This window comes from Ruditapes philippinarum, unplaced genomic scaffold (assembly GCF_026571515.1).
Source record: "Ruditapes philippinarum isolate M1 unplaced genomic scaffold, ASM2657151v2 ctg5695_1_1_1_1, whole genome shotgun sequence".
NCBI lineage: Eukaryota > Metazoa > Mollusca > Bivalvia > Venerida > Veneridae > Ruditapes > Ruditapes philippinarum.
Genome location: NW_026864302.1, coordinates 1,847 through 73,935, shown reverse-complemented (window position 1 = coordinate 73,935; position 72,089 = coordinate 1,847). Strand labels below are relative to the sequence as shown.

The following is a 72,089-nucleotide window of genomic DNA, read 5'->3' as shown; positions in this document are numbered from 1 at the left end:
TTCTCGTACACTGTATCGAAGCCGAACTTTTAGAAATGTATCCGTTCTTAAGAGCTGACTCAAAGTTAATGTCAAAGAAAGTCAAGGAAAAAAGACACCATTTAACAGTTATACAGTCAAAAGATGGCGAAATTAGGGAGAATAGGTTTGTTTACCCAGGAAAAGTTCAAATAAATTAAATAAAAATTGACACTCTTTAAGTTTATTTTTCTTTAGGGGTAATAAATAGGGATTAGCAAGCAAATCAGATGTACTAATAAAAAGTGTACATATTAGAAAATACTAAAATGTTAATGCAAACTTAGTGTTTGAATTATAAGATGGCTACAAAGTTTTTACGTATCTCTTCGCATGAACACAGATAATATTAAACATTTGTGATAAATGAACATTTGATTTACTACTGTATGTTCATTGAATGATAATGATTACAAAAATACCGTTTATTGCTATTTATTTATGTTTATGTAACATACACTTGCCAACAACATCCCTATCCCTTTATAATTGTCTCGTGGCTTGTTATGTGTGATAATTAATATAATTATTTAAGGTATCACAGACCATCCAACGGCATTTACAAATCGCCATTAAAACTAACTGGGGTTTCCTGAATCTTGCCTGTCACGTTCCCAAGTACGGCATAGTTAGTGAAATTTAGTTGTTCATATACGTTTCCGGTACAATCCCCGCCCTCTTGTGATTGTGTTTCTGGTTTGACGTCGGCAGGTTTTGTATCCATGTCCGGCTGCTGACGTCGATATTTGATATACAGAACGATTAAAAGGACAAAGACAATGACAAAAAGAATGCAAACAACAATAAAAGGTATCGTAAGGTCAAATCCTTTATCTGTTGTTGAGTTTCTAGTTGACGGTGGTGAAACTTCTGATGTGTTAGTTACTTTATATGTTGTTGAGTGTCCATTCGACGGTGGTGGAAGCCCAGCATCAGATGTGTTAAGTTATCCAGATCGCTTGATTGTCAAGATGCCGATCGAAAAAAGATCTTTGTTTGGCAGGTTCTTTTTTACCTGCAGAAATACGTTCAAAAAGTTCAAAATTGAAGGAAAAAAACACTTCCAATCTTAATCCATCGATTAAAAAAAATATCAGTACATGATTTTAAATACATTTGTACATAATTATCAGATTAAAAAGTGTCTTGAAACATGCCTATTGTGTAACAGTCCTAAGGGGGAAATACGAAATTTGTGAAAAGATTGTAACAGTTGTGATTTGACTGTCAATATAAACCTTCGTAAACATATACGTAATTATAAGTTTAAGACATATGATCATTTCAGTTTACATTACCTTAATGAGAAGTATAAATTCTATATCGGAGAGACCTGCTTCGTTCAAAGATAAATCTTGATTCACAGCGCCAGTCACTGGATTAATTGTGAATAAATTATGCTGGTTACCTTAAATACGAATAAATAAGTAAATAAATAAATTAATTAATTAATGAAACTACGTGTCTCTGATAAACTGAAATAGCATTTGAAAAGTCTTTAAACACAGTGCATCTGTCGTTACCGAAAGTGTTTGAAGTAAGGTAACTTTGTTATGTAAACAATCTTGTTATAAAATGAGATATTGGTCCACAGAACAGAAAATATTAGTTCTCGTTGTTGATAAAAGCGCTGATTAGTTACAATACATAGTAGTAACTTAATTAAGTCATTGATTTATGTTGGCATGTGTAGCATTATAGTTTATAGTAACAATTTGCTTGAATATGTGATATCCAGTCAGAAAGCGTTCTGATTTTTACTTTGACCCAGTTCAAGATTTCTCATTTTTAAATCGTGAATCTAATAAGAATTTCACTTTAATATAAAAATGTTACTGCTAACTCACCAGCTTCAATTGAATACACTAGAGGTGTCCTAAGACTGTCGAAGTCATTCCCTCGCATGGCTGGAATTATTGACAGTGGACCCTAGATAAATATAAAAAAAATAGTGATAAAACTGCATTTCCCATTATCAGACAATTTCAGGTACAAAAGTTCTATTCTATTCATCTTGATATCAGGAAGTTGGGCTATCCCTAACCCTTACATTATATTTAAGTTTGCGTCACCTTTAACACGCACCCTGAATGAACCTGAAAAACATGTCACAGTCTTGATTTTATGATTTTTGTGCTAAACATAGGTTCAAAATTTAATGAAAATATTATTTAAAGTTTGTATGTCAGAACAATTAATGAATATAAAAAAATATTTATGTGAGCTTTCACATTGTTTGAAAAAAAAACGTAGAAACCTATTAAATCACAATATCGATACAAGACCATTTTGTTTGAGTGATAACACCATATAATGCACAGTTAATTAAACATGTCTGACCTTCAACTGTTTTAAAAGTACCGGTTTTAAAGTTGTAATATTATTCTAATGAAAACAAGTATCATGAAATGTCATTATTGAAACATGGCATATATGTCCCTACAAGTACCGTAAATCAAAGTTTTATATTTTGGATGTGGTAATGAAACTGTTTAAAATTTTGAATATTGTAAAGGGATAATTTGTACAATTTTTTTTTGTAGGATAACCCTCTCTTTTTGGGAAAAAAATGAAAAATAGTAGAATGGTAATTGCCCTAAATGATAAAATTTTAAACAATCGTTTTAAAAAATAAAAGAAAAATTCCGAAAAAGCCCGGGTTAAACCCTGTAAGTCCCTGAAACCCCTTTGGAAATTTTTTTAAAATTCCCAAAATTAAATACCTTTTTTTAGATATGTCATGCCCAAAAAATAAAATTTGTATCTTTTAAAAAAACAGAATAAAAACTTGGTGGCAAATTTGTGTTTTAAACGTGTTTTTTTGTTTCGCGGGGCCCGCCGTTAATACGACAAAAGTTTAACACGCTATCATACTTTCGCTCCGGGGCCGGCATTGGCGAAAAATAATACCGAATGTCACCACTGATCCGTCGTTCATTCGCCCCCGAGGCGCAATGCGAAAATACGATTTTACAATAAAGTAGTGACTCTGTCGTATGTTCGTGTTTATTTACTAATTTTTGTCGGGTCAAAAGTTACGACAAAAGTTCGTCATTTTGTAATGATACGTATTTTCTCCTTTGGCGGACCAAGCGGAACTAAAAATTATGACATGGCAACAATCAGCCACCGTTATTAAAACACCTCATTATATACAAAGTTGGTTCAAAATTTAAAAAAAATACCTCTTAAAGATACTGTGCCATATAACAACAATAATAACCTACAAGAACCTTTATTTTTGACAATCAACACTTAACAAAAACAAAACTCAGTTTCTAATTTCAAAGTGGCCAATTCATTGAGAATGCGTTTTAAAATAATAGCTTTAAGATACTTTTTTGTGTTGTTGTTGTAGTTGTCGTCGTAGTTGTTGTTATTATTATCTTACATTGAATCATTAAATTTCAAGAAAACTGCTTATTATTTAAACAAACAAGATAAAACAAAACTAAATTGAAACACATGAAAATTGAACAGCTGTACATATGTACTCGGAAGAGGAAAAGTAGCTAAATATCGATATATCTTAATAGAATGACAATGAAAAAATGTTTGTATCAAACCATGTATACTACAATAGTTTGAACAGCGTTACTAAGTAACGTCATCCACGCCTTTTTATGTTTATTATTGTCGATGCACTCGGTCTTTCATTTATCTATTTATTAAATAAATACACGTACTTTGTGAGTTAGTCCTATAATAGACACAAATTGTGGCGCTGGACATGGCGGGGGACAATCAGGATATTCAAAGTATGGAGGCTGATCATCGACATCTGTCACGTGTATTTCTAAGAGGGTTAAAGATGTCTTGGCGTTAGGGCTTGACGGAGCCGCATCCTGTGAAAAAAAAAAAATGTTATTTCATTTCAGTAAATAAAACTTAAAAAACTGTTAAAGCTTTTTTAAATGTTTTTTTGTTTTTTTTTCTGGACATTTTTTTAATGAAATTATTTTTTTTACATAATATTTTTCTTTCCCCGGGGGAAAAAAAAAATTTTGATAATTTTGTAAAAAATGCTTTTTTGTCTTTTTGGCCGATTCGACATTTGGGCGGCGATGTAAATAAATATCGGATTTAACAGAAATTTGGAAAATTGCAACAAAAATAAAAAACCCATTTAAAAGTTTTTCTAAAAAATTATAAGAAATGCTATATTAAAAATTTTTATCCGGGGTCAACCCTTTGTAAACAAATTTTTTTTTACTTATTTTTTAAACAAGTACAACGGAAATTAAACAATATGTTGTATTTTAATAATTTTTTTAACCCCGGGGTTCACCCAATTCCCCCCCCCCCCCCCCGGGGGGAGAATTTTTGATTTAAGGCTATCTATATTCCCTAAAATCGCAGTAAAAGCAATACCCCCTTTTGATCTTGACTCATTTTTCGATAAAATTTTTGTCGTTTTAAAAAAAGAAAATAGCCATAAGTTTTTTAAATTTTCTGTCCCAGTTTTCTCGGGTTTATGCCCCCAGTCTAGGGGGAAAAAATAAAAGCTTCCCAAACAGAATTTTGGGGATTTTTTCCCCCCCCCCCATTTATTTGGGGGGGGGGACCCATCTTTTTTTTGGTTTTTACTCGTACCACCCAACGGTAAAAGGTCACATTTAAATTTTCCCAGCTTTTTTATTTGGTTTGGAAAGAACGCCCAAAACGGGTCCCCTTTCAATGGTTATTTTTAACACAACGGGCCCCCGGGAGTAAAAAAAAATTTTAAACAACTTTCCCTTTAAATCATTTGGAAACCCTTCTTACATCGGAAACCCAAAGCCCTTTTTGGGGGGGTTTAGAACCACAGCGGTAAAGTTCAAGTGGTTTGAAGTCAACGACCTTAACCATTCGGCCACTTCAAGTCATGACACGCGGATTGAAATTATACTTACTATCTATTCATAACTATATAACCAACTATGAAATATGTTTTTGTTTTTGTGGTGTATTAGTATGCAACTTACGGATACACTCAGGTTGAGAAAAAGTTTGCTTCTCGCCATGGTATCATAATCCAGCTTCCTGGCTAGTGTTATGTCTCCTCTCGACGATGCTGGTATTTCGAAATAGGCTGCACCGTCATACTATAAATTAAGGTCGAACAGTTTATGAACGGTTATGTTTCGTTTTGATCTTACAATTTAATTTATTACTCTTTTCATGCATATATCAGTGTTAGAACTAGTTAAAATCTGCTTTTTATAATTGTCCGACTCTTGTACAAAATAAGATCATGGCTTGTTCCAAAAATAAAAAAAGGTACTTTTGTTGCGATCTCCAAACTCAAGCAATTTTTTAATTAGAAATATTTCGTTAACAAAGTAAATTACTTACATTTGTTAAACTGTACTTTTGTATGGCAAAACTGTATTGTTCAGCATCAACGACGTCATAATCAAAAACCCTTGGTCTCAGGGAAAATACTAATGAACCCACAGTCAAAGACTAAAGAAAATATGGACAAAATTTCTTTAAAGAGTACTCGTATATCAAATTGGCAAATGATGATCTTGTTTTAGATATATGGAAAAATTATTTAGTGAACCGTATCCCTTCAGTATTATATTATATAATACTCAATTCATGTATAACATGCCAATATAGGTAATAAGATATTTAAGAAATTTTACTATAAAGAGGTATATTTTGATCCGCATCTATATAGAAATACCACGTACTTTTCCTGCAAAATTTGACGTTGACACCGACCACCGCTATCTCTCTTCTTCGAAAGGTCGAGCTATTTCAAACACATTTACATGACAAGTACATATCATAAATTAAAATACATGCATAAGGCATACTTTTCGGTATTATATCTAAGCATCAAACACATTACTATCATTATCTTCATTAAGTATCTATATTTTCATTAATATCATATAATAGTTAAACAAACAAACAAATAGATGTACTTGTACTCATCGTAAAGCAAATGACACAATACTTGAATAATGATTACAATCATACCTCTTTCAACGTGACGTTGTATGGGCGGTTATTAAAAACGGGAGGGAATTCGTTTACTCCTGCCACATTAATAAACACTTCATTCTGAAGTTAAAAGTCAATGTTTTCTTATCGTTTTAGATTCATCTGTAGTCATACTTACCCATATTCTGTATTTTGTGTTAACAATAGCAAGAGGCATAATAGAAATATTGTTGTTTGGGTATTGTTAAAATGTTTATGATTCTAGGTATGCGGTTATATCGTAATAAACAGTATAAATTTGTATACTATTTTGAATAACGACCACTTCTTAAGAAAGTCATTGAATATTTAAATGGCTCTTATCTATAATGTTAAAACAATTTATGGTCTGTTATACATATATTTCAACGTGATTTAACAAGATTTTAAAACTGGTTTAAACTTCCAAGTGGTGTAACTACCACTGACCGTTTCAATGTGGTACCCCTCTGTGTTCCTTTACGTTTTTTCATGTCTGTATTGTTAATTGTTGAATGTTTAAATGTTTAATGATGACTGCCTTGCTGGATTGTCATTGACTGTAGGTATTTTCTCACCCCCACCCCCCGTTCGATTTTTTTTACCCAACCCTTTTTCACCCTTACAGTCCCTATTCCTTTAATTTCCATATGGGCCCGTTTTAGTTTTTATTATTTCACACTTAACGTGTCCCTCTCGTTTCGCCGCCCTTATTTCCACTCCAAATTTTGGTTTGGTGCATTCTGGGGGCCCTGCTTGGGTGTGTCGGGGGCTGCGTTCTATGAACGTTGCCTTTGCCTTAATTGATTTTTATTCTCGTTTTTTAAAATATATGTAACATTTTTAACTCCTTGATACTCCTCATGAAAAGAACGAGTCATTAATCGCAAATAATTGCATTATGCTGCATTGAATTTGGAAGGATAGCATATAAATAGAATAATTACAATTTTACCGCCACATGTGACCATCAACTCTATAATACTAATATCCACTCCATACTAAAATACAAAGATAAAATTTTCATGATATTTATAGTTATTTCCTAGAAATGAACTACATATATTCAGCATTTGCATATCATCTTTTCAAAATAAATTATGTAATATAATTGATATTCTTTGACAATTTTTCAATATCAGTGTACATAACTAACTAAATGAATTCAGTTTGAAGAGATAACAAAACAGAAATGGTACAAAAAATCTCTGAAATAATTGAAATAAATCAAAAACTTCCATTATACAGTTGTATGGTTTGTATGGTCAACAAAATATAATAATTATTGGCCATATTAAAAATTACACAAATTTTTATTATAACATATCTAACCGTGATCATGAATTCTTCAAGATCTAGGACTTCCGAATTTATGAGTTGAAAGGTTGTGTTATCATTAATTAACGAAAGTCTGTCCCTCAGGCCGACACCGACACCTCCTTGTGTTGGATTTTTAATGGTAAACGACGCATTTGTTCCCGGAAGTTTGGTGGTATTTAAAATAACAGTGCCTATAAATTTATGGATAAAATTTTTATTCAGACGTCTTATACATTGCTGCATTTACGATGACTTAATTATCAAGTAGTTAAGTTTGGATGGAATTTCTTTATTGTTTCTGTGAACTTGAGGAAATTCAATCCTTCTCTCTGACGAATTTCGAATCACTGACTTATGTACGATTGTTTTTGGCTGGGATTTTTTCCTCAAGGAATGATGGATACTTCCCACGTAAATAAACTTCGACATGAGATAAATCCCAGTAGACTAAAACAGCTCTGATTTGAGCATCCATTGGAAACGTAACGTTCAATTGAACGCTGTCTTTCCTTGTTGATATTGTTTATCATATTTTAAACAACGGAGAGGTCTAAAGTAAAGTGAGACAAATTCAATATGAAATAATTATTTGCTTAAACAAATTATGAATATTTGAAATACTGGCAATCACACCGCTTGATAAATTAATGGATCCGCATTTATGATTATATTCAAGTATACTTAGTATGAATTGTTTATTTAGACCATACACAAGCACGCACACTAAAAACTTAAAAATAACACATACCATTTGGTGCTTCTTCCGAGATAGTAAATGGCGACTGCAAGTCACAAACTGCATACGCTGTGAAATATAATCTAAATTTTTTTATTATCGATGACACCATACATATAATACGGGATTTGTAATAATGTCTTATTGTTATAATCACTAAAGGGTTTATTTACCTTTTTTAGTACATAAACATCTGCAGAAGCACGAGGGCGCAATGAAACACCAACCATGCACAGCAGGGGATGTTTTAAGTCTGAGGGCTTCTGTAGATGTAAATGCACGAACATGAAAGATGTATTATCGCTGTTTCAGTAATTCGGCGTGTGTTCATATAAAGAAATAGGTTGTCATGCTTTTCACGTACCACTGCGTAATCGGAATACCTCTGTCTTGTTTGTGTGAACATAACGTTCATATTTCACATGTGTAACATGTGTAACAATTTCAAAATATTGTTATATAATCTTACCCTAAGATAGGATTTATACTTTTTCTAAACAGGTGACCATCTTCTATTACTTCAGAATTTGAAAGAGAATAATGCCATAACAAAATAATGTAAATGTAACTTGAATTTAAGTCGCTAATAAGAAATAATATGAGTTTGACCTTCCTATACGAAAATAATATTACGTCATGTTTTTATTAGTCAAAACAAAGAATTGTTATCCATTGGAAACATTAATCACAACACAATTTCATTACATGAAAACTGCAGACTCTGTTTGACTGAGTCTCTATTTGAGGGAAATCAAAAAGTGCAACATCCCTCACGACTCCTAGCACCGCCTTGATTAGTTCTAAATTTTCAAAACTTAAAATTGTTGAAATAAATAATCGCGAACGACCGGAGAAATTTAACAACACAACACAAACCCTGATGAGTAAGCAGGCACACGAAAATGCATATTGTTAAAACTGTATTGTGTTCCATCCTATATGCTGAACAATGGCATCTGAAACAGAAAATAAAATGTATTTTCATTATTCTAAATTTAACCCGCTATCTATGTTATGTGTGTCACTTGTTACATTTAGTGATATTTTTTAAACATGACGTATTTTGACGATGACGATGTTGTACATACCAGTGTTTCATTTGTATATTTATTAGACGCAACCTAATTTTTTGGGTTTGGTTTGTAAAGTATTCAAATATCGACTTACTGACATGATTCCATATTTTATATTTGAATAAACTTTGTAACTCGGTGTATTTCCTGTCTTAAAGTATATGGGGACATGTGTGTCAAGTATTAAGTTTTCTTTCAGCCCAAGTACGCTCAAGTACGCTTAAATGGGAAACATCGATAGACTTTGCTAAAAAACAAATAACTATGGCGTCTAGATACCGTACATATCTTATCTCTAAAAACGTTAACATCAGGAATGTACGAGAAGGGTTTTTTTAAATGAATAGCATTTGATTAAAAATTACAATATCATACTATTCGTATAAAACAAGAACGAGCATGTAACATTAAAATACCCAAATTCCGTGCACCGGTTACGCTACGGCCAATAACCGCTGCTTTTCACACAAATCACGCGATGATTGTCTTATCACATGATTGTGTCAAGATTGCAGACAGGCAAAAGAAATCGTTGAATATTTGTTTTATCTGTAATAAACAGCGACATTATAACTTTGAGCTCAGGTGTCAAGCATGCTTGAAAAAAAATCATTTTTGTTAATTGTAGAATCGAAATTACTTGAATGATTTCTCTTTCGAAAGCTTAAATAAACGGTGCGATATCAAAATTATTTTCATAATATTTATGTTTCCGAAATTTTTTGTATTTTAGTTCACATCTAACACCTTACGGTCTTGAAACATTAACAAAACCGTGTTAACTAATAAATATCAACATTGATAATAAATCATATCGTCAATTATCTTGACGAAAATGTTGTGATGGTAGAGATCTAATCCTTTAAGGGAGATCACTACCTTAGTAAATACCTTAAAGAAACTTGTTGATGTATATGATTTTACAAAAAAGTATGAAAGTTTTTTATAAATAATTCTTGTTCTCCGTATCGAAATAACTACTTCATTGTAATGAAGAGCCTCGTCCTTCATTTTTTCTAAGCCCTGTGTGAACATTTTTGTAATTTCGGGCACCAGCATGGTATTTCTCTATATATCTATCATTATGCAGTTTTGAAATAACATCGATTAAATTATTATATTGCCGGAAAAGGAAATAATAATTACGTAAATTAAAAGGCAATCATAAAGATATCTATCAAAAAGGAAACTTACAAATATGCGATAATCTGTAAACCAATATCCGTAACTGCAATTTTCTTTTGCTATTATTTTTTTAAATTTCAATCGAACCAGAACTGTTCTCAACAAATGTGTGCCTATTGCGTAGTACAATTCATGTCGATCAGATGAATAATCTTTGTCAATACCTTAAATATTGATATGTCGATATATTAAAGATAAATTCATGTACAACTTTATCTCAATTTTTCTTCCTTTTCCATTTTTATAAGTCTTAAATCATCGTATTACTACAAGTAAGGCGACTAATGCGATTATGAGGTAAATGAGGCCATAATTCATATTTGAACCGCGTCACGACAAAAGCAACATAGTGCGTTTGCGACCAGCATGGATCCAGACCAGCCTGCGCACCCGCGCAGTCTGATCAGGATCCACACTGTTCGCTTACTAACTCTATAACAAGTAGAGAAACTGACAGCGAACAGCATGGATCCAGATCAGATTCCGCGGATGCGCAGGCTGGTCTGGATCCATGCTGGTCGCAAACGCACTATATTGGTTTTGTCGTGACGCGGCTCATTTATGATTATTGTGATGTTATGTCTATAACTTACATTAAGAATGAACTTAACACATGTTCTAATTCAATAAATATATAAATGAAATACAAAAATTTAACTATGAAGCAGCTAAAAGGTTGAATAATTTTCTCTTAGTTTAAGACGGTCGTGCAAATTTTTTGACAATTTTCTCAATGTCTTGGTATACGTATTTTGGTTAAACAAAACGGAGACAAATTTATTATACTAGGAAATGTTTATCTTATATTGTATTTTATGCGTAGATCATAGTACTTTGGGTATCAAAGTAATTAAAAAATTATATTCTGAATTTTACAAACACTTTGATTACACATCTAACGTTTGCGTTTAGACCTAGGTATATTGTTAAATCTACCAGCTTCTATTTTGATAATTATCATACATTTTTGTATAGAATAGGAGTCATGTTTGTCATTTCTAAAATTGATAAAGCATATATTTCTTTCTGTTCTATTTCTAAACAATGAACAATGTAATCTGAATTCTGGCAACTGCTGTCTGTGTGATTCTTTTTCAATATCAACAATGTATTTTTTAGAATTTGAAATCTGTTTTAAATAATTTATATTAATTCAATTTAGGTTCAACTTGGCTACATATTTAGTCATTCCATTCCTGAATATATTGATCTTTAAGTCTTCTAGTAAACAGATCTATTGAGAGCAAATTTACGTTTAATTAAACTATTACACAAAAATCCATTTCCAAGACTTTCTAACATAGACTTTATAGATTTACACCACACATATAGTATTTATATTGTTTCTTTCATACAAACTAAATTGATCTATAATAACACTGTACATCAGGGAATTCGGGTCATTAAGTTTATTGATGAAATATTCTTTTAAAATCTTTTTTTCATTTAAATAAAATTTTAAACTACCCAATTCACCCAAACGGGTGCATTGGGGTAGAAAAACCACCCCTTTAAAAATACTTTGTAAAAATTAGGATGTAGTTTATCAAGTTTTTTTTAACAAAAGCGCCACGTCTTAAATGTCAGTGGCCAACATATTCACATGCCGATTTTAATATTTGATCAAATAGAATAAGGATTTTTCAGAATGTATGCGTAAAATTATCGGTTTTGTTTGTTTGTTTCATTTTACGCCTTTTCCCAACAGTATTTCAGTCATTTAGGCGGGTAGTTTTCTAACCATCGTTCCTGGAGAGTAACATCTCCCCGGGAACGAACCCACGCCAGAGAAGTAACTGAATTAGAAGTTATCGACTCTAACCCCTCGACCACGGAGGTGGTTAAAACGACAAAAATCGAACAAATGTAAGAGCTGCTACCTGATATTCAGTGCGATCTCAAACCGGAAGTGACGTACATTATCCCTATAATAGATAACGATATTTAACATTTGATACTCAAAATATTGAGACGTAGTTAAAGTCATCAATCACGAAAGAGTCAAGTATTCCGATCAATATTTTTAAAAGCTTGACTTCCTGTACAATTTACAAGGAAGAACTGAATATAAGAAGAGTTTTTAAATTACATGAGACCAGGGAATCTCATTGGCCATTCTCAAATAAAATGTAAAGGATAGTCCTAGGATAGTAATAAAACTAAAACGTATGGATTTTTCTTGCCATTATGAAATATATTGAAAAGGATAGTTTTAAAATAAAATGTACAGGATAGTTTTAAAACTCTCTACAATAGTTCTTGCATATAGATCCCAATACATTTTCTAGTAAACGGTTTAAGTTAAGAATGAACGTACTGAGTTTATTTTACACAAGATCTGAGTTTTAAAATTGTCCAAAATAACGAGAATAATATCAGACCTCATCAGGTACCCTTCGTTAATTATGTTCAGTAAATGTCTAACATATTATATGATTATCGGTGTGTTCAATTGATATCATGTTTATAGTTTTTATATATTTTTGCATATTAATCAAGTATTTATTTCAGTCTATTCTTTGATCAGTTTCCATCCTGTGAGCGTAAAGACGAAAACAATCTCTTTCTGATGAGAATAACTAATTTATTTTTGATAAGCTACAAATATTTATTCAATCATCGTGTAGATTTGAATTTTAAAATTTTTATATTAATTATATAAATAATAATATCCCCCTTTTATTTTATTTTTCTTCTTCTTTCTCCTTGTGCATATTTCCCCAACTGCTCTATTATCATCCAATTTGGTTTGTAACTGTCTAAGTAATAGAAAGAGCACCGAAACACGAGGTTATCTGATTTGTACGAGGGGGGCTTAGCCCCCGAGTATTAATCAGATTACCGAGTGTTTTGGTGTTCTTTCTCTTTTGTATCATAGTCAAACATAAAAACACGTTTCCTGTTGTTACAATATGAAATCCCGGCAAAAATGAACAAATGAACGAGCATCTAAATATGACATTTCTGTCGATTTCACTTTCACTGCCGTCACAATATGTAAACCCCAGCAAAAATGAGCCAATCAATGGGCATGCTCTTGAGTGCAGGTAACTTATACCCGCACTCCAGTTAACGCACTGTGCATGTATATGTATACGATTTAACCCTGACACAATTTCAACAGAAAGGTCTCCAAACTATGATACAATTATTGTTATTATCAGGTAATTTCATATATCAGGGAAGATCAAGAACCGTTTGCTGATGTTGTAAGAACTCATGGTTCAACACCTTTGCTACTTTTGTGTTTAATATAGTGTTATGAATGATTAAAAAAAAAGAGCAAATCAAATAAAAAAATTAAATCAAAGTAAAGTATTTATAAAAAATAATTACCGACTGCTCAGATGTTGTGTTGTGTTTGAAAGTGACTTCTCTTACCGAACGTGACAGGTTTGTATAGAAACACATGCATAACTTAAAGTGTTCCATTTTGCAAGATTAATAACCAAACAAGAAATTATCATGTCATTGTAATGCAAGCTAAGCTAACATTTCTTTATGACTTTGCATGGAAAACTCAGAACTTACATATACAAATAAACAGTTTTACTCCGGCCGAGTATTTTCTTTTTTTAAAGGTACTTCTTGTTTATTTTACTACATGTACGCAAGTAATATTCATAATGTTTTTGTCGTTTTGGATGTCTTCTGTGTTACCCTAAGATTTTTACATCTGTTATCGCATTTGCATTAAACCCGAAATAGGAAAGAAAACTTTCTAGATTAGTTGTACTTAATTACAATATGTCTTTATGAATAGTCAATTAACGTTACATACACTTTCTAAAATCAAACTATTAGAACATGTTATGAATACCTAAATTGCCAATAATTTAGGTAAGAACAACTAAATGAATCTGATTTTATAGTGTCCAATGTCAGATGGCATGGGTAAATAAACTGAAATCATGAAATTTATGTTGAACTTTTATGTTGAGCTTTTAGATAAAAGGAAATGTATAGTCATTTTTACTAAAAATGATTTTTCGAGAATCGATCACTGAAATTACATGTGATTTTCGTTTGAAGGACTTTTATAAATTAAAAAACTTTAAAAGATCTCAGATCAAACGTAAAATAAGGTAGATAAAATGTTAATAATTTTAAGAACAGGGACAAATTTGTGTTTTTTTTATATAAATTGAAGTGCACAAAACCTTTTGTTATATATGAGTACAAATACAACATTGATGGGTCAGTTTTTGACCATACTTAAATTATTCATATTTATTTTTATTTATTGATCAATTGAACACTTGTTTGCGGCCAATGTCTATTGCTCTACATTTACGATATAATGTTTAACTGTTTCTTGTTGGATTTGCAGATCTTTGAGCAAACTTGATTATTGATATTTAGGACAAACCTTAGTTAATGATATGATTGTATGAATTGTATATTATCCAGTTTCTTATTCTTACTACGTTGGCACACTGTTTACATAATATAACTGTTAAATGTTCTCCTTCATGTAACAGCCACTAATCTTTACTGGCATTTACTTCAGGATTAGTGTATGAATAGGTTATCAAATGAAATTAAAAATGACTAAAACATTACTCATGTTCATGTGGATTTTAAGTGTTTGTTTTATTTCTACCATGATCTACATGACAAGCGTTTGTCAGACACAGATTGGCTCCATAAAATAGCGCAATAGGTCATTTGATAATGGTTCCGTTAAACAGTAGACCGTACACGCGACTGATACCCCAGGCTATAACTATACAACATATAGAAATTCTCCAAGTGGAAACTTTTCATTAAAACTAGTATGGCCTGAAAAACAAAATCTCGCAATTTGCAAACTCATACCTAAACTTTTGGCAGGGCGAATTAAAATTTCCTCTTCAGTAACAGCATACTGTATCGAAGCCGAACTTTCAGAAATTTATCCATTTTTAAGAGCTGAATCAAAGTTAATGTCAAAGAAAGTCAAGGGAAAAAAGACATGATGTCTGACATTTATTCCCAAGAACTACAACTTAATAAAACGAACTCTTGAAATTTTAGTACATCATTTTAAGATCTTTATATTACTATCAACAACAATTCTATTTACATGAAAATCTATGATAAAAGAGATGACTTTGACTTTTGTATAATTAATTATCCTTATTAAGATGGAGACGTACCCCATGCAACATCTTACGGGTTATATGTTTCTCAGTTAATTAAATTCCCTAGAGCTTGTAGCAACGTAAAGGATTTCAACGAGCGGAATATTTCCATTACCAGCAAGCTTCTAAGACAGCTATCATAAATTACGTAAATAGTTTACAAAATTTCACAATGGTAATTTTGATTTAATTTAATATTCAATAGTCATTTAAAAACTCTTCTGCGACAAGACATTAGCCAGTCTGGTTTTTATGGCGATGTGATTTATAAACTTCGTAAGATTTTGGGTCATGGTAATTTTTTTGCTGTGTTTACTAAAATCATTAAACGTTTTATTAAATTTTAAAGAGGTTATGAACCTACTATTTTAAGACATACTGCATGCTAAGTGTTCAACCCTTTTACAGTTGGACAATACGCTTTTCTATTTTGATTACATCTGACGGACCAAGTGGGAGACTCTATGAGGGACAGTTCTTAAAGCCTTTTGGGACTGAATTGTCTTAATGTTCGTTTTCTGCATTGCTTTGTCGAGCCCTTGTAGGTGATTTTCTTGTTGCTCTGTCTGCCTTTAGGACATGGAGTACTTTTGTTTTGGTCCTTGGGTTTACTTTTATGTTTCTACATGAGCATTTTGGTGTATTACTTATTTAACCTTTTGTAACCATAACAACTGTTAGAATTTCACTTGGCGGGGATTCATTTTATTCACACTGTCTCGTTTATAGGAACATGGTGGGGCTAAGAGTGAGGTTTGGTGCACCATTAACCGGTTAAAAACTCCCCGGCTGTCATTATCATGTTCCTGACCGTTCCAAGGCGGCGTCCATCTGTGTACCTCAGATGTATGTCTATGTTGTTTCATACAGTTTTATTGACACTTTTGCTTGTGTCCCTTGTTGTTTTCTCGTCTACGATAAGTATCTCCCCTTTATCCCTAGTTCCATTTTTTATTTACCCCCCCCCCCACACCCTAATCAAGGTCACCTGTCCATTTCTCTTGTGCCCTTTGACTTTGTGGGCCTGTTTTCAATCGTTTGCTTGTTTTCTTTAAATTCCTTATCAGATACGAATTGTTTCCTGTTATTCGATCAATTGTTTGTTTTGTCAGTTACAAATCATTTTAGTGATTAGCCTGTCCGTGATCTGCCTTGTGCCCTGTTCTGTTTTTGTTTGGGGTCCGCCTCGGCTCCTTGCCACTGGTTCTTGTTGCTGGTCATGTGGGGGTTGTGTTCATTGAACGCCGCCTTTCTTTGTTGATCTTGTTTATAATATTTCAAAAAATTTAATAACAATTAGAGTCATTTAAAGGCATGTAAGTTATTAAACTTCAAATTTTTGGGTCATAATAGGATTTTTTCTGGTTTACTAAAAAAAGTTTTATTAAAATAAATAAAGGTATGAACCTGACTAATTTTTTGGACCAGAACTGCAAAGGTAAGTGTTTGAATTATAATGACCAATAGTTTTTATTTTATACTTTGACGGACCAATGGCAGCTTTTAATTGAGTAACATTGGCTTAAGCCTTTTGCGACTGAATTTATCTTAATGTTGTTTTTGCATTGCTTTCGAGCAAATTGTTAAGGGATTTGAACTTTGACCTCTGCTCCTTAGGAACATGGAGGAGTTTTTTCTGGCCTTGAAGTAAAAACTTTATTTTCAAACATGAGGGTTTTGTACGACTTAACTTATTTACGCCTTTGTAACCATAACAACTGTTAGAATTTCACTTAGCGGGGATTCATTTTATTTACACTGTCTCGTTTATAGGAACATGGTGGGGCTAAGAGTGAGGTTTGGTGCACCATTAACCGGTTAAAAACTCCCCGGCTGTCATTATTATGTTCCTGACCGTTCCAAGGCGGCGTCCATCTGTGTACCTCAGATGTATGTCTATGTTGTTTCATACAGTTTTAGTGACACTTTTGCTTGTGTCCTTTGTTGTTTTCTCGTCTACGATAAGTATCTTCCCCTTTATCCCTAGTTCCATTTTTTTATTTACCCCCCCACACCCTAATCAAGGTCACCTGTCCATTTCCCTTGTGCCCTTTGACTTTGTGGGCCTGTTTTCAATCGTTTGCTTGTTTTCTTTAAATTCCTTATCAGATACGAATTGTTTCCTGTTATTCGATCAATTGTTTGTTTTGTCAGTTACAAATCATTTTAGTGATTAGCCTGTCCGTGATCTGCCTTGTGCCCTGTTCTGTTTTTGTTTGGGGTCCGCCTCGGCTCCTTGCCACTGGCTCTTGTTGCTGGGTCATGTGGGGGTTGCGTTCATTGAACGCCGCCTTTCTTTGTTGATCTTGTTTATAATATTTCAAAAAAAATTAAATAACAATTTGATACATTTAAAAACATGTAAGTTACTTCAAGTTCAATTTTCTTGGCGTAACTTAATAGGGATTTGCATTCAAATCGGATGTACTAAAAAAAGTGTTCATATTAGAAAATAAAATCAAAGCACAGAAGGCGCTGAATTTGTTTGGGTCTCAGAATGTCAGAAAGGTGAAGGTTGTGAGATTATAAACCAATTTGTTTTTGTATAGTGCAACCAATGCTTTCCAGCGTTTTAATTGTAGTAAATTGGCTATAAGACTTATTGCAACACTGATATTTAATCCAATGTTTATTTGACTTAAACAATTTGAAACAAAAATTGCCTTAACTGGGATTTGAACTTCAGACCTCTCGCTTCCTAAGCGAACGCGCAAACCCCTCGGCCACGGAGAATTTATATATTAACTGCCTGAAGAAAACCATATTATTCTAAATAAGGGTTTGTAACGACGCTAACTCTCACGTTACGCCTGTTACGTTCCCTACAACTGTTAGATTTACACTTAGCGGGGATTCATTTTATTTACACTGTCTCGTTTATAGGAACATGGTGGGGCTAAGAGTGAGGTTTGGTGCACCATTAACCGGTTAAAAACTCCCCGGCTGTCATTATTATGTTCCTGACCGTTCCAAGGCGGCGTTCCCATCTGTGTACCTCAGATGTATGTCTATGTTGTTTCATACAGTTTTAGTGACACTTTTGCTTGTGTCTTTGTTGTTTTCTCGTCTACGATAAGTATCTTCCCCTTTATCCCTAGTTCCATTTTTTTTATTTACCCCCCCACACCCTAATCAAGGTCACCTGTCCATTTCCCTTGTGCCCTTTGACTTTGTGGGCCTGTTTCAATCGTTTGCTTGTTTCTTTAAATTCCTTATCAGATACGAATTGTTTCCTGTTATTCGATCAATTGTTTGTTTTGTCAGTTACAAATCATTTTAGTGATTAGCCTGTCCGTGATCTGCCTTGTGCCCTGTTCTGTTTTTGTTTGGGGTCCGCCTCGGCTCCTTGCCACTGGTTCTTGTTGCTGGGTCATGTGGGGGTTGCGTTCATTGAACGCCGCCTTTCTTTGTTGATCTTGTTTATAATATTTCAAAAAAATTAAATAACAATTTGATACATTTAAAAACATGTAAGTTACTTCAAGTTCAATTTTCTTGGCGTAACTTAATAGGGATTTGCATTCAAATCGGATGTACTAAAAAAAGTGTTCATATTAGAAAATAAAATCAAAGCACAGAAGGCGCTGAATTTGTTTGGGTCTCAGAATGTCAGAAAGGTGAAGGTTGTGAGATTATAAACCAATTTGTTTTTGTATAGTGCAACCAATGCTTTCCAGCGTTTTAATTGTAGTAAATTGGCTATAAGACTTATTGCAACACTGATATTTAATCCAATGTTTATTTGACTTAAACAATTTGAAACAAAAATTGCCTTAACTGGGATTTGAACTTCAGACCTCTCGCTTCCTAAGCGAACGCGCAAACCCCTCGGCCACGGAGAATTTATATATTAACTGCCTGAAGAAAACCATATTATTCTAAATAAGGGTTTGTAACGACGCTAACTGTCACGTTACGCCTGTTACGTTCCAAAGTACGGCAAAGTTACTAAAATTTAATCGTTCATATACATTTCCGGTACAATCCCCGCCCTCTTGTGATTGTGTTCCTATTTTGACGTCTGCAGGTTTTGTATTCTTGTCAGGCTGCTGACGTCGATATTAACACAGATGTTAATAATCATGGAGCTTACTATTAGCATGTATATCTATAAAGAATAAAACAACATTAGAAATCTTCGACCATTCGGGACTTATTTTGCTTGAAAATTAATGCGCCTGTCATTTGACCATCTATACGCAGTGATCTCCCCTGAATTTTTCGGCATTAGTGTACATATAAAGGTAAGTAACCGCTTCAAAAATGTGGACTACTTTCGGCAATTGCAATTAACAGCATTAGAGTCTGACGACCAAAACAAATAAAAAAATGTTAACGGAAACTGTTTAAATTATAAGATGATAACACAAATTGTGCGTATATCTTCTCATGAATACAAATTTTTTTTTTAATAATATTAAACATTTTTGATGGAGTTCTGTCTTTTTTATAGTTTATTTAGGTGTGGCATCAAGAGGTTTTCTTATTCTGTCACAAAAAGGAGCATGTCTTACAATGATAACTTCCTCGATCCATTTAACACACGAACATTTTTTCCTGCAATTCTAAGATATTTTTCAAGACACCTTCATGGTGGTCTTGTGGTTAGGATTCCTGGTGTTCACCCAGGCGGCCCGGTTTTGATTCTCGGCACTGGAACACTCACTTTTTTACGAGAGTCTGAATACACTTTATTTTAATAGTCATACATGTATCAATATATTTTTTTAGAAATAAAGTTGCATGACGTATAAGGCATGTATCTGAATGCGCACCACTACTTAGACGATTAAATGCTTGTATTCAAGGGACATTGTGGCTTTCTTATAGAACTGCATGTTCATTTGAATGAAAATGATTACAAAAATACCTTTTTTACAGTTTTTAATGTTTATGTAACATACACTTGCCAACTTCATCCCTATCCCTTTATAACTCTTTCGCGGCTTGTTTGAAATACAATTGATATAATTATTTAAGTCATCCCACACCTTCCATTAAAGACCAATTCATTTAAGTACTGCTAAAATACTTTAAGCTCTTTCCTGATGAATTTCTTACGTGGACATTTTCATCATCAATATAGGGCCTATGTGGATTTGAAGGTTGGCCTGGATCTACACATGTGTAAGTCTAATCTTTTCCTGTTTCAGGAAAATGAGTCTACAAACCTATGTTATCTATATATTACATTGCTAACTGTTTTTAAAGAGTCCAGACAACAGCTTTACATAATATTCAAAGATGTTTGAGAATCATTTGTACTCGTTTCTTTTACTGTATCCCGATAGGACAACGGCATTTACAAATCGCCATTACTAACTGGGGTATCCTGAATCTTGCCTGTCACGTTCCCAAGTACAGCATAGTTACTGAAATTTAATCCTTCATATACGTTTCCGGCACAATCCCCGCCCTCTTGTGATTGTGTTTCTGTTTTGACGTCTGCAGGTTTTGTATTCTTGTCAGGTTGCTGACGTCGATATTTGATAAACAGAACGATTAAAAGGACAAAGACAATGACAAAAAGAATGCAAACAACAATAAAAGGTATCGTTAGGTCAAAGCCTTTATCTGTTGTTGTGTTTCTAGTAGACGGTGGAGAAACTTCGGATGTGTTAGTTATCCGTTCCGATACCTTGATTCTCAAGATGCCGATCGAAAAAAGATCTATGCTTGGCAAGTCCTTTCTTACCTGCAGAAATACGTTCAAAAAGTTAAAAGTTGAAGGAAAAACACTTCAAAAATTAAATTCCCGATTAAAAAAAACATTCTCAGTAAATGATTTTTAAATACATAATTTACAGATTTAAAGTGTCTTGAAACATATCAATTGTGGAACAGTCATAAGGCAAAACAAAAAAACAACAGCAAAACAAAAACCAAACAAAGCAAAGAAAACAAGAGCCACCGCCGGGCGTGGGCAACGCTCGACTTTTTACTTTTTCTAAACGCAAACATAGAAAGGTTTGAACATATCTTAACGTTTCCTTTTAATAAATTTAGTTGGTCTGTCTTGTCACATTAGTTTTGTTTATATATTTTGTATATAAATATGAATAGAAACATTACGCAATTTCTAAAAATAGCAACATTACGCAATTTCTAAAAATAGCAACATGACGCAATTTCTAAAAATAGCAACAATGACGCAATTTCTAAAAATAGCAACAATGACGCAATTTCTAAAAATAGCAACAATGACGCAATTTCTATAAAAAGCAACAATGACGCAATTTCTAAAAAAAAGCAACAATGACGCAATTTCTAAAAATAGCAACAATGATGCAATTTCTAAAAATAGCAACAATGACACAATTTCTAAAAATAGAAACAATGACGCAATTTCTAAAAATAGAAACAATGACGCAATTTCTAAAAATAGAAACTATGACGCAATTTCTAAAAATAGAAACAATGACGCAATTTCTAAAAATAAAATCAATGACGCAATTTCTAAAAATAGCAACAATGACGCAATTTCTAAAAATAGCAACAATGACGCAATTCCTAAAATAGAGACAATGACGCAAGTTCTAAAAATAGCACCAATGACGCAAATTCTATAAATAGCAACAATGACGCAATTTCTATAAATAGCAACAATGACGCAATTTCTAAAAATAGCAACAATGACGCAATTTCTAAAAATAGCAACAATGACGCAATTTCTAAAAATAGAAACAATGATGCAATTTCTAAAAATAGCAACAATGACACAATTCTATAAATAGAAACAATGAATCAATTCTTGTTGTTGTAAATATATATATATATACACACAAACACACATTAACACCAATAAATATATAATTATGGTCATTTAATGCACAAATCTGAGAAAATTCAGTAATTTAACCTTCAAGGTCAAGGTCATTAAAGAGCCCAAGCAAATTTGGGTTTGATAAACAACGAGGTCTGGTCCTTAAGAATGTTCTCTTATAACATGAAGTTGATCCCTTCAATAATAGCAAAGTTACAGTCAGTTCGCACCAAAACAATGAAAATTTCAATAATTTGACCTTCAAAGACAATGTCATTAATGAATGAATGTCAAGGTCTTCCGGTATATTTTTAACAGTTATCTTTGAAGATTATTATGTTCAAGTTTCAAGACAATCCATTCAAAAATAACAAAGTGACAGCCAATAATAGCCAAAAAAATGAAAATTTCAAAAAATGACCTTCAAAGTCAAGGTTATTTATGTGTGAAGGTCAAGGTCTGTCTAGTTATTTTTAAGGGATATCCCTGAAGATAATTATGTTCAATAAAAATTTCAATAATTTGACCATCAAAGTCAAGGTCATTTGTGATTGAAGGTCAAGGTATGGCGGGTTATTTTTAAGGGATATCCTTGAAGATTATTATGTTCAAGTTTGAAGACAATCCATTCAAAAATAACAAAGTTACAGCCAATAACAGCATGAACAAGCAAAAATTGGACTTTTAACCTTGAAGGTCAAGGTCATTTATGGATGAAGGTCAAGGTTAGTGTGGTCTACTGAAAGGTCTTGTCCCAAGGGTTGTTGTGGCCAAGTATGAAGGCAATACACCAAGAAATAAAAAAGTTATGATCCAGGTACAAGTTTGCGGACGGGAACGGCAACGGCAATGGCAACGGCAACAGCAACGGCAACGCGGACCTGACTATAACAATACCTCTACTTTTCTTTTTTTTTCAAAAAAAAAAGTCGAGCTAAAAACGTAATTTGTGAAAACTATTGTTGTGATTTGACTGTGAGCGTAAACCTTCGTAAACATATACGCAATTACATGTTATTTCAGTTCACATTACCTTAATGATAAGTCGAAATTCTATAACGGGGACACCTGCTTCGTTCAAAGATACATTTTGATTCACAGCGCCAGTCAATGGATTCATTATGAATAAATTATGCTGGTTACCTTACATATGAATAAATAAATAAATAAATACATAAATAAATAGATAAAGCTAATTAATTGAATAATATAATGAAATTTAGTGTCCCTTTGATAAAGTGAAATAAATTTTGAAAAGTTAAATCACTTTATTTGACAATATCGAAAGTGTTTGAAATAAAAAAGTTTGTTGTGTAAATAAATTTGTTATTTATAAAATGTGATACAGTGTAACTGGAAACATTTCTTGTTGTTGAAAAGTGAACAATGCATGGAAATAAATTCATCAGGGCAGCGTTTTACTAACATTGCGTATGTTTTTCCGTAATAATTATCGTAACTTTACGCTTACGTTTAGACTTACGTAAATTGTAAGTGCGTTTCACAAAACTTCCGTAAGTTTTTCCGTAGACTTACGTTAAAATATTTCGTAACTCTTCAAATGGAGGTTTGAGAACTCTTCACTATGAGGAGTCGTTGCGGGAATCAATGTCAAAATACACTGTCGTCTGTCAAAATGGAAACCGTCAACGTCAAACGCTCGAGAAAGTTGAATTGGTCCCAGGCTGAAGTCGATGAACTACGAAATTCATACTTGGAGTTTCGTAGTGTCATCGATGGACGCCTGGGTGTGACTCTCACTAATTTCCAGAAAGACCAGACATGGAGAGGTATTTATTTATGTTGGCTATGTGAAATAATATAGTAACAATTTACTTAAATATATGATGTCAAGCCATAAAGCGTTCTGATTTTTACTTTGCCCCAGTTCAAGGTTTCTCATTTTTAAATCGTAAATCTAATAAGTATTACTTATTAATGTGATAATGTTACTGCTAACTCACCAGCTAAAATTGAATACACTAGAGGAGTCCCAAGACTGTCAAGGTCATTCCCTCGTATGACTGGTATTATTGGCAGAGGACCCTATATGAATATGAAAAACAACATTATCACTGAATGTTCTATTATCAGACGCTATCATGTTTAAAATGTACATTTCTATTAATCTTATTAATTAGACAAGGAGTTATGTCACATTGAAAGTTCAGCGTTATTAGAGGCCAAACAGTGGAAAGAAGAAATAAAATCGGTACAAAATTGATGAAACGGGATTTTTATTTTGATATATTTAAGTGTGCAAGTTTGAATTAGCTATTACCAATTTACACTGGTACTAAGACGAATCATTTCGATTAATTAAACATGGATGTGTTAGGAAGAACACAATGCATGATATAAGTTCAAAAACAAGCTTCTTTTCAATCGACATCACATGGCTGCAGTTTTTCATAGAATAGCGTTTAATCAATATCAGTCATATATTTCAGTAAAGCTTTACGATACATTGCAATTGGTTTCATTTTTTATATTTGCAGCATCCCTGTTTTGGATTGGATTGTTAACAATGTTTTAAAAAGTTAGATTAGAACAATCATAAACTACTTAACTTCTCAGGAAAACTGATTCTAATAAACAAAATAAATCAAACATGAATTGAAATACACAAGAAAACAGAATCGCTGAAAATATGCTCTGACGAGGAAATCAATTTTATTTCTATATATTTCAAAACAAAGACAATAACAAAGCACGCTTTAATTGTACAACAGCAAACAATATGTATCATTTACTGTAATAGCATAAACAGCATACATGCTTATAGTGTTGCCCGTTCTTAAACGGTCTTTCATTTATGTTTTACTTATATTTAATACTTACTTTGTGGGCCAGTCGTATAATAGACAAAAATTGCGGAGCTGGACAAGGCGGAGGACAATCAGGGTATTCAAAGTATGGAGGCTGATCATCAACATCTGCTACGTGTATTTCCAAGGTGGTATAAGTTGTCTTAGCGGTAGGACTTGATGGAGCATCATCCTGTTGAAATATGTCATCTAATATCAGCTATGAGGTATTATTCCTAATTATTGTTGTTTACGTGGCATGATTTATCTATTGTTTTATTTATTATGTTTTGATACCATGTGTGAGGTGGCAACAATGGTCCTTAAATTTATTTTGTTATATTTTTTAGCTTCCGACAAAAGAGATTACATGTGTTTTCCTAACTATTAGTCTACATAAAGCAAATGCTACAATTTTATTAAGATAATAAAAATCTGGAAACAAAGTGATCCCTCGGAAGCATTAATCACAACAAAATTACGTAAGAATTGCAGACTCGGTTTGATTGAGTCTGTACATGAGAGATAATGAATAAGTGCAACATCCCTCACGCCTCTTAGCACCGGCTTAAGCGGTACTCGATTCTCAACACTTAATATTGCTGGCATCAATAACCCCGAAGGACCAGAAAAATATAACAGAAGTACAAAAATCTGGAAACAAAGTGATCCCTCGGAACTTCGGAAGGATTTATCACAACAAAATTACGTAAGAATTGCAGACTCGGTTTGATTGAGTATGTGACTTAAATAGAGACTGTGTAAACCAATTTGACCTCAGGCACACGATTAGTATTATTTGTGTACAGGACTCGAGTTCATATTTAAGGTCTGTGCTTTTAAGTTTAAGAGTTCATTTTGTCATTATTTTTTGTATATATCGGATATTTATTATATTAGTCTCCCCAGGTCAGGGTAATTTTTACCCCAGGTAAACAATTTATATCACATGTGTAGGGCTCAACTGAGCAATGCAACATACCAAATATCTAAGCTCCTCTGGACCTTGTAGTTTCACACAATACAATAGCCTTATATAAATTTTCCTTAAATCTAGTTATCCTTGGGTTTGTGGCATTCTCGCCCAAAGTGAAAGATTAAAATCAATATTGTAGAGTTCTACAAGGAAAATGCTACATGCCAAACATCTAAGCTCAGGCCATTGTAGTTTCACACAGTAAACAGGCAGAAATAGAATCGCTAAAGTGCAAGCTACTGTCCACGCCCTGTAGCACTGGTTCAGCAGTATTCAACACTTAAACATGTAATGGTAAAATTTTTAATTTAGAAGCATTCGCCAATTAGTTCATATGGCGGTGATCATTGAACCTTCCATGTGACACATTAGAAGCGGCTAATGTTCTTCAAGTAAAGTTCCTATCTTAGTCTATATAATTCAAATGACCCCTTGGGTGGGCGAACTTTGATCTGAGGAAGAAAAAAACCTTCAATATGTACAAAATATGATAAACAAGATCAACAAGGAAAGGCGGCGTTCAATGAACGCAACCCCCATATGACCCAGCAACTAGAACCAATGACAAGGAGCCAAGGCGGACTCCAAACAAAAACAGGACAGGGCAAAGACAGAGCACGGACAGGTTAATCATTAAATGATAAATAATTTGTAACTGATTAGGAATTCAAAGAAAAGACCGGGGGAAGGGTGAAATCAAAGAAATAAAAACTAGAGGCAATGGGGAAGATACTTACCGTAGACGAGAAAACAACAAGGGACACAAGCAAAAGTGTCACCAAAACAGTATGAAACAACATAGACATACATGTGAGGTACACAGTGGGGCGCCGCCTTGGAACGGTCAACAGCATAATAATGACTGCTGGGGAGTTTAAACCGGTTAATGGTGCACCAAACCTCGCTCTTAGCCCCACCATGTTCCTATAAACGAGACAGTGGAAATAAAATGAATCCCCGCCAAGTGAAATTCTAACAGTTGTCATAGTTACAAAAGGTTAAATAAGTAAAACACTAAAATGATCATGTAGAAACATATAAAAGAAACCCAATGACCATAACAAAAGTACTCAATGTCCTAAAGGAAGACAGAGCAACAAGAAAATCACATACAAGGGCCCGACGAAGCAAGGCAGAAGACTAACATTAAGACAATTCAGTCTCAAAGGGCTTTACGAACTATCCATCATAGAGTTTCCCACTTGGTCCGTCAGATGCAATCAAAGGAAGAAAGCGTAGTGTCCAACTGTAAAAGGGTTGAACACTAAACATGCAGTATGTCTTAAAATAGTATGGTCATAACCTCTTTTAATAAAACGTTTAATGATTTTAGTAAAAACAGCAGAAAAATTACCATGACCCAAAATCTTACGAAGTTTGTTAACCACATCGCCATAAAACCAGGCTGGCTAATCACTTGTCGCAGAAGAGTTTTTAAATCACTATTGAATTTAGAAATTAAATCAAAGTTACGATTGTAAAATTTAGTAAAATATTTCCGTAATTTATGATAGCGGTAGCCCTGTTTTAGAAGTTTGCTGGTAATAAAAATATTCCGCTCGTTGAAATCCTTTACGTTGCTACAAGCTCTAGCGAATCTAATTAACTGAGAAACATAAACCCCGTAAGATGTTGCACGGGGAACGTCTCCATCTAAATGTATATAATTAACTATACAAAAGTCAAAGTCATCTCTTATATCATAGATTTTCGTGTGAATAGAATTGTTGTTGATAGTAATATGAAGATCCAAAAATGATGTACTAAAATTTCAAGAGTTCGTTTTATTAAGTTGTAGTTCATGCGGATAAATGTCAGACACCATTTGATCAAAATAAGGATTATCTAAATTAAAAATACCATCAAGGTATCTTGAAGTATAATTAAATGCGACTATACCATCTTGTTGTTTATCTTCAGAGAGACTCAACATAAAGTCCCTTTCATAGCAGTACAAAAACAAATCGGCGACCAGGGGTGCACAATTAGTACCCATAGGAATTCCTATGATCTGTTTAAATAGGGTATTACCAAACCTGACATAAATGCTGTCTAAAAGAAAAGAGAGTGCTCTACAAACTTCGTCACAGGTCCACATAGTATAATGTTTAACAATACTTAGTAAAAAAAGCTTTGTTAGAATTACATGCTAGAAATGTAACTTTTTCCCGTGCAAAAGTTTTCTGAATTAGGGAAATTAGTTTATCATTGATTAATTTATGTGGCAAAGTTGTATAAAGTGTTGAAAAATCGTATGTATTGACAGTTGAAGCTTGAAAGTTCTTAATTTTGAATTTATCAAAGATTTCACCAGAATTTTTAATTGACCAAAAGAGATGTTTGCCTGTGTTTTCATAGACTTTATCACAATATGTAATTATTGTTTGGTTTTATTAACCTGTCAATTACATACTGATTACACGGTCGATGCACACAGTATATTAATCTTCGGTAGATGTTCGGTAAGTTCCGTGAGATGTACGCTGTACGATGGAATTTAATTTAATTTGTATCTCTAAACTAAGTGTACACAGCGTTATAACGCAATAGTGTAAATCACGAGTTTATAATCCAAGTGCCTCACGTGTTTTAAGTTCATGTTTTTTTCTTATTAATACTTTTAACATTATTGAATCTATATATGAATATTTTATGTTGTTCATTTTTTTTATTATGTTTTACTTAATTTTGTTATGTATATTCTCTTTTTAAATAACATGTTTTTTAAGAATTCATGTTTAAAATTAAAACGGATTAAAATTATTAAATGTCTTGTCAATGCCGTAAAACACTACAAATCTGTTCCATTAAAATATACTGCAACAATAAAGAAAGAGTACTAAAACAAAGGCATCAGTAAGGATCGAACCACAGACCTCTCAATTATCAGGCATTCTCTTTACCGACTGTCCTATTGTGGATTAACGAAAACCTTCACATTAAGCTGGCTTGACTTTCAATTCATGACTAATATACTCCACATTAATTCTCGTAAACTACACGGACAAAATCGAAGTGGGATCGAATATTTAAATGAGTCCTATGATGTATTCATTATTGACAGGTCAATAAAATCAGACTATACATGTGTTTTAATGGCAGTCAAACAAGACGTCAATAAAATAGAAAGTTTACTTGTAGTGCAAGATGTAGAATTAGCAATGAATCTGGCTTTGTAAGGTTTTTTATGTAATTTAGGAATCCAATACATAATAGGAAGTTTGAGTTCTTTTTCATTAATTTGGACTTTAAGATTGGAAATATTAGTAATATGATTGTTTACAATGTCTTTTTAAGTAACATTTCTGATTTACTTCTATTGGTTCAAAACATACAGAGTGGACACGGAACTGAGTAATTCATAATACGTATAATAAACAGGACATGTAGATGAGCATATTTATCATGGAGAGTGCATGACATGGTATGACAAATCAAAAGAATTGACTATATGCGTCCTGTGAACGTTGCCTCGATGTCATTATATGTAGGAGATATTCATTGCTGGAGAGGCTACTTGATACATTTAAACTTTGTGAAATATGAGGAAATGGCACTGCTATTATATGACATAAAAATTCTAGAATATTTTTGTAGTTATGTAAGATACTATACTATATATTTTACCTCGTAATGTACAATTTTCATTACATTTTTCTACAGAACTAAGATAAAATATATACATTATATTATGTATAATGTGGAATCACTGGTTCGTTTGTTAAAATGTTTTTATAAATCATAGAATCGTCGTTATATATTTTTTAGCTAGAACATTATCGTTGAAAGTTTATAAAGTAATTCAACCTCGATGTACTGAAGGTGTAAATGACATGCTTTTTGGCAAGTATTCTTAAATTCAAAAACTTTTTTCTCTTTGATAGATTTGACTGGGAGAAGTTAAAGTTTGCAAAAATATTTGGTACTTTGCAAGGAATACAATTAAAAAATAGAGAACATATGAATCCCTAAAGAAAGTCCAACACGACAAAATTAAAAATGTTGCAGGCTCGGTTTGATTAAGTTTGTTCATGGACGGTACTGTCAAGTGCAAACTACCGTCCACGCCCCCTAGCACCGGCTTAAGCAGAATTCAACATTTAAACATGAAAATGGTGAATTTTTGAATATAGAAACAAATTCGCAGATGTTATAATGGTATCTCTCATATAACACTTTCGTGTCGTTCCATGAAAAGCAGCGTATGGCCCCCAACTTCAAGAAAGCATGTGCCCTAAACGAGAAAACAATGGGCGGAACTAAACAAAATGGAATTTTGAAAGGGGATCAGAGGTCATGAAGCCTGCACACCACAGATGAAACGTCAAAAGACAATATCACAAACAGAACAATAATGTCGTTCTGAATGATCTTCAAGGATCGGAAATATATCATCTCTGATTGAATGTACGGGGCGGGGCGACTTTTTGCGGCCACATGTTCTGAATACATGTAGGTCAATATCTTATGTTTAAATCATAATGACTTATAAAAGTAAGATTGTCAATAGTATACATGTATTTCAACTGACATACGAAACCGTAAAACGTTTGTTTTCTAACTTTCATAAAAACTACCACAACACTTAAATACACACAACCTCTTTATAAAAAGTTATACTGACACACGTGGAAATTATATATATCGTAGATTTTCGAGACGCATAAATATGCAACTTACAAATACACTAAGGTTGAGAAAAAGTTTTTTTCTCTCCATTGTATCAAAATCAAGCATCTTGAACAGAGTAATGTCCCCATTCGATGATGATTGGATATTGAAATAGGCTGCACCGTCAAACTGTAAAAAAAGTTTATTAACGTCTGTATTCGCATAAATTATGTTTTAAACTGTCAATTTAATATATTACACATTCATAAGGGGCAGGACGTGAAGTGGTTGCACACTTGGTTCAAGCGAGCGAATTGGTTGCAAACTTGACAAAATGGCGAACACGGCGTGATTTTTTGAAACGGGTGAACGAATTTTTGCCAGGCAAGTGGATTTCTTTGTTATTTTGAAGTTTTTGCACTTATTCATTATCCCTCATGTACAGACTCAATCAAACCGAGTCTGCAATTCTTATGTTATTTTGTTGTGATTAATGCTTCCGAGGGATCACTTTGTTTCCAGAATTTTCATTAGTGTGTCTATTCCATAATGCAATATATATGCCACACTCGGTTAAAGGTTTCAGCATCCTAGATAATGTTTTGATGAAGTTATTGAAGATATAAACTGATCATGTAGATATTTTGAAATTTGACATGTGACTGTTCTGGTCGCTTTTTCTCCTAATTCATTCGAATTTGTAAGTTTTGAACTGCATTTAACAATAACAAAATATGTTTCTGTCAATGCTGTACAAATGGTTTAGTTCGCAAGTCAGAAGATAACGTTCAATACACAAAAATATCTTGTTCAAGCACATTTTGGTTGCAGACTTATACTTCAAGCATTTTTGGTTGCAAACTTTTGTGTCAATAATGTGGCATGTATATTTTTAGCGAGGAATAACTAATCTTTTTTTAAAAAATAATTAACAATATTACGGCAATTTTACCCATTCATCTAATAAGAAATATATATACAAATTGTGCATGTCTGCAGATAAGAAACCCACTTGCCTGGCAAAAATTCGTTCACCCGTTTCAAAAAATCACACCGTGTTCGCCATGTTGTCAAGTTTGCAACCAATTCGCTCGCTTGAACCAAGTGTGCAACGACTTCACGTCCTGCCCATTGATTCATGCGTATTTTATTATACAATGCTTATTATCTAAACAGTGACTTGTGTAAATATAGGATAGAAAAGATTGCAATTTTGTAACGTTTTCCATGTCTTAGCAATTATTACATAAAACTTTAGGTTACTTACGTCAATAAACTCATACTTCTCAATGGCAAAAAAGTAATTTTCAGCACCAACGACGTCAGCATCAGTAACCCTTGACCTCAGGATAAATACAAGTGAACCCACAGCCAGAGACTAAACATGAAAAAATAATAATATTGTTAAATAGAAACATTTATCTCATAAAAAATAAAGATAGACACTGAGTATCAATGATATTGTAATTTAAGACGAGTGAAATATAACTTGGACAACACGATTTGGTAAAATTAAGAAACGAAAGAATTATCAAGGAAATTTATCCACTCATCTAAAACTGTCATACGTATATTAAGGTCCCGCATTTGAATTCATAAGGCACTGTGTTATTTGGGTAAAGTGGCTCTCATCAATGGAAAAGAGTTTTTCAATATATTAATGAAATAAGTAACATAATGTTTCAAAAAGGGTAATAAAACACTCGACAGCTGATTAAAATCATACCTCATTCAGTGTCACGTTGTATGGGGCGTTATTAAAAACGGGAGGAAATTCATTTACTGCGGCAACGTTTACAAACACATCAACCTGAAGCAAAAATTAAATATTCATATTGTTTACAGTTATTCTAGAATAAAAAGTATTTTGTCACTGATTGTCTTTAAAGTATCATTCTTTGCAGTCATAACTATGTTTAATATTTATTTTAAAAAACAATTAGAAATAATAAATACTATCAATAAAGACAGGCATAATGGTACAAGCAGATTTAAAGCATTAATTTTTATCTTCATGCATATAATGGTTTATACGAGTACATCCACAAGAAATATTTCAGATTCGCTACAAGTAGGCTAGAAGTAGATGTTTTACAACATTGACCCAAAACTGGTTTAAAACACTTCATATTGCGAATAGTCAGTGGACAGTACAGCGGGTATGAATTCATAAAGTTGCAGGTTAAAACCATAGTTGTAGATTTCATTTAACTATCTTACTTTTCTATATATCGATCACCCATCAAGAATTTAAACAGACTAGTTGGAACGAGGAGCAGTTCGCTTAATATTTCTTTTTCTTTTGAGCAATAAAGATAAATGTGTACTGATTCTTGCACAACATTTTATTTCCCTAAAAAAATCGAAAGTATTTTACCATAATGTCAATAAAATTGTTCAATGTGAATCTTTGATTGTATAAATTTATACCAGTGTCATTATTAAAAAGCACAATAATTATTGTCGTAGTCAGAGTGTGACAAAACAACATTCAACTCCGAAGCGGTTATGTTTTTTATTTTGGAACCTTTCATTGTTTAGTCGTCATATAAACTATTCCAGAAACTGCGGTGTCCCGTTAGGGCCATTGCGACACTCACATACATGTACGTCGAAAAAACGGAAACACGAAAATATGATGGTTAAAAGTTGAAATAACGAAACCACGGTGGTGAAAATAAAAGTCTAAATATAAAGTATGAAAGTGAAAAGTCGAAAAAACGAAACCGCGATGGTGACAACTCGATATAGTTTCGACTTTTTATCATCGTGGTTTCGACTTAACACCATCGTACTTTCGGCTTTTCATCACCGTGGTTTCAACTTTTCATCATCGTACTTTCGATTTTTCATCATCGTGCTTTCAACTTTTCATTATCTACTGTCTAGTTTTCACCACCGAATTTTCGCCTTCCTGTCAATCATACGCACTGCATGTTACTTTATATAAAGATGTCATCGGTAGTCCGAAATAGTTGACGTGTAAAATAATGCAAAACGCACAATAAGTTTGCCCCATGCTTACATCATGATCCAAAACCATTAACATTATTATTTGTTTGTAATTGTATCTATGAAAAAAACATTTTCTTACCCGTTATCAATTGTTATGATCTTTGTGCACATGCCAGACATGAAAGAGATACTACGATAGTGAAAAGTGCAAAATACGCAGGTGAAAAGTCGAAATAACGAGACCACGAAGGTGAACATTCGGAAATACAATAGTGAAAAGTCGAAATTACGAGCTACGGTTGTGAAAAGCCGACAAAACGATTATGAAAGGTCAAAAATACGGTGGTGAAAGACGAAGTAACGAAACCGCGATGGTGAAAGGTCGAAAGTACAATGGCACCATCGTGCTTTCGACCCTTCACAGTCTAGGTTTCGTTATTACAACTTTTCACCATCGTACCGTCGATTTTTCACCACCATTGTGGTTTATTTTTTTCGACTTTTCACAATCTTGTTTTCGTTGTTTCGATTTAAGTTTGGGTCGCGATGGACCCAACGAGACACCATAAGAAAACAACGTTACAAAAATCATGCCACTGAATATTTTAATCGTTAATATTCTACCAGTAACAATATTATCGTATGTACTAGATTAAAATAACGCAAGATTTCACAAACCATTTTGTACTTTATAAGTGAGTTCAATGTTTTAATAAGCCCTTTAATCAACTGTCGCTTATCAGAGTATTTTGAAACGGCGAAACATGCGAACAGTTTTTTTGTAGATTTAATCATATTGTAAATAAACCGTTTTATGTATCTTCAAATCTTCAAATCTCGTTTAGTTATATGATAAGTTTGGAGTAAATCAAACCAATGAGTTTAAAGAGCATCATTAAACTATGGTTAAAGTATGAAACTGTAAACCTTTAGAAATTGGTGAACTAATGAAAACATTACGAAACACTTTTAAGAACTGACACTTGCCAATCGGATCTCCATCACCTTTATTTTTATCATTTTAAAATTAAATGATACTCCTCATAAAAAGAACAATTTAAGAATCATCCTTTGACTTATTTATGAATTTTATGCATGAAGGTAGTGATATTAATAGAATACTTACAGTAGTCCCTCCACATGTGACCATTAAGTCTATAGTTCTAATATCCGCTCCATACTAAAATATAAAGCCACAGTGTCTTAGCAATGCATTACATATATACATAATATGCGTATCATCTCTTCCAATAAAACTTTAAATGTAATGCTGTGATTTTTTAACTCAATTTACTTTAAAATTCTTTACTAAAAGTGTGCACTTAAAACATAAGTAAACAGGAAGAAAGAAAAGTAGTCTCTTAAAAAATTCCAATATTTCAAATAATTCTTAATAGGATTGTCGAATATATCAGCCATGAAGATCTATTGTTATAATCGAGTATTTTTTTCTAAGTATAAAGGAACAATTCATTTTCTATTAGATGCACCGACCAGTTGAATAATTTATTAATAAATGAAAACATTGTTATCAGTGAAAGCATATTGGCATTTAAAACTCAACTCAACCGGAGCTGGAAAAGTAAAATAGTTGATACCAGTAACATTTATTGAAGCCATCTTAGCTTAAATTGTCAGAAGAAGAAGAAGAAGGTCAAGTAAAGGTAAAGTGGGAAACTATCTTACCGAGATCATGAATTCTTCCAGATCTAGGACTTTTGAATTTATCAGCTGAAAAGTTGTGTTACCATTAATTAACAAAAGTCTGTCCATCAATGCGGCGTCGACACCTCCTTGTGTTGGACTTTTAATGGTAAACGACGGAGTTGTTCCCGGAGGTTTGGTGATATTAAATATGACAGTGCCTATAAATTTAATGATCTAGTTATTGTGAAATCATGTTTTACACAAGAATGATTAAGAATGCTTCTATGCTTAAGTGGTTATTACACACATGCATTTTTCCTTTCAATGACATGTTTTTTTAGTTTCTTATTCTGTTTCTGTGAATGCGAAAAAATCAATATTACTGTCTTATTTAGTGCTCGGGTTTGTTTACGATTGTTTTGGAAGAATAAAAGGTGGTCAAATGCCATGTGTATGCATCTTCGGTATAAAATGAATTCACAATCGACCAAAATAATTTTTATCTGAGCAATGCTTGGAAAGAAACTCAGTTACAACCAAACAGTGAATACTGTAATATGTCAATAAATTATTGAAAATTCATGAATACATGCCTGCAAATCTGTTATCTTAACTACCACACCGTTTGATCTTGTATTGAGTAAGTATAATAACTGTATACCAATATACTTATTTTGAACTGTTTATTTTAGACCATATAAATGCACGTATATGAGAACTTAAAATTTATATACCATTTGGTGCTGTTTCTAAGATCATAGTAAATGGCGACTGTAAGTCACATATGGCATAAGCTGTAAAATATAATCTAAAAAATATTATTGGCGGCGCTCTACATGAAATACTGGAACATGCTGTAAAATATAATCTAAAATTAGTGTCAATTGGAATTGTACGCAGTACTATATAATAGATATCACTTCCTCATAAAAGCTTATTTACTATATTGCTTTAATTGTAAGCAGTCATATGGACATGTTTCTTACTCATGTATCTCTTATTCTCTTAATGTGATCATTTGATTGTGGAATAGGCCCATTTTAATTTAATTCTACTCTCAAATTAGATTGATAATGCCTCAACACATGAATATCTCCCAATCCTATATTACATACGTTAAGTCAGACAAAAAATCAATTGGAGAATATTGCCAAAAAGACCCTTGATTACAATCTAAGTCGCTTTTACATGTATCAAAATTCATTAGTTTAGATATAACCTTCGTACATGAAAACAAGCTTTTGGTCATGTTTTCCTTAATCAAAACATACCTTGATGTGTCATCATGCAAAGGAAAATGCATATTGATAGTTTCTTTTGTTCCATTCTGATAAAGCATAATGCCATCTTACTCACCTGAAACTGAAGTGAAATATTTAATGCAAAATATTTTTCCTCGTCTTTTCATTTGCACACCAAAGACATTACGTATTCATGTATCTGTTTTTTTTTCTATGTCTTTCCATATGTACACCACAGACAGTAATTGTATCCATAATTGTTATTATCACCGGTTTATGATGTTCAAAATAAGTATTGTTTGTCTTGTGCCGCCATAATATTAAATGTACTGGCGATTAACATTGTATATATATGTTAAAGCCAAATAAACGTTGAATTTAAATGAATTGATTAATTATCCGGATTATCCGGAATAAAAAATAACCCACCATCCTATCAACTTGTATGACGTGTTATATTTTGTTATCATTTTAAAACAATAATCAGTATATTATCAGTGATCGTGCATCTATTAATAATTACAGTAGATTCAATAAGTACTCGGGTTGGTAAGCATTTGATTTAAAAAGAATGTCAAAGAATGAAACACGAACGAGCAGGAGGTATCATGTAATTACCTTAAAGATACTTGTTGATGTACTTACCAGGATGTAGAGAAAAGTGTTCACTTGTTGAAATGAATGTTTTCTTTTCTTTTCTTTAGTTCCCAATATCGAAAACAAAGTACTATTTCTTTACGTTTGTGAATAATGAAGTAGATATAGAACTTGCTGATAAATCACCGCTCAATATTGTAACTGGAGATGAATTATTCTTGATTTGCAATCCAGTCTTTCTTTTGTTGATAAAAAACTTAAATGTTATATATGAACAATTTATCGTATGAATAACAGGTACATGGTCAATACAAAAATATACAAAAATGTGTCAAATATCTACAACTATGCAGTTTAGCAATGAACTTGTTTAAATTGTTATATTGTCGGGAAAGTGAATATTGATTACGTAAATTAAAAGATGCAGGAAGGTAATCATAAAGATATATATATATATAAATGAAACTTACCAATATGTGATAATTTGTCTACAATGCGTTTAAATTTCAATCAAACCAACACTGTTCCTAACAAATGTGTGCCTTTTGCGTATTACAATTCATGTCGATACGTACATATCTTCAGATAAGCTTTATTTATAATCCTTGTCAATACCTCAAATATTGACATGTCGATATATAAAAAATAAATTTATGTACAACGTTATCTCGGTTTTTCTTCCTTTTCCATTTTGTAAGTCTTAAAACATATACATTTTCATATACATGTACATTGTAAATCAAGTATTATTTTTTCTATGTAAAACATGTGGGTAAAAAGGTATTGAATTGACCATTTCTATCATTTTGCATACCATTAAGCTTATTTGACTAAGACTGATCAGTGCGTCTACAAATACACCAAAGTTAACAAATATAATACATGCAGATCTTTTTTTTAAATGCATTTACATTCCGTAATCCTTTATCAACGGGAGATAACCCAGTTTGCCAACAAGATTTATCTTACTAAAAGTTATCTTTGCTGGTATTAGAAACAAAATCTATGGTTAATTTCTTTTTGATTCTCACAAATCTTTTAAAATCAAATTATGTTCTATTTATTTATAGATTAAAATAAAATTAATTATGACAATATGTTATTCAAATTGACAAACAGTTTTAAAGGGACTCCACTGAGGTTTAAAAGCCAAAAACATAACATTTTAATTTATTACGTAAATGAGCCGGGTCACTTTAAACAGAATATATGCAAAGAAATTTAAGAAATATACTTTGAAATAAATTGAAAATCGTATTTTTATTCTTTTCTTAGCCCGATTTGAATGAAAACGTTTAAACACTTTTCATTTTGGGTAATTTTTTATAATTTGAATAATGAAAAGGAAAAACTAAGTATACGAATTATCTGAAATTTTGCACAAAAATTAGTGGTCTAAACCTACATCATATGGTACATTTATCTGGAAAAAAATGATTTCAGTCCCATCATGTCAAAAAACCTCAGTGGAGCTCCTTTAATATGATTTATAAGCCATGGTCGCATTTATGATAAATATATCATTTATATTTTAAAACACAGAATAATTTTAATCGTTAATATTCTACCCGTTACAATATTATCGTATGTTCAAGATTAAAATAACGCAAGATTTCAGACAAGAAACCTTTGGACAAAACTTGACAAACCATTTTGTACTTAATAAGTGAGTTCAATGTTTTAATAAGCCTTTTAATCAACTGCCACCTATCAGAGTCTTTTGAATAAGCGAAACATGCGAACAGTTTTTTTTTGTAGCTTTTATCATATTGTAAATAAACCGTTTTATATATCTTAAAATCTTAAAATCTTGTTTAGTTATATGATAAGTTGGGGAAAATAAAACCCAGTGATTTAAAGGTTTTCATTAAACTATGTTAAAGTATAACTGTAAACCTTAGAAAAAGTAACTAAAAAAAACATTCGAAACATTTTTAAGACTTGATTTGCCACCGGATCTCCATCCCCTTTATTTTTTCTTTTTAAAATTAAAATACTCCCTAAAAAAAAAAATTAACAGTCATTTTTGACTTACTTTGTTTTGGCCCGGGAAGTTGATTTTAATAAAATTTTCAGTGCCCCTCCAAAAATGACCATTAAGCCCAATATTTAAAAATATCCGATTATACTAAAACATAAAGTCAAGTGTCTGGCAATGAAAAATTAACTAATTTGGTATCATATTTTCCCAAAAAAAGTTGATTTTTAACTCGTTAAATTTATTTTTTTAAAAAATTTTTTTTAAAGTGTGCACTTTAAAAATAAGTAAACATAAACAAAGAAAGGTAGTCTCCTAAAAAATCCAACACTTCAAATTTTTCTTTATAGAATAGTCACTGTTTGAATGTTGAAAGTATCAGCCTTAACGGTCCATTAATTGCTATAATCGAAGTAATGTTTTTTTAAGTATAAAGAAACAATCATTTCCTATTAGATGCATCGACCAGTGGAATAATGTAAAAAAAACTTTTCTCATTTTAAAGTTTGCTTTTTAAAACGCAATCGCCCGGACGGGGAAAAATTTAAATAGTGTACCAGGTTTTATTGACTTATACAGATATGGGGGGTTTGTTTAAAATATCGAAGGAAAAGACGGCTAAGTAAAGGTAAAGTATGAAATATCTTACCGTGATCATGAATTCTTCCAGATCTAGGACTTTTGAATTTATCAGCTTAAAGGTTGTGTAACTATTAATTAACGAAAAGTGGTCCATCAATGCGGCGCCGGCACCTCCTTGTGTTGGACTTTTAATGGTAAACGACGGAGTTGTTCCCGGAGGTTTAGTGGTATTAAATATGACAGTGACTATGAATTTAATGATCTAGTTATTGTGAAATCATGTTTTACACAAGAATGATTAAGAAATCAATGCTTCTATGCTTAAGTGGTTATTACTCACGTGCATTTTTCCTTTCAATGACATGTTTTTTTAGTTTCTTATTCTGTTTCTGTGAATGCGAAGAAAATCAATAATACTATCATATTTAGAGCTCGGATTTGTGGAAGATTGTATCGGAACAAGAAAAGGTGGTCAAATGTCAAGTGAATGCATCTTCGGTATGAAATGAATTCAAAAAAGACTAAAAACAATTTTATCGGAGCAATGCTTGGAAACTCAGTTACATCCAAACAGTGGATTGTAATATTTCAATACATTATCGAAAATCATGAAAACATGTACATGCTTATAAATCTATTATTCTATCTGCCACACCTTTTGATTTTTTATTGAGTCAGTATAATAACTGTTTACAAATATACTTATTTTGAACTGTTTATTTTAGACCATACAAATGCACGTATACGAGAACTAAAATTTATGTACCATTTGGTGCTGTTTCCGAGATAGTAAATGGCGACTGGAAGTCACATACGGCATACGCTGTAAAAATATAATCTTAAATCATTGTCGATTGTACTCTACATGAAATACTGGAACATGCTATAAAATATAATCTAAATTTTATTATCGATGGCACCCTTCATGAAATACTTGAACATGCTGTAAAATATAATCTAAAATTAGTGTCAATTGGAATTGTTTCGTAGTAAGATATAATAAATATCACTTCATCTTAAAAGCTTAATAACAGTTTTGCTTTAATTGTAAGCAATCATATGAACATGTTTCTTACTCATGTATCTCTTATGGTTCTCTTAATGTGATCATTCGATAATTCACTTTGTGGAAAACGCTCATTGTTATATAATTTTACTCTCTAATAAGATTGATAATGTCTCTAAACAAATAATTATCTCCCCATCCTATATTACATTACATTAAGATAAGTCAGACAAAAATAACCGGAGACTATTGCAAAAAGACCCTCGACAATATTTAAGTCGCTTTTACATGTATCAAAATTTCATGAGTTCAAATATGGCCTTCTTACCTGGAAACAAGTTTTGGGTCATGTTTTCAAAATTCAAAACATACCTTGATGTGTCATTATGCACACGAACATACATATTGAGAGTTTCTTTTGTTCCATTCTGATCATCTTAATTTCTTTGAAACTGAAATGAAATATTTTATGCATATTAATAATCGGAAGTAAATATAACCAACCATCTTATCAACGTGTATGACTTGTTATATTTTGCAATCCTTTTTAAAATCGCGCATCTATGAATAATTACAGTAGATTCAAGATGGGAAAAAGGTAAAGAAAGATATCATTAAAAGCACGCGATTACCATGAAATATCTAAACAAGGGCAAGGGTATCGTAAGCGGTTCATTCGTAAACTTATTTATCTTAGGTGTGCTAGCTATAGAGAGGCCCCTCCTCCTCCACCTTTGAAAAATCAGGGATCAATAGTTTACTTAGGATACACTTTGACTTTTTATCAATGGAACACGCCACTTAAAGTATTTTTGAGACTAAGCCCACACTTACAATCTTCATGTGGGCTTTCAATCGGAAACAAGTGATTGCCCATACGGGTAAATTTAAAAATGTACTCAGTAAGGACTTAACATTTTTTATCAGACCTGTTGTATCTTTAACATAATTATACTTTTTACCTTTTTATATATTTCAAAAGTATGACACCAACTCTGTTTAAACTGATCTGGATCAGATTATGTATAATATTAGAACCCTGAATATTTATCTGCTCTTGTCATATGTAAGAATTTTCTGTTCTTTCTCTAACTGACTGGGTATTTTGACCATTTGTAAATGTAATCGGACTGGTAAGCACTTAAAATAGAATCTCATACAGTGAAACACGAAATAACAGTTGGTTACATGTAATTACCTTAAAGATAAATGGTTGCTCATGTAAAATATTTCCAACCCGTGTTCACTTGTTTATTTGAAAGTTTCTGTAAGTAACTTCTTTTTTGTTCCCAATATCGCACACAAATACTGAAAAAAAATTGTTTTGTTTACCTTTGTGAATAATGATGTGGATGTAGAACTTCCTGAGTAATCTGTGTTCTATATTTTAATCGTGGACGTACGGAAACGTTAAAGGATCTCCAATAAGTGAGATCGTGACGTGTAAGTGGTCTGACTTTAGTTTGTTTTAACACAAATCTATTTATTTTATAAACAAAGATAAAAAATAAACGTTTATTTCGCCAAACCTTTTCTCGATATGCTTAAAATTTTGTCTAAGCAAATAGGTATCTTTTCGTCCTTTGTAAAACATTTGTTTTTGTGACAGAAATTCACCTAGAGAAAAAAACTAAGCGACTACGAATGACAAAACAATGGTCTAATCTTTGCGAATAAAATAAATTGATTAATGTTCACATCGAACAAAAATCAGTCGTCTCGCACTAAATTGATGCCCTTTAATGTTTCCATATGGATGTTATTGAAGCAACATGTAATCACAATTTTACATTTATCTGGAATATAATAAAGCTATCTCACCGCTCAATATTTTAACTTGAGATGAATTTTCTTGATTTGCTATCCAGTCTTTCTTTTGTCGATTAAAAGGTAAATGTTATATATATGAACAATTTATTGTATAAATAAATTTAACAGGTATAATGTCAATACAAAACTGCCAGAAATATATAAAAATATGCCATATATCTACAACTATGCATTTTACGCAATTGTTATATTGCCGGACAAAATGAATATTAATTACGTAAACTAAAGAAGTAGGACGGCATTAAATATATCTATAAAAATGAAACTTACAAATTTGCGATAATCTGAGAAGAAATGTCCTGTTTCTATAGCATTTTTGCTATTATATAAATTTCAATCAAACCAACACTGTTCTCAACAAACGTGTGCCTTTTGCGTAATGCCTTTCATGTTGATATGTATACTTCTACTGATAAGCTTTATTCGTGATTTCTATCACATTACTTCAAATATTGACATGTCGATATAAACAAAAATATATCTTTGCAAAACGTTATCTTAGTTTTTCTTTCTCTTCCAATTTTAGAAGTCTTTAAACATATACATTATCATAAACATTGTAAATCAAGTAGTTTTTATATTGAATAACCGATTATAAAGGATATTGAACTGACCATTTCTTTCATTTTCCATACTATTTAGCTTATTTGCCAAGTACAGTCTGATTTTATTGACCTGTCAGTTTTGAAAACATTATAGCACTTATTTAAATATTCGATCCCACTCCGGTTTTGTCCGTATGGTTCACGAGAGTTAATATTGAGTATATAATTAGTGTTTAAAAAAGTCACATAGGTTCTCGTCACATTTGCAATAGCACAGTCGTTTAAGTGATTCCGTTATGCATGAGAGGTCTGTGGTTCGATCCTTACCTTTGCCATTGTTTAGTTACAGAATAAATACGTAGACACGTTGGACATTTAGAAATTTAAAAAAACGCAGTTTACCTTATTGCGCTTTAACGGTCGGTATAACTATTTCAGAGAAACAAATTAAATCTAATCACATCTTACTGCGTAAATCTTTTGAAATTTACCGAAAATTTATCGAAGATTGATAAAGTTCGTGCATTGACCGTATATAATCAGTATGCAACTTATTGATAGACATAGTACATGTATGTATACATATCAACGGGAGAAAACCTAGTTTGCCAACAAGAAGATTAATCTTACTGAAAGTTATCTTTGCATGTTATTAGAAATATAAATCCATGGTTATTTTCTATTTAATTCTCACAAATCTTTAAAAAGACAAAATATGGTATACTTATTTATAGAATAAAATAAAATTAATTATGACAAAATGTTATTGAAATTGACAAACGGTGGTTTTAATATGATTTATAAGTCATGATCGCATTTATGATAAATATCAATTATATTTTAAGACAAGTACTTTTGTATTAGTCATGTTATACATAAACTATATTTTACTTTGTAATTGTTAAGACCTTACTCTTAGGGATCATTTCTATAGTAAGTGTCGCCAGGACGTCAGGTTAAACTGACGAGACCCAAAACCACGAGGACGAGAAATAGCACTCTCTTCTGAGCGCGAAGCGGGCACGAGCTGTTACCTTCATGGTAACTTGGCGAGAGTCATTGATGAACGTTCCTCTCCTCCCTAAGTGGGGAGTTGGAGGAAGAGAGTGCATTCTGAGTGGCATTGGTTAATACAATATATAAAAATTAAAATAGTACTTACACGGTACCTGTTCAATATGGCATGGTATGATACGCTTGGTGGAAACCCAGTGCCAAAACACATATAACAGACATGGCAGAAGTGAACAAAATTCATATTTATGGTAATTGTGATGTTATATCTATAATTTACATTAAATATGAACTTATCAGATGTTCTAATTCAATAAATATATAAATGAAATACACAGATTTTACTATGAAGCAGCTGAATTTTACATTTACATTTTCCTCTTTAAAGTTAAAACGGTCGTACAAAATTTTGACATTTTTTTTTATGTATTGGTATTTTGGTTGGAAATAAATGAGACAAATTTATTTATACTAGGCAAAGTTTATCTAATATAATTTTATGTGCAGTTCGTTGTACTTTGGACATAAAAGTAAAAAATATATATTCTGATTCACATACATTTTGATGACACATTTTTCATTTGCGTTTAGAGCTAGGTATATTATTAAATCTACCAACTTCTCTTTTTAATTATCATCATACAATAGAATAGGAGTCATCTTGGCTCATTTCTAAAATTAATAATACATATGTTCTTTTCTGTTATATAATGAAAACGTAATCTGAATTTTTACAACTGTTTTCTTTGGGATTCTCAATATCAACAATGTATATTAAGATTTTGAAATCTGTTTTGAATAATTTATAATAGTTCAATTTAGGTTCAACTTGGTTTCATACTAGGTCATTCCATTCCTGATCATATTAATCTTTAACTCTTTTAGTAAACATTACTATTGAGAACAGGTTTATGTTTTAATTATTATACAAAAATCCATATCCAAGACTTTCTTATATATTTCATATAGATTTTCACCAAACACGTGATCGTGTAGTATTTATATTGTTTCTTTCAAAGTTAATTGAGCTATCATAAATTCATAACACTGTACATCAGGGAAGTTTGGTTATTAAGTATATTTATAATTTAATGAAATTTTCTAATGCTCTTTGTTTACATAGTTATGCGAAAGAAAATCTGCCCAATTCGTCCAAAAACGGCTGCATTGGATGTAGAAGGATGGACCCCTAAAACATACTTGCAAAATGTGTATGTAGTTTATTAACTTTATTTTATTGTATGAATTCCGCAAACATTCTGACGGGTGGAAGAGGAAATAGGTAAATTATACTTAATTATATTAAATGGTTTGGTATGTTAATAAAAAGATTGGCAAGATATTGCATGTTTTCTGGCGACGTAGAGATGTAAGAGGGTTTGGATAATAATAATCGACTGATAATTATATGAGTCATTTTATATTGTCGCAACATTTTCTGTCCTTGGGCAATAATTTTGCATATTAAAGAGTCTTTGCAAAAAAAATTTAGGACTAACTACAAATGTGTAACAGTTTTTTGATTTTTAATAGTGTGAAATATCTTCAATATTGTACCAGAAGTGCTTATTTTAGCCAATTAGTGCTGTCCCTGGTAAAATAGCAACATGTCCTTATAGTATTAGTAAAATAACAGTATGGAAACCTTGCAAATAAATAGACCATTCTACATTTACATGTACGTAGTTTACCTTATCAGCTAAACTAAGTGATAAGTGCTATATAACCAATATCTTCTACAATTCTAATAACATTTTCTCAAGTTTGAAATCTGTCCCTGAAGATTATGACACTCATGTAACATAAACATAATCAGTTAAAGTTATGACTGATCCCTATTCATTGTGGAGGAAATAAAGCCCCAAGTTTGAAGAGTATTCATTCTGCAGAAGAACATGAGGTGCCGTGGTGGATTTTTTTCTTGAAGTTTTTTGGAAATCACATTCTTCTGTTGGTAAGTTCTTACATAATTTTTATAACCATCAAAGATGTAACAGGTAAAATATTTCAATAGTAAATACTGTGAACCTACAGTACTCATGGAATTCTGCAAAATGTATTACTAAAGGCACTAATTAAGACTCATATGTACCAAGGATCTATTTTTATTACTTTTAATAAGATAAAGTCTAAATATGTCACTCCTGTTACAGTCACTTCTCTAACATCTGTTTTTGGTCCATTAATGACCAAATAAAATACAGTTGATACATTTGAAATAATTATTCTATAATTTTAAAGAATGTTTTAAAAAAATATTTAAGACATATTCATTTACATAATAAATGTGTTCAAGTAAAAAGGAATAATGATTTACATTATGGAAGATACATAATTAAAAAGTATTTTATTTTCTATATTTTTGTTACAATAGTGACTTAAAGTGATACAGTAGTAACATTTGAAACGATTATTCTTCACCTGAATAGCTTGCTTTATAGATATTGTTATTTAAATTTCTTAATTATCTTTTTGGATTATTCGGATTTGATCAGGTATAACGGTTTTAACTTTTGAATCATTCCAAAATGATACCAGTTTTGTAATTTTTGGAACAGATACGGTGTTCCGATCTTAAATACACTAGGACATGTAAACAAATAGCAATTTTATTCTTGGAGTTGGTGACTATATTATTTCAATATGTCGAGTTAAGGCCTACCTAAATTATACAAATATTTCAAACTTTGAAACTTACCCTGTCATTGACTTATTTTCTCCTTCACATATCGAGTTAAAGCGCACTTCTGGATCAGCGGAAATTCACATGATATTATATTATTTACCGATGCTCAATTTTGAGATCCATATGGGGTTCCATCCCCGTGCTTCTGATATTTCGATGAATAATTGAAAATCAGTTTTCATTTCTAAAAATAAGTCCTATATTTGATGGTACGTTTTCAGTAAGTATTACGAATTATGCAAAATAACAGAAGTAGATAAAAAATATTAGATTACACATCTGTGTAAATAAATCATAAGATACACAACTGTATAATCTTCTTTTTGATTTGGTAATATTGCTTCAAGGTTTTGCCGGTTGATGTTTAAAAGACCATGTTTAACGAAAAGATGAGATAAGAGAAGCACAAAGCTACCTTTAAATTAAGGCAAATACAGGTTTTAAGTAATTCATAATGTGCATCAAATAACTGCGGTCAAAAAGATCAAATAAAGCTCGTGGCTTACTCACTAGTATTTCAAGTTCACGGTGCATATTCATATCGGTACCCTCCTTGCGAAATCTACTCAAATGTACCCTCTCTGCACATGCACAGGCTATGCTTTGCTAAAAACAAACCAGCGATGGATAACAATCAAGCTAATGTTCCTTCTAATGACACAAAGAGGTTTGTCATGTGGAAAATATGTATACCACGGAACACTAGAATGTTTTATCTTCGAGTGTTTATTGTCGTGTGTCCATTTTCAATTATTGCAACCCCACAATAAGCTACATAAAATGGACATGTCTTGTCTCGCCCATCACCTCGACATTATTTTCGGGCTGAAATGAACCAGTGGCTTGATTATATATGCATCATACATACTACATATGTTCATTTATACATAATCTTCGAGAAAATAGCAGTTATTAGTAAAAAATAAATGTAAAATTAATAAAAACACCCTACTTTCGGTTTTGCAGCGAAACGGGCCACCTCTTTGCTATTGATTTTTTATATCACAGGTACCCTCTTATTCAATGTTTTTGATACACGGGTACCCGTCCTAGCACAGTACGTAAAGAAGCAAGAAACGCGAAAGATGGAATAAGACTTTATAATACAGGTAGTCGGAATTCGACCGCAATTATTCGTCAATGAATAAATAAATAAATGAATAAATAAAAATAAATATAAACAAATGAATAAATAAACAAGTGCAAATACATTATATAAAATCTATCATGAGCGGAAGTATAAATTGATGAAACTTACAAAGCAGCAAAGTACGAATCTTATTTATTTTTTCTAATGTCCGAGCGGAGGGAAAGTAATGCTAAATGTGAAGTTATTTGTCATAATAGCAGAAACATTTAACAATGTAATGTTTTTACTTCCATACAAAATACTAAATTACTATAACTGTACTGATTGACAACAGACTGAAGCAAAATCTTGATTAGGTAATAGGCCAGTGAGTAACCTTTTTGAACCTACATGTAAAACAGGACACCACAATCACCGTTCTATAACTTATACATCACACTTCACATATATCAGAAAAGTATAAACGGTGCTTCATGTGGGTCATCGTGGTATTGTGCTGCCTTGTTAACATTAGTATTACAATGCCATAACCGGGGAAAACGCTTGCATAATTTGACAACGAGTTCGATTCCATGATACGATAGCAGCAATACATGTCGTGTAATATCGTTACTAGTGCTATATATTTATATTGCTGCAATTTGATTGTTAGAAGCTCACATTGGTTCGAATCCTGAGTGGATCGAATTCTCTTATGTTAGTAAGCTACACAGCAAGCTGGCAATTGTCTGTTGATTTTCCTGAAATACTGAAAGAGGGGCATATTAGATTTTCTTCCACGCACCCAAAAGCTGCAAGACTAGTCTCTTTTGTATTTTGTGCCATTATACATGAACACGAACCAGTTAGTTAAATGTTATAAAATATGGTACAAAATTGGCGTTCTCAGCTGCATATTTTGTAAATTAATGATATTTCAGTTTAATCTGATTTGTTTACCTTGACCTTTACATACAGTATAATTCCATGAATGCTTTAATGGGCAGTTCTTATTTAAAACAGGCGATTCCTGCCACTGACCAGTTCTAAGATTAAGCAACATAAATTTACAAATGTGTTCTATTTTATTTAATCACATTTGTGAATAACAGAACTATATAAGCAGAATATAAATGAAGATATGAAATATGTAAGATGCATATCTAATCAAGCCACATATTCATTTCAGCCCGAAAAATATGTCGAGGTAATGTCGATTTTTTATAGCTTATTGCGAAGTTGCAGAACTTGAAAAACGGGCACATGACAAATCTGCACATAAATAAAACATTCTAGTGTTCCGTGGTATTGTTTTAAGCAGATAATGTCCTGTGCACGTGCAAAGAGGGTACCGTTATAGCAGATTTTGCAAAAAGGGTACCGATATGAATATGCACGCAGCACCGTGAAGTTTTAGTGGTTATGGTGAAATCAAAGTGGAAAAATGTCAGTCTTAATAAAAACAAAGACATTTTATGATTTATTGAAAACGGTCAATTCTACTGTTTGAATAAATGGGGCGTTTTCATCCTCATTATCATTGCCCATTAGGATATATGTCAAATAGAATTACATAAAGGGCAAGCAAAAACGGGGTCATTGAGTTAACAGGTATGTACACAGGGTCTGGTTGTGAAATAACATAAAACTTTACACCATCATAATAATACACAACATGAACAAAAGAAAATAAAAACAACAACACAAAGTTGAACACGTGACAAGAGGATAGGGGTCAGATATCTTGAAACTTTATTAACTCTTTATTCATCATGCAAGAAGTTCAAAAAAGTACAGTTATTAGGTTAACCAACTATTTACATATTTGTTTATACATGTATTATATTCAGAATATGGCGAAAAACAAAACGAGTAGATAATTGAACTATCTCAGACTATTTTTGCTATATTTCATGCTGTAAATGAACAAAACGAAAAATAGTACAGATTCCTTGTTATATATTAATTGCTTACTACCGGTCTTAACTGTTACAAACCAGTTTTATTTTATCAAAGTGAAATGCAGAGAAATAAAACATATCACATAGCAAAAATACAAACACATAATAAATTGTCCTTGTCACCCAGTATGTGTGAAACGACAAAAACAAAACATATCCATAGCTCGCAACAAGTACTAAAACTTGCTTTCCTCTTTCATGGTACCGTTATATTGGAATTTCCACATCAATATTCATACAAATAAGGCAGATATTAAATTCATTTAATAAAATTGAAACATTTATAAGATCATAATAGATGCATCGGGCACATATGTGAGCACGCACATACGCACGTACATGTCAACTGCTATATGAAGATGCTGCGATTTCCTGAAAGAATGCCGAGGGCAATGAGAAACAATGTCAGGTTAAACCCTTTATCTTCTGAGGCGTTTTCAGCCGGCGGTATAATACATCCATCTGTATCAGATATCCATCCGTTCATATACTTTGACTGTCAATATGGCAATCGAAGAAAGATCTTTGCTCGGTATGTCTTTCTTAACCTAAAGAATAAACCTGCTCGTGTATTATCTAGAATGATTTTTTTTGCAAAAAGAAACTGTAAAAAAAATAATTTTGGGGGTGTGATTTTGATAAAAAGAAATCAGTGTTCTAAATTCCAAATTGTACCATTTCGTGTTTAAATGTTGAATTCTGCTTAAGACAGTGCTAGGGGGCGTGGACGGTAGTTTGCACTTTACAGTTATGTCCATGAACAGGCTCAATCAAACCGAGCCTGCAACATTTTCAATTATGTTGTGTTGGACTTTCTTTAGGGATTCTTATTTTCTCTATTTTGACGTATCATCAAAATTTTAATCATTACATCTATATGTACATTAATATTTAAATATGCTCTGCCTTTGGGAAAAAAAACATTGTGCAATAGTTTCTTCCATTGACTGAAATCAGCAAATCAAAATTTGTAAACAGGTGAAAAAAATATCTGCTAATATGTTGTACATTTTATTGTAACAATCAACATAAATCAACAGTTATGTAAATTGATATAAAATGAGGTCCTTTTAGTGTTTATTACCTCAATGATGAGTCTAAACTCCTTGTCAGGTAGGCCTGCATCATTTACTGATCTGATTTGATTCACAGCGCCGGTCGCAGGGTTAATGTTAAATAAATTATGCCTGTTTCCTGAAATATTGAATAAGACAAGTTGTAAACTAAATGTATGTACATGTCAGTTTGCATCAGTTTCGTCGTTGAAAATACACTATGATTCTATGAGAGAAAAAATTCACCAAACATATTTGTTAGCAAAAGAGCACATGTCAATGTTTGTATTTAAATCTATTGTTATTCAAATAAAAGGCCAGAGTAGGGATCTATCGATTGGTTCAAATTGATTACCTTTGTGAAATATGTTATAGTTACATGTGATATCGAATATCTATAGTTTCGAAATTGTTTTTGCTTTAGTGTGAATATAGACATACAATTTTATATGACAGTGTTACTGCTTACTTACCAGCTCTAATTGAATACACTAGAGGAGTTTCAAGAGTGTCGGACATTTTCCCTTTTAAGTCTGGTGTCACTGACAGAGGGCCCTACATAATAATGAAAAATAGCTATTATAACAAGAGTACTTCCTTCGTTATCAGACGCCCCGCGTGTGAAAATGAGGATATCTATAAGTCTCAACATTTGAGTGAAGGGCTACGATGCGTCATTGAAAGTGTTTGCAATGGTATCAGATAAAATACCAGCAAGTGAACCATGACTGTCTTTCTCGGCTGGACAGCTGGACGCTAACTCATCGTTCGAGAAATACGATTCGCCTAATACTGACGGAAAGGCCGGAAAGTTGCGATTGTACATTTATTTAGTTCACAAATTGATGGTAAGTCACGAATCTATTAGAATAAGGCGTTTTGTTATCGTGCATAAGCAGTCTGTACAAAGGTTACTTGATTCAAGCAAGAAAAATTGGTGTACAAAATTGCTACCGAGTAATGAATATTTACAACACTCTAACGTATTATTTTTTAATATGACCATTCGTTAAGGCAATGTTTCTAAACCATTCGAATTAAGGTTTCAGCTTTCTAGCTTCTGATTTGACGAAGCTACTAGTATTGGAAATACAAACTGGTCAAGTACATATTTTGCGATTTGACAGGTGGAAATTATGATCGGATTTCTTCTATTTTATTCGTATCTTTTTTAAGTTTTTAAGTTCACCAAACAAGGCAAATGTGTTTCTGACAATGTTTTGTAAATGTTTTAATTTGCATATGATATTCCAGATAACAAGTTAATACATAAAAATATTTCGTTCAAGCGCAATTTAGATGCAAACATTTTATCATTTCTAGTTCCAATTTTATTCTTATTATATTTTAGTCAAATACAAAACTGCAAAACAATTAATTCAATGAAGATCATATAAATGAGCAATAAATATTTTCTTGACAATTTTAAACAATTGTGCTTTTTCACTCGCTTTAAAAAATTGTTTTTTATGCCTTTGACATTTTTACGGTTGTCTTTATTTAGTTGTCAATTGTTATATATGGTACAACCACTCCATGTTCCCTTTCATGCTTTTTGTTTGGTGTCATACTGACTGCCTTTGCTGCAGTCCAGTGTGACTGGATTCTATCGGGACTGCATTCTTTGAATGTTGATTTGCATTGTCTATCTGTCATTGTCGTTCCTCGGTTCATTAATGATGTTACCGCGTTATGAGTTACAAGAGCTTCTGCCTACTCGGCGAAACCAGTAAAATGTATCAAAATTTGGACGAGGGTGATCCATTTGAAGCAGTAATAACAACAAAATAACATGAAAATTGATTGTGTATGTACAAAAGAGATAACCTTTGACATGTGCTTGCACGGCCCTCGATTTAATTTTATTATAGATATACATACTTTGTGTGCCAGGCGTATTATAGAAACATATGGTGGCGCTGGACAAGGCGGGGGACAATCAGGGTAGTCAAAGTATGGAGGCTGATCATCGACATCTGCTACGTGTATTTCCAAAGTGGTATAAGTTGTCTTGGCTGTAGGACTCGATGGAGGCTCATCCTGTTGAAATATATAATCTCATATAAGCTATGAGGTATTATTTCTAATTATTGTTGATTTCTTGGCATGATATATCTATTGTACGTTTTGATACAATGTGCGAAGAGGCCGAAATTTGGGTCTTAATCCTAATGTTTTGGGGGTTTTTTTTAAGCTTCAATCCAATAAGTGGGAAACTGCGTTTATTTCGTTTACGCACGCATGTACGTATATCAGGTGTATGATTTACGAAACCTTTATTGTGGTTTACTAGGCAATGCTAATGCCAATTATATAAGCTATGGGTATTTTAGTATCCACAAAGAGATAATAATTGGTATACATAAAGCAAGTGCCCCAAAGGCAAGGCCAATTTGTCCACAGTCTCAATATTAGCGTTGTTTGTGTAAGAGGCTATATCTTCATATCTAAGGTAAGTGCTTTTAAGTTTAAGAATCGATTTTTTTTAGATATCTTATGTTTAATATATATCTTATATTTCATGTAAAGAAAATTCCATGAAATAAATAGGAAAATACATTTTGTATCACTTATAATTTCACTTAATTTGGATATAGAAAACTACATAAAGTTATATCATATGTGTAGGGTTCCACTGAGCAATGCTACATGCCAAATATCTAAGCTCATCTGGACCTTGTAGTTTTCACAAATTAAGACTTAAATAAGTTTTCCTAAAATCAAGCGATCCCTGGGTTTGTGCCAGTCTTTGCCCAAGAGGGATGATTGAATCAGTTTTGTAGAGTTCTACAAGGAAAATGACAAATGCCAAACATCTAAGCTCTGGGCATTGTTGTTTCACACAGTAAAATAAGCAGAAATAAAATCGCTAAAATGCAAGCTATTGTCCACGCACTGTAGCACCGGCTTCAGCAGTATTCAACACTTAAACATGTAATGGTAAACTTTTTAATTTAGAAGCAATTGCCGATGTTTCCATATGGCGATGGTTATTGAACCTTTAATATGACACATTAAAAGCGGTTTATGTTCCTCAAGTAAAGTGGATGGATGGATGGATGATGGATGGATGAATGGATGGATAAAAAATTAAACCTTGATGTATTAAAGATGTTAATGACATGCTTTTGACAAGTTTTCTAAAATATGAAAACTTTGTTTCATTTTGATACATGTGACAGGGAGAAATTAAAGTTTGCCTTTGCAACAAATGCAATTAAAGTACACATGCATATTTTATCAACTAAATCTTCTGAATACAGGTAGGTCAATGTCTTATAAAAGTAAGATTTATTGTAAATAGTTTACATGGCTAACAATTCGCATGCATACAGGTAGAAACGTTTGTTATCTGTCTTCCATAAAAACTACCACAAGACGTAAAACACAAAGCCTATTTATAAAATGTTATACCCACAGACGTGGAAAAAATATGGTTACATTTTCGAGATGTATAAATATGCAACTTACAGATACACTCAAATTGAGAAAAAGTTCGCTCTTTTCCATGGTATCAAAATCAAGCATCTTGGACAGAGTTATGTCCCCTGTCATTGGTGATGGGATATTGAAATAGGCTGCACCGTCAAACTGTAAGAAAAGTTTATTAACGTCTTTATTCGAATGTATGTTTTAACCTGAATTCAATCTATTACACATTCATGCATATTTTATAATACAAAGCTTATTACCTAAACCGTGAATTGTGGAAATATAGAAAATATGGCAATTCTGTAACGTTTTCCACGTCTAAGAAATTATTACATAAAAATTCAGGTTACTTACGTCAATAAACTCATACTTCTGAATGGCAAAAATGTAGTTTTTAGCACCAACGACGTCAGCATCAGTAACCTTTGACCTCAGGGAAAAAACTAATGAACCCACAGCCAGAGACTAAACATGAAAATAATAATATTGTTAAATAGAAAAATTTATCTCATAAGAAAATATAGATAAACAATGAGTATCAATGATATTGTAATTAAAGACCAGTGAAATGAATTGTATAACTTGGACAACACGATTTGGTAAAATTAAGATACGAAAGAATTATCAAGGAAATTTATCCACTCATCTAAAACTGTCATACGTATTTTAAGGTCCAACATTTGAATTCTAAAGGCACTGGGTAAAGTTGCTCTCATCAATGGAAAAGAGTTTTCCAATATATCATAAAGTAAGTAATATAATGTTTCAAAAAAAGGTAATAAAACGCTCGACAGATAATTAACTTCTTACCTCATTCAGTGTCACGTTGTATTGGGCGTTATTAAAAACTGGAGGAAATTCATTCACTGCGGCAACGTTTACAAACACTTCAATCTGAAGCAAAAATTAAATTTTCATTTTCTTATAAAAAAAGTATTTCGTCACTGATTGCCTTTAAAGTATCACTCTTTGTAGTCATAACTATGTTTAATATTTATTTTAAAAAAGCAATAAGAAGTAATAAATACTATTTAGACAGGTATTATTGTACACATTAATTTTTGTCTTCATGCAAGAATGGTTTATACGAGTACATCGACAAGAAGTATTTCAGATTCGCTACAAGTAGGCTAGAAGTAGATGTTTTACAACATTGACCCAAAACTGGTTTAAAACACTTCATATTGCGAATAGTCAGTGGACAGTACAGCGGGTATGACTTCATAAAGTTGCAGGTTAAAACGATAGTTGTAGAGCTTACTCTTCTATATATCGATCAAGCATAAAAAATTTAATCGGAGTGGTTGGAACGAGGAGCTGTTCACTTAATATTTATTTTTATTTTGAACAACAAATATAAAAGTGTACTGATTCTTGCACAACAGTTTTATTTCCCTAAAACATCGAAAGTATTCTACCGTTATGTCAATTGAACTGTTCAATGTGAATCTGTTATGTCATAAGTATATACCAGTGTCAATATTAAAAAAACACAATGATTAGTGTCCTAGTCAGAGTCTGACAAAACAAGATTCAACTTCGAAGCTGGAACCTTTCATTGTTTAGAGGTCATAAAAACTATTCCAGAAACTGTGGTGTCCCGTTAGGGCCATTACGACACTCACTTCACTCGAAACAACGGAAACACGAAAATATGATGATTAAAAGTTGAAATAACAGAACTACGGTGGTAAAAAATAAAATAAAAGCCAAAGTACGATAGTGAAAAGTCGAAAAAACGAAACCACGATGGTGACAACTCGATATCGTTTCGTCTTTTTGTCATCGTGGCTTGGACTTTACACCATTGCCTATTCATCATCATGGTCTTAACTTGACATCATCGTACTTGCGACTTTTAATCATCGTGCTTTCAACTATTCATTATATTACTGTCTAGTTTTCACCATAGTATTTTCGCCTTTCTGTTAATAATACGCCCTGCATGTCACTTTATATAAAGATGTCATCGGTAGTCCGAAACAGTTTACGTACAAAAAAAGCAAAACGCACAATATTTACCTCATTCTAACACCATGATCCAAAACCATTAACATTAGTTTTTGTTTGTAATTTTATCTATGGTAAAAGCATTTTCTTAAGTTATGATCACTGTGCGCGTGCCAGACAGGAAGGAGATACTCCGATAGTAGAAAGTTCAAAATACGAAGCTGAAAAGTCGAAATAACGAGACCACGATGGTGAAAATTCGGAAATACAATAGTGAAAAGTCAAAATTACGAACTACAGTATAGTAAAGTCGACAAAACTATAATGAAAGGTTAAAAATACGGTGGTAAAGGTCGAAATAACGAATCCGTGATGGTGAAAGGTGGAAAGTACAATTGCACAATCGTACTTTCGACCTTTCATCGTCTAGGTTTCGTTATTACAACTTTTCACCATCGTACCGTCGACTTTTCACCACTATTGTTGTTTTGTTATTTCAACTTTTCACAATCTTATTTCCGAGTTTTCGTCGTTTCGATTTATGTTTGTGCCGCGTTGGACCTAACGGGACACCATAAGAAAACAACGTTACAAATTATATGACACTGAATAGTTTAATCGCTTATATTCTACCCGTAACAATATTATCGTATGTTCAAGATTATAATAAGGCAAGGTTTCAGACAAGAAACCTTTGGACAAAAATTGACAAACCATTTTGTACTTTATAAGTGAGTTCAGCGAAACATGCGAACAACTTTTTTGTAGTTTTTAAATCTTAAAATCTCATTTAGTTACGTATATGATAAGTTAGGAGTAAATCAAACCAATGATTTTAAAAAGCATCATTAAACTATACTTAAAGTATGAAACTGTAAACCTTTAGAAATAAGTGAACTAATGAAAACATTACGAAACACTTTTAAGACCTTGCACTTGCCAACCGGATCTCCATCACCTTATAATTATCATTCTCAAATTAAATGATACTCCCCATAAAAAGAACAATTTAAGACTCATGCTTTGAATTACTTATGAATTTGATCTAGGAGGGTAGTGATATTAAAACAATACTTACAGTACTACCTCCACATGTGACCATAAACTCTATAGCTCTTATATCCGCTCCATACTAAAATATAAAGCCACAGTGTCTTAGCAATGAACTACATAAAATTATATACGTCATTTGCATATCACCTCTTCTAAAATAAACTTTAAATATACTGCTGTGATATTTTTAACTCGATTTACTTTAAAAGTTCTTTACTAAAAGTGTGCACTTAAAAAAGTAAACAGGAAGAAAGAAAAGCAGTCTCTTTAAAATTCCAATACTACAAATAATTCCTAATAGAATTGTCGAATATATCAGTCATAAAGGTCTATTATCGTTAAAATCGAAGTAATGTTTTTCTAAGTATGAAGGAAACAATTATTTCCCATCAGATGCATCGAACAGTGGAATATTTTAGACGAAAACATTGTTCTCAGTAAAATCATATTGGTACTTAAAACTCTACTCGACCGGAGCTGGCAAAGTAAAAGATTTAATACAAGTGACATTTATTGAAGTTTTCTTTGACAATACAGTACAGGAGGAGCCCACAAGCCATCTTGGCTTAAATACTCAGAAGAAGATGGTCAAGTAAAGGTAAAGTATGAAATATCTTACCGCGAGAATGAACTGTTCCAGATCTAGGACTTTCGTATTTATCAGTTGAAAGGTTGTGTTACCATTAATTAACAAAAGTCTGTCCCTCAATGCGGCGCCGGCACCTCCTTGTGTTGGACTTTTAATGGTAAACGACACAGGTGTTCCCGGAGGTTTGGTGGTGTTGAAAATAACAGTGCCTATGAATTTAATGATTTAGTTATTGTGAAATCGTGTTTTACACATACTAAATTAAAAATCTTACCTAATACTTAAGTAATATCATCTATCATACAACTACTTATATTTTTATTTTATTTAATTTTACTGGATTTGTTGGGTCATTTGTGCTTCTTGACAGATTATCATTACTAATCTGCCCATCTTTGATCTGATCAAAGTTGATATATGACCATGTAAAATACTTTACTGTGCTAGGTTTTAAAATTAATGTAAGAAATGTGGAGATTATTTTAATGTAGTAATGGTTGATAAGTCCTAATGGTGGATATTAATTGATAACAACTATGTTTCTGGTTTAATCGTGTTTACTAAGGTTCCATGTTTTTCCGGAAGTCCCGGTATCATATTACATTCAACATACATATATACTATGGTGGTCTCAAATACATTATAACATTAGTTTATAGGACATCACATCCCTCCTCAAGTTAGATATAAAACATCAGTTTTAAATTGAACAATCAAAATGCTTAAATCATTACGATATGAATTATGAAAATATTATATTATAGTTATGTAAACTGATATTACTAAACATGATAAACTATTCTCACAATTATTTGATTACGATGGAATACATATAATGAATCTAACTGTAAAATTCATCCTAACTTTTTTTCTCTAGAAATGTTCACTCATGGCTGTTGACCACATTCCAATCGTTTGTAGGTCAGTTCTATGTCAGTTTTACTATAGTCTGCAGTATCTAAATATATCCACTACATGAGCAATATCGAACATTTACACTATACAAACATGAATATTTATTTTGTTCTAAATCTGATAATTTGTTTATTTTTCTCTTAAATATTTGTTGTTAAATGCATTGTTAATGTCCACACTATATTTGAACTTCAATGTACTTTAAAAATTGTCATTTAAATCACGTTGCCGTATATAAGGTGTCATGTTACTATTGCGCTATTACGTATTAATTTTTCTATTGAGAATCTAATTACATAAAATATATCCATGATGTATACACTTATTAAACTCGCATGGCAGATCGCGTGACCTGCTGGGTTTATTATGCCCATTTTCACTGTGGAACTAATAATCTAACTTACAAAATCTTTTAAATATGCGGGCGGACGACTATCTCGTGCTGGCCTTGCCGCATAACTCGTGTTTTGTATTTCAGCGAGTTCCTCCCCCTGAAAGTCCCCGTGCTGTTTAGGCGTATTCCCCATTAAGTCTGGATCTACTGTTTTCATAACAGATGAGTTCCTGGTGACACAATGTCCTTCATCATTTCGAACACTTATCATTGGTCCCTTTTTGTTTATAACTTTATATGGGACTGGATTATACATTGTACTTGACTTTCTTGGTGTTTCGTTTCTAAGTAAAACTCTGTCTCCGACGTTAATGTTTCGTTCTCGTGCGTTGCATTCGCTGGTCCTCGTATTGTTTTGATTTTGCTTTTGATAACATCATCATTTCTTCGTGCTATTTCGTCTGCACGCGTGTCCTCATTTTGGTGTTGATTAATGTCTGGCATACGCGTTACCGGTTCCTTCCGAACATTAGCCGAAATGGCGTAAATCCAGTTGACACGTGCGGTGTAGCTCTGTACTGGCGGAGAAAATCTGAACAGTTCTTGTTTGTAATTCCTTCCCTCCATGAATGCCGATTTAACACTCTTCATAAAACGGTTTGTTGAATGCTTCTGCCTGAGCATTAGCCCTTGGCCACCTAGGCGTGATTTTTCTGTGTATATAAACCGTAAAATTTTGCAAAGTCCGCAAAATGCCGTACTATTAAATGGCGATCCATTATCTGTTTTAATCACTTTGGGACACCAAACATTGAAAATTATTTTGTCCATAACCGGTATGACCATATTTGCTGAAACACTCTTTACTATTTCCACTATTGGATATCGCGAGTACTCATCTACTGCAACCAATAGGTAATCACCGTTTTCTAGAGGTCCACAAAAATCTGCACTTATATTTTCCAAGGTCCAGATGGCAAATCTGACATTTTCAGTGGTTCTCGCGGTCTTGGTTCCCTTGAGTTTGGCTTGACAGGCTAGACATTTTTTGTATTGCTGTTTCAATTTCTGCATTCATGTTCGGAAACCATACCTTTGATCGTATATAGCTTTTTAGTTTTAACAATTCCCTGGTGCCCTTCATGTCCCAGTTTTATCGCACGATTTCGGAGTGTTTTCGGTATCACTAATTTGTCATTTCTTAATAAGACCGTGTCATTGTGAACCGTCAATTCATCTTTTACGCTTCTGAGTACCACCAGCTCTTCCATGTCGATTTTAAAATCTGTCACTGTTTTCATTTCATGCCATTTTCCATTCTTTGCGTATTCAATCGCTTTCTGTAGTTTTATCTTTGACTGATTCTAATTTTACTTCATCTAGTGTCATTGCATTTGGCACTGCCTGTGCGGAAAACGAATGCTACATAATTCCTCGCTATATTTCTCTGCTCGTCACATTTCAACGGATGACGAGACATGTAATCAGACGGGTTATCCTTTACCAGGCCTGTATTCAATTTTTACATTAAATGGTTGTAGACGTAAATCCCCATCGTTCAATTCGTAGTGGTGGCTGTTTCTTCTGCCATATTTTCGTCAGTGGCATGTGATCTGTGAAGCACGTGAAAGTTGGAGCACCTCTTAAGTACATCGAATAGTGCTCACACGACCATACTACTGCCAGAGCCTCTCTTTCTGTTTGTGAGTAACGTGATTCTGTCTGTGTCAGTGCACGAGACGCGTACGCGATAATTTTTCCTTCCTGTGTGAGTATCCCAGATATACCGACTGGTGAAGCATCTACTATTAGCTCAATTTCTTTTAATGGACTAAAGTATGTGATAACCGTATACTACTTAATTCTCTTTTCAGTTTCTCGACTTGCTGATCATTTTCCCATGACCAGGTGTGTGTCCTTTTTTGTTAAACGCCTCAATGGTTCCGTTATTGTCGCATAATCCTTTATAAATCTCGAGCAATACGATGTCATTCCGAGAAAACTCCTCAATTCAGATACGTTTGTGGGCTGTTGCATGTCTCTCACTGCTCGAACTTCACTGGATCTGGTGAAATGCCGTCTCCTCTGAATACAACTCCAAAGAATGTGATTTCAAGCTTGTTAAATTCACATTTTTCTCTATTTAATGTCAGCCCGTTACGATGCAATGCATGAAAACTTGATCAAGTGCCTTGTCGTGATCTTTTTTACTGTTTCCATACACTATTATATCATCGAAATATTCTTGGGCACCAGCTATGTCTTGAATGATAGAACTGATTGTTTTCTGAAAAACACTTCACTTGCAGAGTTAGTACCGAAACTTCAAACGTTTATATCTGTATAAGCCCATGTGTGTAGAGAATGTAGTGATTGATCTCGATTCTTCATCTAATTCCAGCTGATTATATCCAGCTTTTAAATCTAGTTTGCTGAAAACTTTTGCCCCGTTCATGTCGTGTATAAGTTCATCTATTGTTGGCATTGGATGCCGTTCTCTTTCAATAGCTTTGTTTGCCTCTCTCATGTCTATGCATAATCTTACATCTCCATTTTTCTTCGGTGGGGTGACAATCGGTGACACCCCATGGTGTTGATTCATTTTAACTTCTTCTATGATGTCATTTTCAAGTAGCTTTTCAATTTCCTTTTGAACTTTCTTTCTTAAATGAAATGGCGTACGTCGATTTCTCTGCGCTACAGGTTTTACATCACGGTTTATGTGTAATTTGACTTTTTGTCCTTTTAATTTCCCAATACCGTCATAAATTCCTTGATATTTATCTTCCATATTGGCCGTTATCCCTTGGTTTATTTTTTATTATTTCTAATTCACATGATGTTTCACACCCTAATAGAGCTTCATGGTTTCCTTTCACAATATAAAATGGTGTTACTGTGTATTTTCTGTTCTTTTCAGAACCGTTAAATTCACACAGCCCTTTACGTTTAATGCACTTCCCCCTCCGTATGGAAGTAAATTTGGCAGCCCTTTTGTTTTTTATTTTAGGTTTTCCTAAGTAATCATACGTGGTTTCATCTAGTATATTCACACTTGATCCTGTGTCTATTGTAGCCGTAATTGTTTTTTCGTTGACTTTCATCTGTGGTTTGGGCGTTTTTGATCCTTTATGTTTACCGACATTTTTCACTGTGATATCATAGAGGTACTCCTCTTCCGAATCGAAATGTAGCGAAATGCTGGTGTTATCACTGACCTCTTTGACATGCTGATATTTCGGCGTTTAGCACGTGAAATGATTAGGTTTCTTCCATACATTGCAGGTTTTACCTGTGGTTGGGCACGGCTTATCTCTGTGCGGGAACTCATAACCACATTTTCTGCATGTGTTGGCTGACGCACCATCACGTGGTCTACTTCGTTGATTCGATTGGTTCTTCGGACCATATTTCCCACGACCTCCAAAATTTGCATACGACCCTCTACTGTTCCCACGGCCATGAGGCATCGGCGCTCGTCCTCGTGTTCTACTATTGAACTTTGAAACCTTGTGTACAGATCTAGAATTTTCTGAATTTTCCATTGCGGATGCTTGCATATCTGATTGTTCAAACATACGTCCCATTGTAATAATGTCATCGAGTTTTTTATCTGGTTCACGTAACGCTTTTCTTCTGAGTTGATTTGAGCGGCCATGTTGTATCACTTGTTGTAAAATTTCATTGTCAATGTCCTTGCGAATGCACAGTTCTTTGCCAAATTCTTTAACTCAGTCACATATTCATCAATCGTTTGTGCTTCTAATTGCTTGTATGATCTAAAGTTGTAAATTTCAATTTGAACGTTCTTTCTGGGAGCAAAATAGTCGCTAAGTACCTTTTTAGTTGCGTCGTAAGTCGCTGCCACTGTCCTTTTTTCTCTACGTCATAGATGTCGTACACTTTTTCTCTTAAACGGCGTAATGTAGTAATAATGCTCTTCTCTGGTCAGCGTTTGATATTTTCATCCCCCACAAATAAATTTTCGAGGCGCCCAATCCATTTCTCCCAAACGCGTGCCTGCATTGGATTTATCCGTTTCAAGATCAAAACTTGGAAATTGCTGGTAAATTGTTCATGGTTAACGTCTTAATCCATCAATTAACACATGAAAAATATATCCAAATATTATATAAGTAATTCCGTTTTGTTTGTTTTTATCCTCGTCGCCAGATGATAAGTCCTAATGGTGGATATTAATTGATAACAACTATGTTTCTGGTTTAATCGTGTTTACTAAGGTTCCATGTTTTTCCGGAAGTCCCGGTATCATATTACATACAACATACATATATACTATGGTGGTCGCACATACATTATAACATTAGTTTATAGGACATCACAATGGTCAACTGACATTTTAAATGTGGATTGTATATTATAATACTTAATTGTAATAACATACAAAAAGTATCCTGTTATTCATTATAAGAGATACCGTTTACATGTATTTTAAGTTTTATTGAATGTACATTTTGCATTGTATGTTCATGTAATGGATGAGACTTAAATAAACTAATAAACTTTATTTTATGTACATGTCATGGATAAGACTTATTTTAGACCATACAAATGTATAAGAGAACTAAAATTTCATATAGTCTACCATTTGGTGCTGTTTCCGAGATAGTAAATGGCGAGTGTAAGTCACATACGGCATACGCTGTAAAAATATAATTTTAAAATTATTATCAATGGCATTCTACATGCAATACTGGAAAAATGATGTAAAATATGATCTAAAATTATTGTCATGAAATACTGGAATTGTACGTAGTAAAATATGATAAATATCACTTCATGTATATCACTCCTCATGAAAACTAATTTACTATTTTGATTTAATTGTAAGCAGTCATATGGACATGTTTCTTACTTATGTATCTATGGTTCTCTTAATGTGATCATTTGATAATTCACTTTGTGGAACACGCTCATTGTTTAATTAAGAAATAATATATCCCAAACAGTGATTTCATCGCTCAATAAAATCAGTTTGGAGTTTGGATGCGAGGAATGATATCACGAGGGCGTAGCCCGAGTGATATAATAATGCGCAACCGAACGACAGTGATTTTATCACGCAATAAAATCACCGATTTGGATATATTATTTCGATTCTAACACATCAACAAATAAATGCTGCCGTACCTGATATTAAGCTTAATTGCTCCTGATTTGTTTCCGTACTTATTTTCAGCGCGTCAATAATTTTAGTGGTTACGTCACGTATATAATGATTACCTTACATGCCTAAATATAGAACGTCAAACTGTGATTTTATTGCATATTTTAACACGACACGCAATTTCCCCTATTGAACATAGAAGAACCGAAAGTGTGTATAATTATGCAACAAAGTCACTGTTGACGTCCTATATTTAGACTTATGACGTAATCATTATATACATGTGACGTAACCAATAAAAATGCGACGCGCTGAAAATAAGTACGGAAACAAATCAGGTGCAACTTATAGAGAATAACATGCTACTGTCTTTTGATATCAATTTTATCAGGCAAGGCTGATATGGGCTAGAAAGGGCGAGGCTTGCCGAGCCCTTTCTGCCCATATCAGCCGAGCCTGATAAAATTGATATCAAAAGACAGTAGCATGTTTTTCTATTTATCATGTAACACATAAAAACTGTCAAAATAACAAAATAATCTACTTTAAAATAGCGAATTTCGTAAAACAAGGGGATTATTTTCAAAGAAATAATTCTTGAAAACAAATTCCTCCGCCCCTGAAACTTAGAATTTGTAAATGGCGGCCATTTTTTCTTTCGACTCGGATAAAAGATACAAAGAGAATGTAGGCCTAACACGATAAAAATTCTTACCTTTAATCTAAACTTCGATCCAAAAATTCCCTTAGAATCACATTTATAAACTTTACTGCACTTTTTGTCTTGAATTGACACATTCAAAAGTTCACAATAATTTCAATCAAACAAAAGTCAAATCGCAATCAAACACACGCTACACAAACATGCGTTTTTATTTTTTAAAACGAAACAATTTGTTCACGTATTAAATAATCCGGCGAAATAGGTAAACATTCACAAGTTCTCAAATAAAATCATCTAGCCTGTTTGTTATGATTACATGTACAATATAGTATGACGTGAACATTGATGATGTCATTTGCAATATAAATTATGACGTCACTTCATGTAGTTGGTGCTAAAACTATTCGCTATCTATTTTATTCGTAATTGAAATCGAAATCGAAATGATAAATAAATAAATATCGCATCTTGATTGAAGACTTGTAAGGGTATGAGATTACATTGAAGAATTCACATACTGATAAAAATGAGAATATAAGCAATTGAAAAAAGTCCGTTAAAATGGGCGTGGCTTATTTTTGATATCAGGTTACTGACCTGATATCAAAAATAATTATCAGGCAAGTGTTATCGGGCAGTTACCATGGCAGTTGCATGATAAAGCTTATTATCAGGTACGGCAACATTTATTTTTTATGTCGTGTTAGAATCCAAATCAGTGATTTTATCGTTTGATAACATCACTGTTTGTCGTTCGGATGCGCATCATTATATCACTCGAGCTGCGCCCTCGTGATATATACTTCCTCGCATCCGAACTCCAAACAGTGATGTTATTGAGCGATAAAGTCACTGTTTGTGATATATTATTTCTTAAATAACACACACTTTCGGTTCTCCTTTGTTCAATAGAGAAAAATGCGGGTCGTGTTAGAATATATAATTCTACTCTCAAATTAGATTGATAACGTCTCTAAACACATGATTTTCGCCCCATCCCATATGACATAGATAAGCCAGACAACAAATCAATTAGAGAATATTGCTAATAAGACCCTTGATAACAATTTAACTCGCTTTTACATGTTTCAAAATTCGTGAGTTCAAATATGGCCTTCGTACATGAAAACAAGCTCCGGGTCATGTTTTCATTAGTCAAAACATACCTTGATGTGTCATCATGCAAAGGAAAATGTATATTGATAATTTCTTTTGTTCCATTCTGATAAAGCATAATGTCATCTTACTCCCCTGAAACAGAAATGAAACATTTAATGTTCATTACCCGCCATCCTTATCAAACTGTATCACTTGTTATATTTTGTAATCCTTTTAAAGCAATAATCAGTATATTATCTGTGGTCGTGCATCTATTAATAAGTACGAAAGATGCTATAAGATGCACGCGATCGCAATGCTAGTAATTGTTCTGCAGAGTGTTCTCCTCTTTATTTTTTACGGAGTATTTTCATTGGTCTAAGGTTTTCACACGACCAATGAAAATATTCCATACGAATGCATCTGTTTATACTATTAGGAATTATTTATATTTAGTTCATATTAAGATGAGTGCTGAAAAAATGAGCGGCGAGTTGCATATCTTTACTAAATGAATATCTAACATTTTTTATATACTTTGTGGGAAATGAAGGAAAGTGAATTAACAGTATATACCAAATATTAAAATATGTTTAAAATGAAAAATTCTTCAGTTTACATGGTTTTAAGAAGTAGGAGAGCTGTAGGAGGTTGTGGCCAATCAACGCGCCGAACACCTATGGGCCAAAAGAGTGAATTCAATCGAAAACAAGTGATTGCCCATACGGATAATTTTAAAAGGGTACTCATAAGGTCTTAACATCATTTTCGAGATCTGTTGTATCTTTAAAATATTTAAACTTTTGACCTTTATTATATATTTCAAGAGTATGAAATCAAACTGATCTGAATCAGATTATGTATAATATTAGAACCCTGAATATTTATCTGTAAGAATTTTCTGTATTATCTGTCAATGACTGCGTATCTATGTACTCGGATTGGTAGGCACTTGATCAAGATAAAATCTCATACTAGAGTGTAACACGAACGAGCAGGAGGTTACATGTAATTACCTGAAGTTTCATGTAAAATATGTCAAACCAACGTTCACTTGTTTATTCGAATGCTTTTATAAGTTTCTTTTTCAGATCCCAATATCGAAAACATAGCTTTTGTCGTATTAATAGAATTTAAAAGAAGACACAGGCAAAATTTTCATACCATCGATTTGAATTTTCCATCCAATATTTTATAAATGCCGTAGAAAGAAATACACTCGGCAAACATTTTTTTTCTCCATATGAAGAGAAAATTGTTGGTTTTCTAACCTGACCCACATGGGTCAGTCAGGTTAGAGCATTTAGATTTCACGTGAACTATTGAAACGTAAAAAAAACTGTCAAATGAACGACTTAGTTTTGTTTCTGTCTAACCATATCAATATTATCTGGTTTTCTTTCTAATTTTAAAGGTTTTTTTTTATTGTCGAATGACTTGTTTTAAAACTATACGTTGATTTTGTCTGCGTCTTAATTTCGTTCAACATATGTAGATTTATTTACATTTCAAACGTACATTTTATAGTATTTACACATAAAAAACATGATAGGAATTTTAATAACTTCATTTGATCGTGATTTGAGTAATATGATTTATTTGATAGTTTTCTATTATGGTGGCATATTTCTGCCACCAGAAAACCTGATACCTAACTAGTTAATTAAGAGGTTAACTAGTTACGTAACTAGTTAACCTGATACCTAACTAGTTAATTAAGAGGTTAACTAGTTACGTAACTAGTTAACCTGATACCTAACTAGTTAATTAAGAGGTTAACTAGTTACTTAACTAGTTAACCTCTTAATTAACTAGTTAGTTATATAGTTATCTGGTGACAGAAATATGCCACCATATTCTATTCATTTGCCTGAGTATCCCTTTAACAGGTATATGATCAATACAAAACCGCCATAAATATACACAATTTTGAATATATCTACAACTATGCAGTTTACGATGTTCGTGAAGTTGGCAGCCTAGCAGCCTAGCAGCCTAGCAGCCTGAAGTTGGCAGCCTAGCAGCCTGGCAGCCTGAAGTTGGCAGCCTAGCAGCCTAGCAGCCTGGCAGCCTAGCAGCCTAACAGCCTAGCAGCCTAAAGAAAACTAAGAATAGTACATACATGAAAACCGTCTGAAATACATTAGTAGCACTTCTTTAGAACATTCCACGCCTTTTTCAATATCGTGATCTTTATTTTTTAAGATGTTGAACTTTATCGTAACATATTTTTTTCATTCTGACGCTTCGAAATTTGAAGTTAGCAGCCTAGCAGCCTAGCAGCCTAGCAGCCTGGCAGCCAAGCAGCCTGGCAGCCTAACAGCCTAAAGAAAACTACGGATAATACAAACATGAAAACCGACGGAAATGAGTCGGTAGCACATACTTAGACTATTCCACGTCTTTTTTCAGTATCGCGAACTTTATTTTTTTAAATATTGAACTTTGCTTTTTTTTTAATTTCCTCTTCGAAATTTGAGCAGCCTAGCAGCCTAGGCTGCCTGGCAGCCTAAATAAAACTGAGAATAGTACAAACATGAAAACCGTCGGAAATACATAAGCAGCACTTCTTTAGATCATTCCACGCCTTTTTCAATATCGTGATCTTTATTTTTTAAGATGTTGAACTTTATCGTAACATATTTTTTTCATTCCGACGCTTCGAAATTTGAAGTTATCAGCCTAACAGCCTGGCAGCCTAGCAGCCTAGCAGCCTAGCAGCCTGGCAGCCTAACAGCCTAAAGAAAAGTACGGATAATTCAAACATGAAAACCGACGGAAATGAGTCGGTAGCACATACTTAGACTATTCCACGTCTTTTTTCAGTATCGCCAACTTATCTTTTTTAAATATTGAACTTTTGCTTTTTTTCTTTACTCTTCGAAATTTGTGAAGCTATCAGCCTAACAACCTGGCAGCCTAGCAGCCTGGCAGCCTAGCAGCCTGGCAGCCTAGCAGCCTAGCAGCCTGGCAGCCTGGCAGCCTAAAGAAAACTACGGATAATACAAAACATGAAAACCGACGGAAATGAGTCGATAGCACATACTTAGACTATTCCACGTCTTTTTTCAGTATCGCCAACTTAATTTTTTTAAATGTTGAACTTTGCTTTTTTTTTTATTTTACTCTTCGAAATTTGAGCAGCCTAGCAGCCTAGCAGCCTGGCAGCCTAAATAAAACTAAGAATAGTACAAACATGAAAACCGTCGGAAATACATTAGCAGCACTTCTTTAGATCATTCCACGCCTTTTCAATATCGTGATCTTTATTTTTTAAGATGTTGAACTTTATCGTAACATATTTTTTTCATTCTGACGCTTCGAAATTTGAAGTTAGCAGCCTACCTGCCTGGCAGCCTAGCAGCCTAGCAGCCTGGCAGCCTAACAGCCTAAAGAAAAGTACGGATAATTCAAACATGAAAACCGACGGAAATGAGTCGGTAGCACATACTTAGACTATTCCACGTCTTTTTTCAGTATCGCCAACTTATTTTTTTTTTAAATATTGAACTTTGCTTTTTTTTCTTTACTCTTCGAAATTTGTGAGAGCTATCAGCCTAACAGCCTGGCAGCCTAGCAGCCTGGCAGCCTAGCAGCCTAGCAGCCTGGCAGCCTAGCAGCCCTTAAGAAAACTAAGAATAGTACAAACATGAAAACCGTCGGAAATACATTAGTAGCACTTCTTTAGATCATTCCACGCCTTTTTCAATATCGTGATCTTTATTTTTTAAGATGTTGAACTTTATCGTAACATATTTTTTTCATTCTGACGCTTCGAAATTTGAAGTTAGCAGCCTAGCAGCCTAGCAACCTAAAGAAAACTACGGATAATACAAACATGAAAACCGACGGAAATGAGTCGGTAGCACATACTTAGACTATTCCACGTCTTTTTTCAGTATCGCCAACTTATCGCCATCTAGGCTGCTAGGCTGCCAGGCTGATAGGCTGTTAGGCTGCCAGGCTGCTAGGCTGCCAGGCTGCTAGGCTGCCAGGTTGTTAGGCTGATAGCTTCACAAATTTCGAAGAGTAAAGAAAAAAAGCAAAGTTCAATATTTAAAAAAAGATAAGTTGGCGATACTGAAAAAAGACGTGGAATAGTCTAAGTATGTGCTACCGACTCATTTCCGTCGGTTTTCATGTTTGAATTATCCGTACTTTTCTTTAGGCTGTTAGGCTGCCAGGCTGCTAGGCTGCTAGGCTGCCTGCTAGGCTGCTAGGCTGCTAGGCTGCTAACTTCAAATTTCGAAGCGTCAGAATGAAAAAAATATGTTACGATAAAGTTCAACATCTTAAAAAATAAAGATCACGATATTGAAAAAGGCGTGGAATGATCTAAAGAAGTGCTGCTAATGTATTTCCGACGGTTTTCATGTTTGTACTATTCTTAGTTTTATTTAGGCTGCCAGGCAGCCTAGGCTGCTAGGCTGCTCAAATTTCGAAGAGGAAAAAAAAAAAAAAGCAAAGTTTCAATATTTAAAAAAATTAAAGTTCGCGATACTGAAAAAAGACGTGGAATAGTCTAAGTATGTGCTACCGACTCATTTCCGTCGGTTTTCATGTTTGTATTATCCGTAGTTTTCTTTAGGCTGTTAGGCTGCCAGGCTGCTAGGCTGCTAGGCTGCCAGGCTGCTAGGCTGCTAGGCTGCTAGGCTGCTAACTTCAAATTTCGAAGCGTCAGAATGAAAAAAATATGTTACGATAAAGTTCAACATCTTAAAAAATAAAGATCACGATATTGAAAAAGGCGTGGAATGATCTAAAGAAGTGCTACTAATGTATTTCCGACGGTTTTCATGTTTCTACTATTCTTAGTTTTCTTAAGGCTGCTAGGCTGCTAGGCTGCCAGGCTGTTAGGCTGATAGCTTCACAAATTTCGAAGAGTAAAGAAAAAAAGCAAAGTTCAATATTTAAAAAAATTAAGTTGGCGATACTGAAAAAATACGTAGAATAGTCTAAGTATGTGCTACCGACTCATTTCCGTCGGTTTTCATGTTTGTATTATCCGTAGTTTTCTTTAGGCTGCCAGGCTGCCAGGCTGCTAGGCTGCCAGGCTGCTAGGCTGCTAGGCTGCCAGGCTGCTAGGCTGCCAGGCTGCTAGGCTGCCAGGTTGTTAGGCTGATAGCTTCACAAATTTTCGAAAGAGTTAAAGAAAAAAAGCAAAGTTCAATATTTAAAAAAGATAAGTTGGCGATACTGAAAAAAAGACGTGGAATAGTCTAAGTATGTGCTACCGACTCATTTCCGTCGGTTTTCATGTTTGAATTATCCGTACTTTTCTTTAGGCTGTTAGGCTGCCAGGCTGCTATAGGCTGCTAGGCTGCTAGGGCTGCCAGGCTGCTAGGCTGCTAACTTCAAATTTCGAAGCGTCAGAATGAAAAAAATATGTTACGATAAAGTTCAACATCTTAAAAAATAAAGATCACGATATTGAAAAAGGCGTGGAATGATCTAAAGAAGTGCTGCTAATGTATTTCCGACGGTTTTTCATGTTGTACTATTCTCAGTTTTATTTAGGCTTGCCAGGCAGCCTAGGCTGCTAGGCTGCTCAAATTTCGAAGAGGAAATTAAAAAAAAAGCAAAGTTCAATATTTAAAAAAATAAGTTCGCGATACTGAAAAAAGACGTGGAATAGTCTAAGTATGTGCTACCGACTCATTTCCGTCGGTTTTCATGTTTGTATTATCCGTAGTTTTCTTTAGGCTGTTAGGCTGCCAGGCTGCTAGGCTGCCAGGCTGCTAGGCTGCTAGGCTGCTGGGCTGCTAACTTCAAATTTCGAAGCGTCAGAATGAAAAAAATATGTTACGATAAAGTTCAACATCTTAAAAAATAAAGATCAACGATATTGAAAAAGGCGTGGAATGATCTAAAGAGAAGTGCTACTAATGTATTTCAGACGCGGTTTTCATGTATGTACTATTCTTAGTTTTCTTTAGGCTGCTAGGCTGCTAGGCTGCCAGGCTGCTAGGCTGCTAGGCTGCTAGGCTGCCCAACTTCAGGCTGCCAGGCTGCTAGGCTGCTAGGCTGCCAACTTCAGGCTGCTAGGCTGCTAGGCTGCCAACTTCACGAACATCAGTTTACGCAATGAAATTATTTAAATTGTTATATTGCCGGAAAAGTGAATATCAATTACGTAAACAAAAAGATGTAGGAAGGTAATAAAGATATTTATTATAAAAATAAAACTTACAATTAT

The 72,089-nt window shown here is 33.1% G+C and overlaps 3 protein-coding genes and 1 non-coding gene across 6 annotated transcripts; 1 reads left to right on the top strand and 3 right to left on the bottom strand.

Annotated features, from left to right (window-relative positions):
• Positions 1-6,616: 6,616 nt before the first annotated feature.
• On the bottom strand, positions 6,617-9,216 carry LOC132725128 (uncharacterized). Its single transcript, XM_060710207.1, has 4 exons — positions 8,903-9,216; positions 8,039-8,095; positions 7,303-7,481; positions 6,617-6,971 (listed from the first exon to the last, which is right to left on the bottom strand). Exons 1-4 carry the CDS (start codon positions 9,009-9,011, stop codon positions 6,870-6,872), a joined length of 447 nt encoding a protein of 148 aa, XP_060566190.1. The 5' UTR covers positions 9,012-9,216; the 3' UTR covers positions 6,617-6,869.
• A 10,857-nt stretch (positions 9,217-20,073) lies between these two features.
• On the bottom strand, positions 20,074-41,061 carry LOC132725130 (cadherin-99C-like). Of its 3 annotated transcripts, none has more exons than XM_060710211.1 (13): positions 37,475-38,789; positions 37,053-37,260; positions 36,438-36,528; positions 35,901-35,960; positions 35,206-35,384; positions 34,646-34,699; positions 32,291-32,374; positions 31,832-31,942; positions 30,634-30,753; positions 25,012-25,170; positions 24,135-24,216; positions 23,204-23,313; positions 20,074-21,102 (listed from the first exon to the last, which is right to left on the bottom strand). In XM_060710211.1, the coding sequence occupies exons 3-13, from the start codon at positions 36,511-36,513 to the stop codon at positions 20,710-20,712; spliced, it is 1,428 nt and encodes a 475-aa protein (XP_060566194.1). In that variant the 5' UTR covers positions 36,514-36,528; positions 37,053-37,260; positions 37,475-38,789; the 3' UTR covers positions 20,074-20,709. The 3 variants fall into 3 exon arrangements, with proteins under 3 accessions (XP_060566194.1, XP_060566195.1, XP_060566192.1); XM_060710212.1 differs by having other exon boundaries at positions 37,053-37,243; XM_060710209.1 differs by lacking the exons at positions 35,901-35,960; positions 36,438-36,528; positions 37,053-37,260; positions 37,475-38,789 and adding exons at positions 40,331-40,387; positions 40,943-41,061.
• Positions 41,062-43,848: 2,787 nt separating this feature from the next.
• LOC132725131 (small nucleolar RNA U3) lies at positions 43,849-44,067 on the top strand. The gene has a single exon (XR_009625010.1). It is a non-coding gene; the product is annotated as a small nucleolar RNA U3 (small nucleolar RNA).
• Positions 44,068-49,423: 5,356 nt separating this feature from the next.
• LOC132725129 (protocadherin Fat 3-like) lies at positions 49,424-66,046 on the bottom strand (the record flags this gene model as incomplete). The annotated part of the gene is made up of 11 exons (XM_060710208.1): positions 49,424-50,223; positions 50,760-50,869; positions 51,204-51,285; positions 52,612-52,770; positions 54,202-54,321; positions 54,517-54,627; positions 54,973-55,056; positions 57,191-57,244; positions 57,785-57,963; positions 63,610-63,666; positions 65,962-66,046. Coding segments are annotated over 11 exons (1,122 nt in total), but the record flags the coding sequence as incomplete, so codon positions are not given.
• Positions 66,047-72,089: the final 6,043 nt, after the last annotated feature.

Coding starts and splice junctions, on each gene's coding strand:
- LOC132725128 (XM_060710207.1), bottom strand. CDS start 9,011: ATGAAAATACATTTTATTTTCTGTTTCAGATGCCATTGTTCAGCATAT. Junction 7,482..8,038: donor CTCGGAAGAAGCACCAAATG/GTATGTGTTATT, acceptor ATAAATTTATAG/GCACTGTTATTTTAAATACC. Junction 6,972..7,302: donor TTGAAGAATTCATGATCACG/GTTAGATATGTT, acceptor TTTGTATTTTAG/TATGGAGTGGATATTAGTAT.
- LOC132725130 (XM_060710209.1), bottom strand. CDS start 41,045: ATGCATAAAATATTTCATTTCAGTTTCAAAGAAATTAAGATGATCAGA. Junction 40,388..40,942: donor GTGCATAATGACACATCAAG/GTATGTTTTGAA, acceptor ATATTTTTACAG/CGTATGCCGTATGTGACTTC. Junction 23,314..24,134: donor AGTGTATTCAATTTTAGCTG/GTGAGTTAGCAG, acceptor TTCATATGTAAG/GTAACCAGCATAATTTATTC.